The sequence below is a fragment of the Setaria viridis genome, chromosome 3 (genome assembly GCF_005286985.2).
Source record: "Setaria viridis chromosome 3, Setaria_viridis_v4.0, whole genome shotgun sequence".
Lineage (NCBI taxonomy): Eukaryota > Viridiplantae > Streptophyta > Magnoliopsida > Poales > Poaceae > Setaria > Setaria viridis.
The window spans coordinates 20,671,571-20,743,659 of record NC_048265.2 but is presented as its reverse complement, the minus strand read 5'-3'; the positions used below and the strand labels follow the sequence as shown (position 1 = coordinate 20,743,659).

At 46.7% G+C, this 72,089-nt stretch overlaps 1 pseudogene; it reads right to left on the bottom strand.

Annotated features, from left to right (window-relative positions):
* Window positions 1–38,399: 38,399 nt before the first annotated feature.
* LOC140222184 (protein FAR1-RELATED SEQUENCE 5-like) lies at window positions 38,400–70,327 on the bottom strand (annotated as a pseudogene).
* Window positions 70,328–72,089: the final 1,762 nt, after the last annotated feature.

Below are 72,089 nucleotides of genomic sequence, written 5' to 3'. Positions count from 1 at the left end.
AGATCTAATCGGCAATAGATAAATTTAATAACAGAATATGGAAAGAGCCGAGGCTACCGATTCCTAGTTGGATAACTGGTGATAAAGACTAGAAAAACAGGTAAAACCTATGGATCTAGCAAATATCGATAACTAGTGAATAAATCTAAACGAAACAACAGCGATACGCCCAAAGTTAAAGCTTAGATATTACTCGATAAACGGAACTTACAGAATCGGCCGAAGATCAAGATGATGCAGCCCTGCCAACCCGCACGAACTCGTGAGAAGAGAAAAGTAATGGCGAAGTCGCCTGCTTTAAAGTAAGTACGAAGAAAAAGTAGTTTGTTGTATTGATTGGTTGATACTTACAGATTTACAAAGGCAGCTATTTATAGCCCCGTTCAAATATCTTCTTAACCGACTAGAATTCTATCCCTAATTCAAACAGAAAACAAATATCTACAAACACGATTCGTGCTAGGTTGGTTACTCCACGCTTCGTGGGCTGATTTCCACCTTACCCTTCTACTCCTTTCTAAGCCCGTACAGGCCTAGTTAGCCCATCCTCCTAATCGACCGATTCCTTATCGGCAAAAGGCTACCGATTGGGACTCTGGTATACTCGACCCGAAGCGAGACAGAAGTCACCGGCCGATCTCACACTGTAGCACCATTCGGCCGATTCCCAACTGTGCTTCTCCGATTCCCTCTCTTCTTGGCGCCGATTCTACTAGTGACGAAATCTGGCGTCAACACATGCCCCCCAGTTTCGGAGTAAAACATAGTCTTTTACTTCGAAATTCTTTATAACTTCCCCTCCGAAACGGCCGCAGTGAAAATATCCTTCCGTTTCGCGGTCTTCCAGCTGATCATTGCAATTTTTCGAAACGGGCGCCCACGACAGCCACTACTCCCGAAAAACTCGAAGCGCCGGCGCAGTGAAAATTCCATTTTTACCCCCCTTCAGGCATCCTTTAAATAGCGCTTCACCCGCACCTCATCTTCAAGCTCACGTCTCTTTTCCCAGCGCGCGCGCCTTCTTCCTCCTTCAACATCTTTCCCTTGCCGCCGAAGCTTCCTAGCTCTACCTCCTGTTACTCTTCCCTCTTCTCTTTCAATGGCGGCTCCTTCCGGCAGCTCTCCCGCACGCGACGCCCCAGAGGAAGCACCTTCGGTGGTGATGGCGACAACCGTCACTCCATCCACAGATGAAGGAGCCTCATCAGAGATCCCAATGGCGATCCCCATCTTGACCCCGTCGTCCGCATCCGCACCGGCGACCACGCCGATCACTCAGAACTTCATCCCAGAGGTAAATACCGAATCTTTCCCCTATCGGCAATATATTCACCTTAGATCTGTTTCTTACTCTTCTACACTCCCTTCCTTTTTTAGGCAGTTAGGCATCGAATTACCATTCACCTCACGGGAAGTCCCGGCCTTGTTTGTCTCGGTCCCATGGGAAACCCAGATCCAATAGATCTCATAAATTTGGAAACCGACCGGATACCCTTCAAACTATCTGATATGAACTTAGATCATTGGTTGGGCACTTTTAGATCCTGGCCGAATGAAACCCCAGGTTGGAGGGAGTGGTACCAACGGGTGGCCGCTTCAAAGAGCGTCTCATGGGAAGAGCTCAAAATCGGCCAGTGCATCAACCTTTCCTTATCTCAGATGGAGAAAAATGAGCCGTTGGTAATGGCGGCTTCTTATTTTTGGTCTGATGCACTTAATGCCTTCTTATTTGGACACGGTCCTATGACCCCAACACTGGCCGATGTGGTCCTGTTGACCGGCCTTGACATATCCTCCCCAGATACACCCTTCCACCTTTTAGCCACAACGTCACATCGGCTGGATACAAGGGGAATCGGCGGGTGGAAGGGCTTCATCAGAAGTAATAAGAGAACCGGGACCGTTGAGAATAGGGAGCACACAGCTTTCCTGATGATGTGGCTAGAAAAGCACTTCTTTTGCGGAAGAGCTGCCGGCCCGACAACTAATACCCAGGCCTTAGCCGAAGCATTGTCCAGGGGAAACCATATCCCCCTTGGGAAACATCTGCTAGGGGCCACGTACCATATGCTCCATCAAATCGGCATAAGACTATCCAAGGGAGAGCTGATCGGCAATCAAGGCGGGCTTTGGTGGTTCGTCAATCTATGGTTGAACCTTTACATGAGCAGAATCACCCAGCAGCCGGTGGACCGCATGACGTTCCCCAATATCGAATCGGTGGAGGACCCTACCGAACACCGCCGATGCATGTCCTTTGGCGAAGCGGCGTTAGCTTTTCCAGGTTGCGCGTATTCTGCTACAAAGGTAGCCGAGTACTTTCGATGCTTCTACAATGGATTTAATGAAGACGCAACCATTTGGTTTCCGTATCAGCGAGACGACCCAGTCTTTGAACTCCCCACTTGCTTCGATTCGGCTTCCGGCCGATTTGATGAAGATTTCTATGAAGAGTTGATCAAGCCAGGACTCCTACCAGCCAACTTCTTCTCGGGGAAGGATGCCCCTACGTACGAATTCTACAATCCCTCTGCTGCAGCACGTCAATTTGGCATGGGTCAGCTGCCGATTCAAGTGTACTTTGCTGGCCGAATCAAGTTTAGAGATGAGCTCACATCTGGCCTGGATTACAGTCGGTTGCGAGACCGAGTTCCGGACTCCAGTACAATTAACTTGAACGACTGGCTAGTAGCTCCATTTGCCGTCCAGCCGTTCAAACTCTGGTGGGCCGATTGGAAGCAATTTCTCTTCTGCAACTCAGCATCGGCATACTGCAACCTTCTGGACCCGGCCAACATCGACCCGAACGCCGAGGTACTTTACTTAGCCGATTTTTATTCCTCTTAACATGATTGAGTACTAATGATTTTATTATTTTTTCAGGCCGAGAATCGGACCCCTCCAACACACAGCCGCAGCGGACGGCTAATAGAGAGTCATCCATATACCACTTATCCCCTTATCGGTTATGACGCTCCGTCTGTTGACGTGATTGCTGGCCGATCAAAACAAGTTCATAAGAGGACCACTAAGAAGACCAGTCGCCGAGTCCGGGCTCGTACGGAATCGGCAGATCCTCCTGTGCGCGTATCGGCAGAAACTTCGACCGCACCACCTTCTCAGGTCATTCAAGGTGCCGATACTCAAGCCATCACGCAAGCTGGGGCAGCCGCCGCGTCGTTATTGTTGGAAGCCATACAGGTAAATCCGAGTTTTACTACCTCCGATTGTCATTTTGATATTAACCCTTCTTTAACCTTAAACTGCATAGAGCACCCCTATGGAAATACAACAATCGGCAGCAGCTCAACCGGCCATTGTCGCGCCCCCACTTCCATTCGTTGAGGTATAGTACTTATCTTACCAATTTTTTTTTGGATATTTACGTAATGTACTTATTCAAACCTCTGACACAGGCCATCGGCACACCAAGCGCTCCTCGACCGCCGATTTCTTCTCAGGGAGCTGGTCCAAGCACCGCGCCGATTATTGTGGAGTCTTCTTCATCCGATGAACCCATGGCGCAGGCCCCTGAGCAAGGCATGACGGCTTCACAAGTGCAGCATGAGGAAATTCGCTTCAAAATGGTAAGTTTCTGTTTCGGCTTCTTATCTAGCTGATTTGCTCTTACTCCCTGCCGATTTACCCTTTCTCTTTATTTTCTTCAGGAACAAGGCACCCCCGACAACAGCCTCTTTTCCTTCGCGGTCGCCCTTTCTGACGACGAAGAGGTTGCCTCTCGTCAAGTTGCCTTGAGCTCCGTTCCTAATGACGTCCGAGCCAAACTTTCCAGCATCCGATCCCTCCTTCAAGGGGACATCGGCCGACTAGTAGAAGACGCTTCACCGATTCGGCAGCTCTTCAATGACGTCAGCGGACGAGTACCAGAGGAAGCGGAGGAGGCCCTAGCACCGGCGGCCTTCATCGAGTCCATGAGGATTCCAGTCTTCAGGGCCCTTAATCATATGGCCGATCGTGCCAAGCTGGCCAAGACTCGTGAAGAGGAAGATGCGTTCAAGCGTCAAGCTCAAGAGGCCCATCGGCGCATCCATGTTCTGGAAGACTCCCGCCCGGCAATCATCAGTGAGATAGACCGCCTTAAGCATCGGAGGGCGGAGCTTGCCAAGGAGATGGAGCAAGTGACCAAAGCAATCAGTGCCGAAGAGAAAAAACTTCAAGAGCTACCTTCTGTCATTGCCGATCTGACACGGGAGAGGCAGCGCTTTGCTCACGAGGCCCTAAGACACCACCGCAGCGCATCGGAGGTCCCTGGATCGGCGGACGAAGACCAGCGGGTCCTTGATTCTGCCGATCAGATCCGGCGTCGGGCAATCACAGCTATCGATACCCTTCTGGGTAATCTGTAAAACACTGATCGTTTTGTATGGACATTTACTATCTTCTTTGACCGTCCTTCGCGACGCCCTTTCTATTTACTGCCTTCCTTATTTCCGATGGGACGTAGCCTTACCAAATTTCCACGCATCTCTTTCCCATAAATATCGGCCTAGGCATTTCCTCCCGATAGTATCGTTTTGGCTTTCGGTTTTACTCTTTCTTTCCTCTCATCGGTGCGACTTCCTGTCATGGCTTCATCAGCGTCTTCTTCTTCTGTCAACCAGGTGAAATCTTGACCTTGACTCCCTTTCTTTTTAGATCTTAGGAAGGGAACCCCCCTTCTTACTCCTTTTTTGTTTTAGCCTCAACGTCTTAATCCCGAGCTCGTGCGCGCCATTGAGCTTATCCATTCTGAGGACCCGCTGACGCGGGAGGACCAAAAGCTGATCATGGCTCATCGTGAGGAGCTTCGAGATCACGTCACCGCGGAGGCTCATGTGGTCTTGGACTTTGTGGAGAGCAACGGTCACCGGCGATCTCCAATCGACAGGAGCCATTCGCTTCCTCCGCGAGTCGTCCTTGAGGACGCGGCGGCAGGAACTTCGCGCCCGGCCATGGATCGGAGCCACCCTCTCCCGCGTCAAGTTGAAGCGGAGGCTTCAATGAAAGAAATAGAAGAAGAATACCTCCGTCTCATGATAGAATTGGGTCGGGCTGAGAGGGAGCGCAAGAAGAAGAATAATTAGTTATTGTATTTTTTGTTCTAAGGGCGACTAATGTTTTGTCGGCCATGTAACCCATCGTCCGTACCGAATGAATGCAATTGGCCGATCCGGTCGACTATGTGTTTGAACCGATTTGCATCGGTTATGCGTTTGAACCGATTTGTATCGGCTATGTGTGGTCGTGTCATGGTTATTTTCCTACGCTCCAACCCATATACTGGGGTAGTATCTTTTTAAGTACCTTCCGTTTAGAGCTCTAGTGAATTCCTCTCCTTCTATTGTTTCCAAAGTCATTGCGAAAGTGGGGACTATGGGTGATGAGAGCATCTCTATCTGATGGGCGACCCATTCTGACATAAGCTTGCCCCCTGCCAAAAGGACACCGCTGAACCTCCTTTACTTCTAAACCCAAATCCTGAACCAGGAAATCCCGAATGACATTGCGTAGATGACCAAAAGGGATCTCACCGGGAGGAAGGTTCGTCACAGTGACGATGGCAATATCCTCATTTCTTGTCATAGCCCTAGGAGTGACCACCCTCATGAACTACTGTCTCCCCTGGATGATGACCCGATGGAAGCCGGGGAGCATCATAGGATGCGGGTTGAGGTTGAGGAAGGCCATCGATTCTTCCAAAGGAGGTGCTGGAGGAAGGGGATGGAGAGAACTCTCGGAAGTTGGGGGAAACTGTTGTTGCGGGGAAGATGGCAGAGGAGACGAAGGGGCAAAGGGAGCGACGGTTGTGTTGCCGTTTAGGTGTAACGACAGTTCTTTGAGGCTTGTGAATGTTGGTGGGCCGCTTGAACTAGGCTCAGAATCCTTAATCGGGCGTGTCTTGAACCAAGAGGCGGAGCAATCCAGAGGCCAAGCGGAGGTCAAAACACCTGAGGAAAAGTTACAACTGAAAGTAGCGCCACAACATCTGATGAAGCCTTGGAGACTGTGGTAAACACTGCAACCATTAACCGTGTGCCCCTCATGTTTACAGTGCCAGCAACGGATTTGCTTTGAACAGGAAGGTCTTAGGTGGTTGGGAGATAAGCATCGGGAACATAAGATATCCCGGATCTCCTGTGACGCGGACCTGTTGAGTCTAGTGGAAAAAGGCCCATGGGCTAGAATCGGCTGAGAAGCCGTTTTGGGGTGTTGGTTTGAATTTTTGAAATCCAAACGTTGGAAAACCGAAATTCTTGTTCTTCCAGCATCATCAGTTGAAGATCTAAGAGCGCCAGATCTGTCAGAGAGAGAATCCACTCTACGGTAAACCTTTTTGGGTCTAAGAGACGCCACATTAGCCTCTGTTAGAGGGTTTGATTTTCCACCATTGGATTTAACAGCATCTGCAAAAGAGTAAGAATTCCATATAGAATGATGTATCGTTGCTGAATGCCCAAGAAAACCATGATTCCAATACTTCAAACCAGAGATGAAATCCAACTTCTTATGATTGCCACAGGATCCCAAAATATCATAAGGAAAATCCTTGGTGCCACGGTTTGAAGAGGAAGCTGCTTTCCCTTTCCTGGGATGGGCAAGTTCCCAGTGATAAGCAGGTCTAGAATCTTTCAAAGCAAAAGAAGAGGCCCGAGCTAAACCAGACCCATTGTGAAGAAAAAAACCCCAGGTGAAAAGTATCACAAGAGAAATCCTTGAGGTCCAGACAGAGAAAGCCCACATGCTTAGAAAAAAGAGAGAACCTGAAGACTTGTGGAGTGAGCTGCGAGACAAGAAACCTAGCAGCATGCCCGCCAAGAACAGCTTGGAGGCAGAGGCCAACGGAAAGAGAGGAAATCCTGAAGTTGTTTATGCTGAAGGCAACCACCAAGCTGAAGCATTGAGACTTTAGGGATGGGGAGGGAGTCACTTGAGAGCCGAGCAAATCCCTCACCTTGACCGCGAAAGCAAGACCATGGCTCTGAACGAGCTAGAAGGATCCCATAGGATCTTACCTTGGAAAGAGCCACTTAGGAGAAGATGAGGATGGCTAGCAGGAGAGAGCAGGGAGGGGTGTGGACGCCGGGACCAGGATGGTCACTGGCGGGGGAGGCTCCGGCGCTTAGGTGGGCACCGGGGCCGGAGTGGCCACCGGCGAGGGTGGAGCGGAGCTCAGCTCTCTCGCCATCTCCTCACCATCGAGTATCAACACCACCTTTGCCACTCGATTCCCTCCATTATTATCCGCTATCTATTTTGAGTGTTTTTTCGATTTCTTTTAGTGTCAATGATAAAAATGGTATAAGTTGAGGGCTAATGTATGGAGTGGAATTGTGAAAAGAAACTGGTTTAGAGCTATGCCACACTCTAATTACAGCTTGACAAGCAAATATTTAAATAAGCGTTGATTACATCAAGAAGTAGAGAGAGATGGTATTTTCCTTTTGAATTCTCTCTCGCCATTTAAACTTTGTGTGTCCGTAACTTCATGGTATGAGGTCCAAAACTACAAGTAGTCAAATAGAATGGATTTGAGAAGATCTACACATCCATAGTTTCATTTCGTCCATTTGAGCTATGAATAGAAAGCTTAACTTTTTGCGCTTATATGATGCACGGTCAACGAGCCTTGTTTTTATTATTTTTTACCTCGACAAAATAACTCCTTTTTTATAAAATATGTGATTTTTTAAAAGATTTTACAACATTGTATGACTACAAAATCCTAGGATACAAAACCTGAGAACAAACCTTTCTCAACTTAAATAAATTGCAGGATGAGCAAGGATTTTTTTCAGAAAAACATTGACTAACACGTAACCCTCTTGCGTGGCCTTTTTTTGCCCACGTGCCATCTCGATTACCCCATCTGCACGCAAGTGCTAAGTTATTGTTCTCGAATGAGCAATTTGAGAGATGATGTATTTAAATGCACCCACTTGCCAAGTTTATGTACTAATGATGCATTTAAATCTTCTTTTTGTTCCAGCCTGCGTGCAAAGAAGGCAAAAGCTCTAGCACGGCGCACTTCCCCCCTTTTGTTTTACTCGAGTTCAATTCCTCCATCGCCTGAAAACACAGTTCTCTTCTTTGTCAAACTATGGCTTCGACTGTTCTTCTAGTTTCGGCTCGTATCCTCTGCTACTTCTCTTCTTTTTACAAAGTTCATGGGGGTAGGCTTTGCCGGAAGGCGGTAGGGCAGGACGGTGAGAGGTGGCGGGAACATCACGGGTCACAGGCGGTGGGAGACCGCTGTTTGGGATGGATTGGGGTGGGGGTAACCGTTGATATTTCATTATTTCTAGTGTGGGAGTGGCCAGAGACAAGAAGATGGCGGGGAAGAGCATAATGCAACAGTCCAAGGAAGACCATCAGAGTTCCACTAGCCAAAGCAAGAAGAAAGGAAGGTGAATTTTAATTATGCAATAAATTCATTGACTGAAACTACATGGTGAATTCATTGGCCAAAGCAACATTGTTTTCATGCTATTAGCCATAGCCTACAGTGTGTTTGTTTTGTTATGGTATCTTGGTGCTACGAGCAATGTGTCACTTTTGAAACTTGAATGTCTTATGCATAGCTGTGTGCAGCTAGTTTTTTTTTAATTATGCAATGTTAGTTTTGTGTAAGGGAGGACTCTTGAAATTTGAACGAGTGCCACATAGCCATGTGGTTAATATAATTTATAATTTTAGTGTGCCAAGCATTTAAAATTCAAGGAAAAACATGTGACAAATGCACAGCACAAATGGAATAATATAAGAGAAATATGAACATTCATCTTTAACCTTAGTACCGGTTGCTTTTTGCCCGGCACTAATATTAGCATTAGTACCGGGTCCAAAATTGGAGGTCCCCGGAGGCCTATTAGTATCGGGTTGTAACACCATCTGGTACTACCTTTTAGTACTGGGTGGTGTTATGACACTATACTAATAGACCTAACTATACTAATAGACCTAGACTTTTAGTACCGGGTCATAACACTACGCCAGGTCGGCTGAAGCTCGCTGTCAGGATTGGAACAGATCATACTTTTCGTTGATAGCTGGCTTGAACAAGGTAGGCCACCCAACAGTCCTGAAGCGGGGAGTGAAGGCGGCGAAACCATCGATCACCATGTCGTCATCATCCTCGAGGTTGTATTCGACGGGTGGTGCCCTGGGGCATCCATCGTTGTTGTGCCTGGGTGGGACATAGGCATCTTCAGGGGTGCCGTACATGCGGTCGTAGTCGGCGCGGTGGCACATCTCATCTTCTTGGCGTCCGCGATCCTCCCATTCTGCATCACGGTTTAGCCCGCCGCCGAGTCCAGGAGCACCGTAGTCGCGGTCGTACTCAACGTGGCAGCGGAGCTCGGCCTCTTCCCGCTCTTGGTGGTGGTTGTTGAGGTCGGCGCGGAGGTCGCAGCGGTCGCGTAACTCTTCACGAAAGGTCACATTACCGATCTTGTATGCCACGGTTCTCGCCATCGCCTCTCCTGTCGTGGCGGCGGTTGTCATGGTTGTTGGCGGGTGGGTTGGCGGGTTGCTCCACCTCCTCTTCACGGATGGGCTCCAGTCAACCTCCTGCGCGGTTACCGTGGTCACCTCGGTGGTGATCGGATCTGCTATGAGCGGATCGGCTTTGAGAGTGCCGGGTAGATGTAGATGTGGATCGGGAGTGTGCTGACCGGCTGTGGGCCCGCTCTTCGGTTTGGGCGTCGGCGACGCGGATACGTGCCCGGATCCGCCGGAGTGGCTCCGAGACTGGAAGGTTTTCTAGGTCAGCGAAGGTAGCTCCCAAGTTAGCCTAGGGTGTAGTGAAGACGTTGTGGCCAGCCTCCTCGAGGTCGGCTTGTAGATTGCTGGCGCGCATAGGGTGCCTGCGTCTGCCTCGAGCATCGACCTGATCGGTGTTGTCACCATCATTGGCACGCGGTGGGTCCACGTTGGCGGCGGGCAGTGGTTGGCGCTGGTTGCCTGTTGCCTCGGCTCCCATGTTAGCAGCAGATTGTTGGCATTGCTGGGCGTCAGTTTGCTCTCGTTGGCGTCATACTGCACGGTCCCGGTTTTTGGCGTTGCAACCTTCTTCCTAAGAAGTGGTTTCGCCATCCATGGGTGGATCGTCGGCGAAGACCACGAAGGCTTCATGATCTGGCGTGGTGGGGTTGCTCTCGATGTTGTCTCGATAAGGGTTCGGAGTCCAGACGATGCGGGGGATCTGGAACTCGCCATAGTCCAAAAACTGCGCGGGTCAGGGTGGGTCTTCAGATCGGATCTGTAGAGACCGCGCGAGTTTCACGGAAAACACGACAGCCGAGTTCCCTAGTGAAGTGTCCCCATATAAGTAGAGACTAAATGTGATACAAATATCAGTCCTAGGAGGCTGATAACATATTTATTCAACATATGGTTGATAAACCGTACAACTCTCGAAGGAGCGGGCGGGCAAGCCACACCCAAAGGAGAAACAAACCAATAATGATACAGATCCAAGTTGCCGTCCAGTCAGACTCTGGGCTGCAATCGGAACTAAGTGACAGCGGAAGCATTCTGCAAAGGCCAACACCACCGGCAGCGTTGGGTGCGAAAGCGACCTCCTACTCGAAATCCTCAGCAATGAAGTCTGGGTCTTCCTCTGAAGCAACAAAACAAGGGTGAGTACAAACATGCTCAACAAGTCCAACCCCATCCACGGAGGAGGATACAATCAAGAATATGCATAGGATAAATTAAGGATAAGGCTAAGGTTTATTTGCAATAAAGCTAGATTTTCAACACATGCAAGGGTTTATTTTCAAAAGAGTTTTCGCAAAGTATTTCTTTTAGTAACCGAATCATTAAGTGGGGTTGATCCTACACAAAGGATCCAAGTTTTAATGCTACCGGACTCCCCGTCCGCCGTAGCTCACGGCACAACTGCCGAACACTTCCAAAATCCAACGCACGCCATGAAAATAATCCATCACTAAGCACTAGTTATGTGACCAAGCCATAACTCATCCAATGCCGTGGACATGGCTACCCGGATAGGTTTTAACTCTGCAGAGGTTGTACACTTTCCCCACAAGTAGGGTACCGCAACACGATCACCTTAGTGCCGGTGCAGATCCTATCAAAGCCATTACCCACCTTAGCTAAGCCTGACTAGCCAAGATAGAAGCAACCATGGGGTTAATGACCTACCAACAAGGTCTCAACCGGGATCTAAGTTCACACAGTTCTTACTCCTTCTTCATGGTCTCCCGTTGCTCACCAGCTCTCCTAATAGCTAATAGACTAGCTAGTGGGATTTATGCTAAGCCGTTGCCGCATACAATAGTCGAGTGGTTGCACTATGGTTGGGTTAGGCAAGATGACACATCAACTCAGTCCTTAATTTGTGACAAGATGGATATCTCCCAACCTTGCTCAACCACAAAGCTATGAGCCCAACTTATTGGCATTTCACACAAGAAGCACCCATCCATCTCATCTAAGCATTTCTTTCCTTTATTTTCTGAAAACCCATTTTCCTTTTTAAAACACTCACACATTTATTCTTTAACAAAACACATTGTAGTCATGATTGAATTGAGTAACAAGGTCCTAAGCATTCTAGTAGTAATTATCATCCAAACAGAGCAAATCATAATTAGAGATAAATATAGGACAATCAAGGAATAATCATAACAATCAAGGGGTGGCTATCCAACTGTGTTTCAGCAGTAAAACAATATGCAATTTTATAAAACAGGCCAGTAGGTTGTGTTTGAAAAATTAGGATAAATATGCATCAAAGGGTGAGATTGGACTTGCCGTCCTCAAAGCCTTCCGGGAGTTCTTGCTTGCGGTGCTAGTCTTCGGACTCAGGCTTGCGGTCAAACTCCTCCTAGGGCTCCTCCTCGGGTACTCCGCGATCTACGGCACACACAATTGGGCACACAACAAATAAAAGAAAAATAACATTTTACCCGTTGAGCTCGAACAGAGAACGCGAACGGAAATTAGGAGGAATGAGTATTTTCATGGAATTTGGACATGACTTGGCGGGAATATATTGGAGGATGCCGTGGTCGAATTTGGGATTAATTGGAGGAAGTTTGGCGCATGAAATGATGAGATAATCGTGTATTAGGGGCTTAAAATAAGGTTTAGGACTAAACTGCAAGAACTAGGATCTGGTTGTAAATATTTTGGGAGATGGAAGGGCTTATCTGCAAGAGAATCTTTGAGAGAGGTGGGAGGGCTGTTTCGCGAATAGAGAAGAGTTGGGGGTTAGATCAAAATTGGGGGGGATTTTCCTTTCTTCTTCCCTGAACCGTGACATGGAGATGGGGAGGAGGGGAAACCGATGGGGGTCCGGCCGGCCTAGGCTCGCCGGCGGTAAGGCTCACGGCGGGGGAAGGGAGAGGGGGTCGTGTGGGACCCATTTTAGCCCTCACCTTGGGCAGGTGGCGATGGGACAGGGGGCACCGGTGGTGGACAGGGAGGCGGCGCCAGGCTGCCTTGCGGCGGCGCGCAGGTGAGGGGCGACGGTGGTTGGGGGAGGCGCGCAGGGGAGCAAGGAGAGGGCGGCGAGCTCGTGGTGGAGAGGGACAGCCGAGCATGGCCCCCTTTTATAGGCTGTGGTTGGGGAAGACGACGACGACGTACAGGTGAGCGGCGTTAATGGCGGCCGAGATCTGCATTAGTGAGGTGGAGTTCCACGTGGATGGCGTGGTGGGGCTAGGCTTGGGCGGCGAGGAGCATAGGGCGAAGGCCGGCATGGGAAGGCGCACTAGGGGGAGGGGCCGGCCGGCGCGTCTCGCTGGCGCGCGCGGGGAGCCGGGGCAGGGGCGAGGTGTGTGGGGTCGAGGGCCGACGTGGCGTGCGGGAGACGCTGCGAGCGCAGGGGGGCGTGGCGCGTGCGGCAGGGGCGCCGGGCGGGCCAGGGAGAGGGGCCGGTGCCAGGGGGCAGGCGTGGGGCCAGCCAGGAAGAAAGGAGGAGAAGGAAGGAAGAAGAAGGAAGGAAGGAAGAAGAAGGAAGAAAGAGAGAGAAGGAAAAGAAAAGGAGAAAAAGGAAAAAGGGAAAAAGAAAGAGAGAGAGAGAGAGAGAGAGAGAGAGAGAGAGAGAGAAGAAATGGAGAGTCGGCGAAAAATGCGGAAAACGCGGCGAAATTTGTGGAGGATGAAAATAATGGTTGTCGGCGTTGGGTGTCGGGACGGCGAAGTCGCTGGGAAGAAAAGGATTTCCGGGAGCTCAACGGTCAAAAGATTTTGAAGACGAATTTTTAGCGGATGATTTGAGTTAGTAAATTTTACGGATGTTACACCTAGACCAAAGGGGGTGCGGGAAGGACCCTGCGCCGACTTTGTTGGGCGTAGTGCCATCTCGGATAGGTCGATGCACTCAACAATGGTGTTGCTGATGCAATCTATAGCCCTACGATCAGGTCAGAGGGTGTGGGTGGGCAGGTCACATGAAGGATGTTGGGAATCCTCTCGGAGAGGGAGAGGTTGCCGATCTGCTGGCGAGCAGCACGAAGTCTTTGGGTGGAGGTCTTGTTCTACTAGCGCAGATCCTACGAACGGTGAGCTGGCGATAGGCGCCGAGTCGACAAAGGAAGCGGCGGAATCGGGATCCGCTGGCATGGTCCCGGAGCGAAGCTGGATCGGGTTGGCGAGGATGTCCTTCATGCTCTCAGGGAAGATGATGCCAGGGTGAGATGCCATCGAGCTCGCTGGGGAGGATCTCACAATCGCCCCTACCTAGCGCGCCAACTGTTGGATTTATAAGGCTAGCAGTCCACCAGGGGGTTACCCAAATGGTTGATTTGTAGATAGGGTGATTGCAAAACCAAGATTTCGAAGGTAATCACGAGAACACGAAGGGGGCACGAGGGTTTTAGACAGGTTCGGGCCTCCGGAGAGTAGTACCCTACGTCGTGTATTTTGGTGGATTGTATTGCTGATATGGTTCGCGGAGAGTTCCGATGCCCTAGGGAGGCGCCCTTGGCCGCCTTATATAGGCTGACGACCTAGGGTTACAAGTCGGTTTGAATCTAATCTAGTCAGTTGTTACATGGAAAGCAGTTTGAGTCGGATTGCAACAAGTATCCTACAATATCCGGACTAATTTGAATCACCCGGCCTCCTTGACTTGTGCTCTAAGTATCTTTACGTCCTTGGCCCACACGTTCTGGTCGGGCAGGCCCACTTGTCAGGACCGGCCAATATCCTGGTTGGTGGGGACCCATGGGGTACCCATATCCCTCAGGTCACTTTGAGTACCAGATGGTGTTACGATCCGGTACCATAGGTCTCCCATGGGTTACTTCAAAAGGAAAGCATATCTACATCCATCACATGTGTTGTGTAGGTGGAGTGGTAACGTGAAGGATCACGCTAGGCCGGAGGTCGTGGGTTCGAACCCCATGGACCGCGCACACGCATATTACACGTGAAAATCACGTGACTTGCACAACTGGTACTAAATGGGGTTAGGACCACTGAAGGCGTATTCTTGAGCAGTGAGACACAACACAGTTTGTGGAAGCACATGTGTGCATATGACAACAGAGTCAAAAAAGTCCTCCACTTCCATACAAAGTTGTTAGGGACTCTTGTATAGATACAGCCTTTATATGCCAATTTTAATCCTTTTCAAAAGGACAATATATCTTGTACTGCTTATACCTTTTCTGGTACACTCGCACATGAGAATGGCACATATCCCATGCAGTAACCAACGAACAGGATATATAACATCCTCGAGGATTGCCGGGTGTACCATTGATTTTCTTGAAGATATGGAAATGCACTCAGTGACAAGTTGCCAACATGTGGGTAATGCACAGAGGATGATTTGTTGAGACGAAAGATTCAATACACTACTCGTGGTGCGTGATGACCGGTGAAGTTGCAGCTAGCACGCCTCAGGCCTTGGACACTCTTTTATCGTTTGTTTTCTTTACCTGAATCTTCGATTGGGTAGGATGCAAGGAATCACAGGAGCTTGGCAGCCATGAAACCTGCTGCTGCCATGAGCCCATGACGTCCAAGTTTCCTTGGCTCGTCCGTGGTGTATATATGTAAAGGAACATGAAGTCGATGCGGCACATTCCATATACTCGGCCGCCGAAAACCAATCACAGATGACCTAGCGTCCCGATCCCGCGCCACAAACGCACGGAACGCTTCCCAAATATGTAGCACCCCTGACCCGTCGTATAAATCTACTACCCCCGTGAGCGAGTGGTCGATCCCCGCAGGACACGTCCGGCGTCGCGGCGGGTCGATGGCACTCTCGGAGCTGTGCTGGTGCGGCCACTGCGGCGCCGTCCGCCGCCTCCGTGCGGAGGGCGAGTTCGCATCCTGCAGCTCGTGCGGCAAGGTCCTCCTAGAGCTGCGCGGCGATGACGCGGCGGCGGCGGCTCCTCGGCGGCGGAGGCGGACTGAAGACGACGGCGCGGCGGGGCGTGGCAACGCGGGCGCAGGCGTCGGCGCGGGACCCGGACGCGGGGAAGCGTCGGACGCCGAGTCAAGCGCCAGTGGTGCCTGACGATCGGTAGATCCGGAAGCAGCGGCAGGAGGAGATTCTTCGACGTAATCGATCGATACATTAAATTCGCACATTCTTGTTGTACTAGAATTTTTCATGCGACATGCGCGTGCAATGCAACGAAGCGAAACTCTGGGTGCGGCAGAGGCACCACGTCTATTTTCCCCTGTTGCGTTTTAACCTTTTACTCTTGGCTGCTACTGCTACGCTACCCATATTGAACGTAGCCGCCTAGCCGGTTGTTGTTTTGACATTTCGGCATTTCGCTGAATAATTTTATGGTCACTTGGCCCGTTAAATATATACGCCGCGAGACGCAGATTCGAGATGGCCCAGTTCGATGCAGCTATATGTTAACTTGGGCCGGATTATTGGAACTGAGCCTGCGCAAGATGATTATGGCGGAGAGAGGATCTTCTGATGCACATCGGATGCTGCAGCTGTGGCCGTCGAAGATGCACTTTTGCGTTTTGTCCCTTGTGTTTTTTGAAATCATACCCGCCGTCCAATTTCGTCTATGAGATGCACCGTTCGATGTGCATCCCAAAGCTGGTTTATTTTTATGTGCACCGTTCGATGTGCACATCGACCGGGAGCATGGGAGCACCGGATAATGTAGGGGCGTCAGATCTTTTCTCGATTATGGTGAGGTGGGCCTCCCGCGGTTAGACTCCAGGATTCCTATATAACTTCCGAAAGCCGGTTTGTTATTGGACTTCCGGTGTTGGAGATTCGTGCTCGCATCTACGTCATCAACTCCGTTGATGACGCATCTCTCGCCAACCTCTTGCTTTTGTCTCCTTCTTGCTAGATGCCGCTGTTGCCAGGGGCCTCTCATTGACGTGCGCCTCCAGCTGCCACCGGTGCCGGGCGCTGTCCCCTCATGCCCGCCTCCGTGGCCACCTGCGCCACTAACAAGCGCCGCCGCCTCCACGGCCGCCTCCGTGGCTCCCTTGTTCCCGGCCACTGCGGCTGCCTCCCCTCTTGCCTTGCCGCCTCCACGACCGCCTGGGCCGACGCTGGGCGCGGCCGCCGCCGCCGTGGCCCCCCTCGTGCACTGCCACCGCCGCCGAGCACGACCCCTACCTCCTCCGTCCGTAGAAGCCGCTCTCGTCACGTCGGAGAAGATGAGATGGTGGATTTTTTTCCTAAAAGGTTAGATTTAGGTTTTAGCAAATGTTGAATCTATTCTCCAAAAATGTTGAAATAGATTGTTAAAAATGTTGAAGGTAGTATTTTTTTTTCAAAATGTTGATATATGTTTCTGAAAAATGTTGAATCAGTTGTTTCTAAATGTCGATCTATTTTTCAAAATATGTTGAGTCCAGTTTTCTCAAATGTTGAATTTAGACATCTAATTTAGGTCAAATAGGCTTTAAAACTGTAACTCTTATCTAGCTTCCACAAATTATATAGGAGCCCCGTTAGACGACTCCTTGTGTACGTATGGAATTTATAAGACAAATTGACTAGTGTACGCAAGATTATTGGAACTGAGCCTACGCTGCTACGCGAAGTGTACGAAGTAACTGTAATAACAAATCCATCATCAAGCCAGACCTGCCAGCCACGCAGCCGAAGCACTGGACTAAGATACATCGCCAATTAATTTGGTGCTCAAATTTTGGCATGCAAGAGTTTTGCCACTATTTGATTTGTTATCAAAATTTGTCAACATCTCTTACATTTATTTTACCAAAATATTGTCAAGTTTTTTTCTAACTTTTATCTTGCCAAAACTCTGGCATGCCAAAATTTTGACAACAAACCAATCTCACATACTTACTTGGTATTGTCACATCACACCTATCCTCTACAATAACCTTCAATTCCCCACCGGATGAAATTCTAACCTCTACAATAACCTTACCCACGGGTACAAAAACTTACCCACATATGTACCCGCACGGGTATTTGTACCCGAAGAGTAATCCATATCAGGTGGCACACCCACCATGAATCATGAATTATCACTAAAAATAGCAAAAAAATAAGGAACTATGCATCAGTAAAATAAAGACAAGCAAAATATTTCACCAATAATTATAGTTTAACACATCAGTAGATCATTGCTTCTTTACTAATATAAAGTCCTCACCAGCAAAGTACGGAGTTCATCACATATTTTGACTCAAAACATAACAGCAGGCATAGATGCACAGAGCAGCCAGAGTACACACAACACAAGTCTTATCAGGACCAAGCCGGTCCACCACAAAGCAGCTGACGACATCTACAACTGACCAGTACACATCACAGTACCAAGTCCTTGAGTTCAACACATATTACATGTTCTTCACTCAAACAAAAAGATACATAAATAGTTCATTCTTCATTGCATTTGTACTTGGAGTAGGTGCACTTCTGTAAACTGATGAAGCTTGGAGTCAGACTTGGAGGGCAGTGGAATCAAAGGGCAAGCTCCTACATGAATATATTTGCATGAGTAGGCATTCGTGAGAATTAGCACAGATTTAATTAAGACGTGAACAAGGAAAATATTGAGTGATTGATAATGTTTTTATTTGCAAATTATGCTAGTAAAGATAACGTGCATCACCTCTTTTCTATCATGGAGGCGTAGGTTCGGCTATGGTAGGCTTCAGCTTTCTGTGCCTATAGTCTCCATTTCTGGTCTAAGCGCAACTCAAGCGGACCCTCTAAACAGACTCCTATCCCAAGTTTAAAGGTCAACTAAAAAATAACTCTAGCAGATCCTCTAATAGGCTCTCATTTTGGGGAGGTCTCTAAATTTCTTCATCCACCCTCCATTCCGGGGGGTCTCTAGGAGGGCCTCTATCCATGAGGGTTATTGTTGGAGTGGTAGATATTTTTTGTGACCCTTAAAAAAAGAGAACCCATTTGACCTTTGGGGGTTTTGATTTGAGGGCTATTGCTAGAGTTGCTCGTGTGTAATGCGCACTTGCGTGGTTTGAGCTCGTGCGAAGAACTCAATTGGATGTTTTCGTTCATGCATATGTATTGTGGATGAAATTAAACCTTTTTATAGGAATGGCAACGCTCGTTCCTTTGATCAAAACACCACGGGACATAAGCAAAATATATGGATTTTATTGCTATGAAATTTCTACGGCAATTCTCAGTTCCAAACAGGGTTTAAGAAATTGTGGAAGTACTTTAAGACAACTTAGATACAATCTATTATTGTTGTTACAATTTTTTCTCAAGATTTCATGTCCATGTATGAAACGAACGGCACCAACGTACTTGTCTTCTATTTCACACATTTACGGTGCAGGGTAAAAACTAGCGCATAGCGATTAAAAAATGACCAGACATTAACATCATAGGAAAGGTTCTTTTGATTTTTTTCCAATGTACTCTGCCGACACTGCTTTGTGCATGGTGTTCCAATAGAGTAAAAACTAGCGCATAGCGATTAAAAAATGACCAGACATTAACATCATAGGAAAGGTTCTTTTGATCTTTTTCCAATGTACTCTGCCGACACTGCTTTGTGCATGGTGTTCCAATAGAGTAAAAACTAGTTAATCAGATCAGCGACACTGATTTCGGATCAAGACACAAGTGATGGAGCACCCTCTATCGTTGCTTCAGTTTTCACACCAGACGGTAGCACACTGTATGCGGCCCCATACACATCGCCGGCGTGTCGCCTCCAGGTATCCTCCCGTACGCGCGCGCGCGCTGTTCTCACGTCGACCACCCATCACGCTAGTGGCGCGGCAGCGGGCGCGTCCCCGATCAAACTGGCAGCAGGCCTGGCTGGCTGGGAGGATATATCTTTTGCGTAGAAGGAAAGCTGGCTGCTCGAGCCACAGATCCAAAGTGACAGGCCAGGTGACCATGCTATAAGATATGGACATGCGGCAACACACACTACTGCTGCAGCGGGCCCTGCGTCCTGATGACACGATATATGCATGGGTTCCCTGGGTCCTGATGACACGTGTGGTGAAAGATTCCAGATTTCGAGTTGTGGACTCTAGTAAGTAGCCCAGTCACCACATGGTGGTTTAGGAATTGTTCGGTTGACACTGCACTTGCTCATGCATGTCAGCATGCTGACAGTTTTTTCGAAGCCGCCTCTTTGTTACCAAGGCCCCGTTTTGCCGGGACCATTTTAGTCCCTGTCACATCAAATGTATAGGAGGATTAAACATAGACTAATTATATTGCATAGAAGGAGACTAATTCACGGGACGAATCTATTAAACCTAATTAGTTCATGATTTGACAATGTGAGGCTACAGTAAATATGTGCTGATCATGAATTAATTAGACTTAATAGATTCGTCTCGTGAATTAGCCTCCATATATGTAACTAGTTTTATAATTAACTCATGTCTAGTCCTCCTAATTAGCATCCGAAGATTCGATGTGATATGGACTAAACTTTAGCTCAAGGATCCAAACACCCCCTAAGACTGTTTGGATACCAGGTGCTAAACTTTAGCCGTATCACATCGGATGTTCGAGGCTAATTAGAAGGACTAAACTTGAACTAGTTATAAAACTAATTGCAGAACCTCTGAGCTAATTCGCGAGACGAATCTATTAAGGCTAATTAATCCATCATTAGTAAATGGTTACTGTAGCACCACATTATCAAATCATGAACTAATTAGGCTTAATAGATTCGTCTCGCGAATTAGCCTCAATCTGTGCAATTAATTTTATAATTAGTCTATATTTAATACTTCTAAGTAGTATCAAACATTTAATGTGATAGATGATAAACTTTAGTAGATCCGTCGTTGCGGGATAAGATCCGTCGTTGCTAAGATTCCATCACTTGGCAGGCCTGTCGGGCGTCGGCATGTGCTGCACTAAAGCCAAGGAACTTGTACAGTGCCAAGTGAGCTAGCTCTCGTAGCTTGGATCACTTCCGATGTTATGGTAGGGTCCTTGACTCCTTGTGGAACAAATAAACAAGATCGGCCAAAAATGTGAGTTAGTGATGGCCCCGAATCCTAGATACATGTTTGTGGATCGAAACATAGATTATTTCAGCCGATCGAAACAATGCTTGTTCTAAGTTACTATATGCTTAGTGCATTGTCTTCCATATGGCCAACTCTTTTTATACTCGAGCTATAGTTAATATTTAATAAGATACTACAATATAGTTTGTTAAACTTTGTTTGGCAGTATTATCTAGCCTATAAAGTTTTAAAAATGTAATTTTAGAACATAAACTTTCAATATATACAATGCTACTCTCTCCGTCCTGTAATACAAGGCATCCAAGTATTCAAAATTTATCCTCAAATACAAAGCATTGTAGTTTGCCATTTAATTATTTCTATAATTAACAAGATAAGAGTAGCTGATTTGTGAATTATTACAAAAAATAAGTTTCTTGTTACATACAACTACCATTAACTCAGGGGTACATGTGTCGACGTTTAGTAGCGTCAACTAGTGAAGATTTGTGCCGTGGATTCTCGGATGGATTAGCTCGCAAGACACAGGAAATTTATACTGGTTCAAGCAACTTGCCCTATGTCCAGTTCGTGATACGGGTTCTTTATTCATGGGCTCGAGAGCTCAAGTTTGCAGTAGGGGGTTACAAACCGTTCGTATGTGTGTGTTCAACTTGGGGTCGAATCCCGCTCTGTTCCCCGTGCCTTTATATACACAGCTCATGGGGAGGGTTACATCATCAATCGTCGTGGGTCTTGTATGTAGTGAGGCGCCTCCCCTTGACTAGCCACGGTGGGTCCCGCCCTTTAGTCGAGGTGTCTTCCGGCTCTATCTCCGTGAAAATCTTCAGACCTCCTAGGTTTTCGAACCCGGCCCCTAAACGTATCCAAGGCGGAACCTACCCCGGTCACATCACCTGACTCCATCATCATGGCGAATGGGAAACCGGCGTGCCAGACCGGGTACGGTCCGAGTTGAAGCGCTACAGTGTCATCCCCGACTAGGGGCTTTTCATCCGGATGTGGTTGTCCTGCCTTCCTAGGCACGAAAAATGGTACGCCCGACTGGGCGGCCTGCGCCCCCTCGCCTCGACCCACGTGGGTGCGTCTGTGGCTGTCCCATCGGGCAGACCTAGCTACACTTTAGGGCCGTGATAGGCCTGGCCCATCATTACGCCTAAGCTTCTGCGGGACGTATTGGGCCAGGTTATCGGCCTGTTCTTTTCGGTGCTTGGGCCTCCGCCTCGGGCGATGATGGGATCGGAACCCTATCTAGCCTTGTTTGCTTTGACTCATGATCTTCCTCCACTTAAATGAGCCGATGGTTTAGGGTATCTTTAATCTGGATATCCGTCAAGATGTGTCTTTTGCTACTCCTGCTAGTATGTCCCAAAATCTTTAGGATGGCTTCTATTTCAGGACAGGGGAGTACGTAAGTTCCAATAATCTCCTTAATGAGTGGTTCACATGGTAGCAGCCCATCTTCCCTCTAATGTTTTATTTCATTTATCTCTCCTATCTCTTCAATGTTTCTTTTTCCAACGATATCCTATACATCTAGCTATAGTTGCAATAGGGAGCACCTTCGTGGCTTCAAACGGCCATTTCATATGCTGCGAAAAGTGAATTCACACCTGACCGCCCCTTTAGACATTTGTCGAACAACCACAACCATGGCAACCCCACCTTGAGCTGCCCCTCTACATCACACACCACAAGTTAATGATACTCGGCCCTTCTCGATCACAAAACTGCAACAATGTTGATGTGCTTCTTCTTTGATAGTGTTGAGGGGTGTGGATTGGAGATGAGCCCATGATGGTGAAAAAAGCAGTTGAAGCGCGCAGCAGCCGGCATGTAGGAGATGATCTAGGCGTTGATGGCAACGACCTAGATCCGAGGAGGGGGGAAACAAAAGGAAGGTCGGCTTGAGATTTGCTGAGGGGATAGATGGAGTGGGGGCAATTTGCATTTTTGACGGGGGTAAAAGTGGAAGAGAAGGTCCTCTATGTTGTTCAATGGAAAAGCCTGAAGCCCAGATTTTTCGTGAACATGCTCTTGGCACGCCCCAGTGGGACCAACAATCAACAAACGTCATTAGTGCTCGTCGTTGCCTCAACTTCAACCAGATGGCTGATGAACCTGCAGACGATCAGTCTGATCCCAAGGCTCCTAAAGTGTTTTCTGCTGCAGAGATTACCTTGGATAAGCTTGATGAAGAACAAAGGAAGGAGGTTGAAGATGCTTGGGATAAAGTCCTAGTAGCATGTCTGCAATCATTTAGCTTGAACGGCAACAAGGCTCACAGGAGCATCCTCTACAAGTGCTAACGATGCTAGGGTAGGTACCACCATCCAGAGATAAAGATCAAGTAAATGGGGAAGATGACCTTGCATTCCAGGCCAGGGTTATTGCAATAATTAATAGTGCTTTGATCAGCCCAACTGGGGTATTGGCACATGAGATCCAGAGGATGATCATACAAGTTGCAGACCATTATGACAGCAAGCATTCCTGGAAAAGGTATGTGGCTAACACGTCTTGTTACGGAGGTGGTGTACATTCATCTTCCGGACAGCTGACAGGACAGAACTGACGGTCGGCCCAGTTGATGGCCAGCCGATGCAGGTGTCAGGGTCAACCCCTATAAGAACTGCCAATTCACAGCCACCGCTACTAAGGCAATCGAATTACGTCTGGTGGAAATGGGGTGTTTGATACTCGACCACCTCAAGTTGCAAATGGATTTGTGCTAGTTTCTCCACATTCACAGCATGGGAATGGAAAGAGCAGTGAGGATTGGGCTGCGAAGATTGTTGAAGTAATGAGGAATTGGTTTGGCTTAAAACCCAAAGAGCAGTCTTATACATACCAGCCACCATACCCCGCCTAGTTTGATCAAGTGGCAATGCCACATTGGTACCGTGTTCCTAATTTTTTTAAGTTTTCTAGAGAAGACAACATGTCTACAGTGGAACACATGAGCCGATTCTTGGTCCAGTGTGGAGAAGCAGCTACCATGGATGCGCTTAAAGTGCGAATGTTCCCGTTATCTTTAACAGGGCCTACTTTGATGTGGTTTTTGACTCTAGCACCCAACTCCATTGACAACTAGGAAGATTTAGAGAGGCTATCCCATAGGCATTATATGGAAACCTAGGAGATGAAGTTGACAGATCTTATGACGTTGAAGCAAAGAAATGAGGAAACAACAACTTCTTTTGTTCAGAGGTTTCATTATGTACGCAACTGGTGTTATAACATATTCTTAACCGATGGACACCTTGTTGAATTGGCTTACCAAGGATTGCTGGATCCTATCAAAGAAAACTTTGTCCCTCTAGACTTTGAAAGCTTAGCACATCTGGTGCATAAGGTCTTGGTTCATGAGAGCTGATTCCATAACACACGTAGGGGCAAGTATGATTTATCTGATGAGGACTCCGACGCAGAGGGAGAAATTGGTGTAGTAGAGTGGGTCAAGAGCAAGAAGCCAGTCTCGTGTCCATGGATTAAAACTAATACAGAGACATATGACTTCGACATTACCAAGGCTGATAAGATCTTTGATCTGCTGTTACAGGAGGGACAGATCAAATTGCCTCCAGGTCACAAGATACCGTCGGCTGAAGAGCTCAAGAAGAGGAAGTACTATAAGCTGCATAACTCTGTTACACATCATACTAATGACTGCAAAGTGTTTCATCAATAGATTTAGACAGCTATAGAGCAAGGGAGGCTAAAAGTTGATGACAATAAGAAGCTGATGAAGGTTGACAAACATCTACTTCCAGCGGTCAACATGGTGGAGGCTGTGCCGGTTGATGGGCGAGATGAAACAAGGCTTCAGTCAATCCTGCTTACATCAAAGAGGGCAAAAGAATCTAGCGTGGTGGATCCACGGGTGTAGGAGGCAAAAGAATTCAAGAAAGTAAGCTAGGGCCAAGAAGTTGGAGAGGCTGAAGCCAGCCGATCTGCTAAAAATTAAATGACTTCCAAAATGCTGATTAACAAGTACCAGCATAGACGGGAAGTTCGGGAAGCTAGAACAGATGATGGTTGGAGTAAATTTGAGTCACACTGGAACTGTCCTTTCTTCCAATACTGCTGGAATGAAAAGTTGATGTTACCATCGGCTGTTAATTGCCCCGAATGTAGTTCACAATATCAAGAATATCGCGATTCCAATAGATAATGTTGATCGGTGCATGAATGGTTGGAGTATCAGTCATCAAGGCACCATCGTGTAGTCGAGGGATCCGATGAAGAGACGGAAGTGCAATCTGTGCATGAAAGGCTGAGTTACTGATATGGACCGTTACAAGAAAGATCCTTGGGATGGCCTGATCTTCACGGCAGTAGGTTTCGTAACAAGGATAACTTGATGCAAGTAGTGGGTAAGTAGCTTTATACCTAACAAAGGTTAGATGCGACCAAGTGACGGGAAGAGAGGCACCGAAGTAAGCTTCGACTCGATCTCCGAACGACCATAGAACCATGATCCAGGGTAGCTTTATACTAGCCAAGGTTGGATGCGACCAACCTTGAAGACTTCAACTCGATCCCTCGTGGGGTGAGCCCGTGGGTGGGGTCGTAATCGTGACCTTCAAACACAGTCAGGGGTTTCCTTGAGTCGGGGCTATTCCCAACTCATTTGGGCCGTCTTGGGGCCTATCCCTTATTGCCCCCTGCTCGTTTGGCGTGTGGCGGCCTTGGTGGATATGTGTGCGTATATATATTCTCTCTTCTTATCCTCCGGCCTGTTGAGCTGGTGGCCCATCGGCCAGGCGGCATCGCGTCATGCGACGTGCTGGCGCCGCCCGTGCTTATCTCTTGTGGGAAGACGAAGGGGCACCTCGCGGCTCCCTGCTGCTGGCGCCCACCCCGTTCTTGCCGCTGGCGGTTCCACTTCCCATGCTCTGATGAGGGTAGAGGTGGGCCCCACCATGCCTGCGCGCATCACGTCTGTTCCTCCTCCCTTTATTAACCATCCAGCGGGGCGGTAGGGTTCGCCCTTTCTTTATCCTTGCTCCACATCTGCCTACTTGCCTTCTTGCTCCGCCGCGCATGTTCTGGGCTTGCCGCTTCGTTGCTTGCATCACCCTCACTGCCGCCATCGCATCATGGGGTCCTGGCACTGTTTGGAGATCACTGGCGCCCGCATCTGCGGGCTCGTCAGCAAGGCATTCCTCCCAGCGCAGGAGGAGTTCGGATGGTGCCTACCACAGGGGGAATCCTTCCCTTATCCTCGGCCAGGTGAGATGATGGTCTTCGCTTCGTTCTGTGAGCGGGGCCTCAAGGTGCTGGCGCATCCGTTCCTCCGGGCGCTCCTGCACCATTATCACCTGGAGCTGCAGCACCTCAACCCCAATGGGCTTCTTCACATCGCAGCCTTCATCACCTTTTGTGAGTGCTTCCTTGGCGTGCAAGTGAACTTCTTGCAATGGGTGTACTTCTTCACCGTGTGGATCGAGTCTTGCCTTACGTTGCACAGCGGAGGCGGCACCCCAATCGGCGGAGCGGGGATCCGGCTGCGAGGTGGGAAGGGGAAGGACTACTTCGACCTCCCGTCCGTCACCTCCAACAAAGAATGGCACAGGGAATGGTTTTATGTCAGCAACCCTTCCTTGAGTCTTCCTCCGTTTACTGGTGGAGCCCCCACCGTGGAGGACTCGTGGACCTGCGGCGTGCCGGCGGCGAACAAGAAGAGGTTTGACTGGATTCTCCCTATCTTCCGCGAGCGTGTTTTGCAGGGGATCACTGATGCTGGGCTGCTGTGGGAGTTTTTCAGTCAATGCATCCAACCTGTGAAACAGCGGGCCCATGAGATGTTCCGGCACTCGGGCCCTCAAAATCCGACTAGGGTGAGGCCCGAGGAACTTCCCGACTCAGAGGTCCGTGCTCACGTCAGATCCTCCTTGGCGGTGGGAGGGGGTTGGGGGTGTCAATGTCGTGCTAGGGGGCCATCTCTGAGGTCAACACCTTAATCAAGGAAGTCGGCACAAATTACCGAAACCTTCACCTAAGGATCCAACACCCAAGAACACTAGGCAATGTGAGGGCTCCCTCCCCTCACATCTCAACGGCAAACGCTGGCCTATCTATAAAAGGGGAGGTAGAAGAATAAGGAAAGTCTAGTTAGGAGTACCAGTAACCAGTGGACACGGACTATAGCTATAGTGTTATACACTCTGCAGAGGTTGTACAACTGTACTCGCACGGATGGAGCATGAATGGTTGTGATCCGTCCAAACCTCACCTAATAGCTGAAGCCCTAGTAAGTGGATAGCTCTCTCCTGTTTCCTCGAGTCAGGAACCATCCTCAGCTGCAGGGCACGGCATCACTAGTGATGACCTTGAAGCTTTGAAGCCTACCCACGCTGGGGTGCATTCTGGTCAGAGCAGGCCAACGCCTCAAACTCCTTACATGATCCTCCAATCTGCCTACAGGCAGAGCACTATCCACTACTAGTCTCGGATCGAACCCCACCCATACCGTAAGCGAGCGGCAAGTACAAATGTAGCTACTGTGACTGGTGGTAAACTGACTTGGTCCTTAAGCGGCTGATAGCAAGCACTCTACCAACAAGTATGTGTCGAAGCACCTGCGACGTACAAGTACACCACATGCTCCTTAGTAACAAACAAGGTGTCGCCATAGGTATGGGGGTATAGAGAGAGTTCAGAAAGCTCTCTCCCGACAAGGTACTCCTCAGTACCAACCATGGCTCGCTCCCGCCAATACACATCAAGGAGTCAAACTCACCTAAAACACACGCGAGAGTGTTTAAGGAATCTCATCACCAAATCCATGGCAAAAGCCCATCCATAACTCAAAAGCTTGTACATGAATATATGAGCAATGGACTAGCTAGGTGTCTTTAGTTACTCCACAAAAGTAGGTAAACAAGGAAAATAGGATAAACAATCTTCAAGGTATGGCTAAAAACATTGGCTATGCAATCCATCATCATCAAGTAATATAAATAAATAAAGCGCTAGCAACTAAGAATGCATAGGATCTATATGATTGGGAGTGACATGACACCTTGTTCATAGTCGATTGGATCCTCCTCGGTGTAGTCGAGGTCTTGAAGGTCTTCTTGGATGAAGGTCGGGTCTAAATAGAACGAGATACGACGAAACGTAAATTGAATAGCATTACATCTAGGCAAAAGCTCCAAGAAAGCCAGATTTAGAAGATCCAAATAGCACTAAACTAGCTACAAACAGCACGGGCTCGATTTTATGAATTTAATGCAACTGGTTTCATATTTTTTGGAGATAAAACAAATTAGTTATGAATTTTTAAAGATTAAAGGGTTTATTTAATTATTTAATAATTTCAGAAAATATTTATAAAAAGGGTGCGGCGCGGCGCGCCACGGCGCGGTGTGTGCGCGTGCTAGCGGGCGTGGCGCGGTGCGACATCGCGGTGCGGTGCGCGGCGTAGTGCGGGCTAGGTCGGAGGTTAGCGGGCTAGTTGGTTGGATAGGTTAGCGGGCTGGTCTGATTGGTTAGGTTAGATTGGTTTAGGTTTTGGTTTTTATTTAGTTTAGATTTAGATTTAGATTTAGTTTAAATTTTGAATTGAATTGAAAATTGAAACTCACGCTCAAACATGAGATGCAAATAAAATCCAAGATCCAACTCGATTCACACAAATTTTGAAATGGAATTTTTGGGATGAGGAGAGAATTAGCTAACATTTTCAAATGAGCACACAATTCAAACAAAAAGTTTTAAAATTTTATAAATTTCACTCAAATAAATATTACAAGTTTTTGGAATATTACAGTCTCCCTGTAACGATCTAGATTTAAATCAGCTGAGCTTAATCTTAAGACAAGTTCCCTAATCCGGTTGACTCAGCTTTTCTTGAGCTATACCGACTTAGTCTGGTTTTCAGCCCAACCTAGCGCCTTAGGGAGGGTTTATCCTTGGAAAGACGAGCTGAACACCCAGAATCCTTTGGTAGAAGTTGGAGAACGAAGTCCCTGCTACAACTTTATTCAGTGGGACCCTGGCTGGTGTTCTACAACTCTTGTTAAGGGAGTCAAAGTGGTGTAGTTCGGAAATCGGGGGATCAAGAGGCTGGAAGATGGACCCAGAAAAGGATTTCGCGGATCTCTCAGGCCAAGCACGCTAGAGGCGTGTGCGCCCTGTCTCAGAGCCCCTCTACCGCGTGGCGTAACCTCACCGACGAGCGCCGCCTCGCCCAGTCGCCGGCCGCAACAAGAAGGATCAGTGCGCCTCCTTCCCAATCGCGCGCAGAAGCGCCCTGCAGACTTTTCCGCCCCGTCTCGTCTCGCCCAAGATCTCGCCGGCCGCGCCAGGCGCCCTGCCGCCGCTGCGACCGAAGATTGGCCGCTGCCGCGCCAGTCCGCCTCGCCCCCCACGCGCATCTCCTCACCAGGATCCCCGGCCGCGCCCCAACGCCTTCCGCCTTTTCCGTCGTACCTCAGTCGCGCTACCCACGCGCGCGCCCCGTGACGATACCGTCTTCGCCAACCACCGCGCTGGCAGTGACAACTCCTTTCCCCGACTTGCCAGTAGCGTGCCCCGGCAAAGCCGCTAGTCCCGCGTTTTCTCGCATCGCATCGCTCGCCCTGTCACCTTGCCTGCAGCGCCCTCACCTGCAATGCACCTCTCTCCCTCCTATCCGCCGATACAGAGTCGCCGCAACCAATCCGGCGCTTGACGCGACCAGGCACACGCTCAACCTCGCCAATCCTTCCGTCCGGCAAAACCGTGCCTGCCTAGCGCTGTCTGCAGTGCCGAATGACCGAAGAATTCTATCCCCGGAGCTCCGCTTTGCCGGAGAATGGAGACGCCGACCAATCGCCACCATGACAGAGCACTCCATTCTCTCCCGATCTTATCCTCGCGCCGCTCGAACTCTTTCACTTCCGCGCAGCTATAAAAAGGGTACCGAAGCCTTTTACCGGAGTTCCCTTTTGCCACCACTGCCCTTGCCACCCTTGATTGCTCGTTCTTCTCCAGCGCACTCGCCGCCGCACACTCCTCTGCTTCACGTGCAAGTGTTGCCGCCTAAGCTCTCTGTGAAGCTACCCTTCCGCCCAACGCCCCGCTAGCCACTTCGCCTTCCTTCGCGCTGTGCTAGAGCTTACTTGTTGTCCACAAGAAGCCCTGCCGCCGCCAGAAAACCACCAGACCTCGCCGCCACCAGAAACTTAGTGCCTTTAGTCGTTCCGCCTGAGCTTCCTTCTTCCCAACCCCTTTCCGTTTCGCCCGACCCCTGTCTGTCTCGCCCGACCCCTGTCCGCCTCGCCCGAGGGCTCGGCTGCATCCTTTTCTTTTGACCAAGGGTATCTGTGTAAAATTTTAGGGACTTCTCTGTGTTAAGTCTGAGGATCCCAGTACAGTTATTCCTTAGGTCAAAGGGTCAGATCGTAAGTTTTTCCCGATTCGACTCTTTATTCTTGTTATAAATCAACCGAAGCTTGAGAAATTTATCTTAAATCGAGGGAAACTTAGAAAAATGTGAAATCACTTGGGTTGGAATCCTCTTTTTGAGTAGAATCCAATAAAATGGGTTTCGCACTTTTCCTGTAGTTTTGCTACAGTTTCTGGGCTAAATCTTGCAATTGTTGTTGAAATAACCGTCTAAATGTTTGACCCTTGCATTTGCATTCCGTGTAGAGCTAAACCTCGCTGACGGCACGTACAAGCTGCACCCGGTGCTAGAAGACGGAGTTGTAGCCGAGCTGCCGCCTGCAGGAACTGAAGTTGAGAGCGCCGAAGATCAGTTTGCTTCCACCCCGCTCGAAGGAAAGCCCCGGAGCATAACCCAGTCTTTCTAAAATTGCGCATGCCTTCATTTGTATGTATGTGCATTTACGTTACAGGAGTTGTTTGAAACCATAGATGCATGACTTAGTTCCCCTGATCTGAACACTAGTATGATAGTCCGAGTAGTTGCAGTGCTTAACAGAACTTGGTAAAGTCGAGTGATTCCCTGTCACTCGCAAGTTATAGGAGTTGCTTGTTCTCCTTGTCACCACTATAAGGACGGTGGACGGGGCAGGACCTTGTGAACTATTTTTGGTGGTCGGTGGATTGCCCCGACTGTCTACATGAAATTGGTTAAGGTTGGAAAGTGTTGGTGTTCGTGATCAAGTATTTGAAAGTACTAATCTCATACCTAGTATGGGATGGGGAAGCCAAGTACCTGATTGAACTAGGGTGTGGCTTATACCCCTGCTGTCCCTGGAACGAGGTTCCCATGGTGCATCATGTGGGTGCAAGTGCGGTCACAAGACGGCAAGAGGTCGGGACTGTGGAGCATTGCATGCCAAGGGAAGTTTGGACCTGACAAGCGCCTGGGAATTGATGGGGACGACCGACACAGGAAGCGACCCTCTATGGTGCGCGGATGTCGTGAGATTAGGTTTGCCATGCATGGTTAAGAAATTCGAATCGATTCGTCTGCCTCTTACAGAATGAGACTGCTTGATCACTATGCTACACTGAGTAAAGATGGAACATAATGATGATGTGAACCTTGATGCTTGTTCTTTAAATTGTTTGGAAACTATGTTTGTTTAGTATAAGTTGCTAATGTAGATTGGTTAATGAACATAGAACCTGAGCTAAAATATTGAAAGTAAGGACCTATTGTTGTTGCTTTTGGCAAAACAAACCCTTCAGCCAAAGAGCCTTGCATGTCTAGAAGTTGGTGGAGTAGTTTTCCACCGGTCGGTTAAGTCTTGTTGAGCTTAGCAGCTCAGCCTTGCTTGTGGCACACCTTTCAGGTGATGTTGAAGCTTTTGAGTTTGCTGCTGTTGGCACTTGGCCTCCCCAGCTTCCTCCTGGGTGGACGGTCGAGTGGGATCCCTCCTCGGATGGCGAGGATAGGGATCAATGCTGTCCTGATCGGCCTCAGTAGTGACATCCGACCCCGACGCTAGCTTCCGTGTTTTATCTTTCCGCTGCTTGTGAACTCTATAAAACTCTGATTTTTGAACCAGTGTTGTAATAAATTGATGATCTTGTTTAAGTTGGATGATCTGTTGTATTCTCTAAAACCACTCACCTTCGTGTGAGCTCTGCTAATCCGGTCCTGTAAAGTGGTTCTATCGGATGAAATCTGACGGACTGCCGAGTTAACTTGGTTAAAGCATAAGACCGCGCGTCAGGCGACTTATTGTGCTTTAGCTAAGCTAATCCGGGCGGTTCCGCCTCAGCTGGTACCAGAGCAGGTTAGCAGAACAGAGAAAACAATAGGTCCTAAACACCCTTTTCTAAAAGTAAAACTTGCAAGAAACGTGTTTGAAAAATCTCGTACGACCATTAAGGATGAACTTAGTACGAGAGGCCCTAGGGGAATTTTGGGGTTATTTTAGGTGGCTACTATCTATTGGTTATTTTGCTAACCTCCAACACTTCGCCACGTGTATCATACGTGTGCCGATTTCTGCATCACGAGTATGCGAGGGTTGATAGGGAGTTCTATTCAAAGGACCCTATCATCGCGGTTGTTTTCGCCCACGTTTATTATACGTGCGCAGGTTCCATATGTTAATTCATGCAAAGGATGGTATGGTTCGATTCCAACGGGCTTATCATCACAGTTGATCGCCCACATCTATGACACGTGCGCATGATTCCGCATCCCGAGTATGCGAAGGGTTATATGGTCCTATTCCAAGGGGACCTATTCCACGGTTGTTGGGCTGTCCATGCAGCGTTAAACGCATGGGTGCCGTTTCTATAGTGAACGGTAATGATTGGGGGACGCTTTCGTGAGTGCTGGCACAAAAGGTTCAGGTGGTTGTGTTTTTCTGCAGGTACACTAACCGCGTTCGCGTAAGAGAAACGATATTAGAGACCGACTAGATACTACAGGGAGTGACGTAATTGTTGCCTTGCCACCGGCACTAACTACGTAAGACCAAGGCTTTTGGCAGTTATTTTTGGTTGAGAGGACGATGTAGGTCGTGCATGCGTCATGAACTAAAATCTGTAAACCCACATCCCTAAAACAATCTTGCCCTGGTTTTAAGCTCTTCCTCGCTTTAAGGATTTCTAGCTACCTTTTCAACATGTCCTCTGGTCAGAAATCCGAGTGTTTCACCCTGTCCGATCCGTTTTCACTCCACTTCCAGTATCAGGCTTGTTGCCAGCCATCAGGAGAGAATGTTGGTAGTAGATTGGAAGTTTGGAATGAACCCTTGTCGAGTCTTGAGCTTTTCTAACCTCCCAGAATCTCTTTCTCCTTTGGGGTTTCTATCTCACGCTTCTTTCGGTTCTTGGTTCCAGATGGCTACTCCCGGGCATGTGTTCCGTAGCACTAATGGCACCTCCCACTCCACATGCCTATACTTCGAGGGTTTTCCTGCTATTTTGTGGGACACCTTGAGGTCGTTTGGGTACCAGTCGCCGCCTCTTTATGCGGGACGTGAGTACCAAGAGCACGGAGTACAGCGGTGCAGCGTGCAAGTGGTGGTACCTCCACCCCCAGTGCAGCCCGAGTGGCCCCAGCTCGAGGTTTTGACCTATAGTCACACTCTTGAGGATACTTGGGAGTCCGCTGCCTTGTAGGCTCTTACTCAGTTTTGCCGGCTACACCCGTTGGAGGTCCTTTTGGACCCGATGGGCTTGTTCCCCGCCAGGGATCAGATGGACGAAGCTTGGCTTGACCGGATAAATAACATGGAGATGTTGGCAGCCTCACACCCGTTGGTCACCATTTCCACCGCGACACGGTGCATGACCGCCTTGTACCGACTGGTTGAGCTTCAGGGAAGAGCTATGGCTGTCTTGTCTCGGATAGCTGTAGACACCCAGGAGCATTTCAACACCGCCAAGAGAGATTTGGTGGAACAGTCGTACCAGCTTATCCAGAGGGGCATACAGATCTCCAATATGCAGACCCAGATTACCGAGCTAGAGGAAAGAGCGACTGACAGGGAGCAAGATATGATGCAGCTTGCTGAAGAAAAATTGGAGGTTGAGATGGAGCTCGCGGTTGCTAATGCGCACTTGGCTGAGCACCACACTGAGCTCAATGCTATCCATGCCTTGGAGATGCAGCTGGATGAGCCTATGGTTCAGGAGGAGGAGGAGGAAGACCCCGAGGAGGTACAGGGAGTCTCCAGCATGGACATTGAAGATGGTGACGCCCCTTCTCCGACGCACAGTGTTTCCTCCATAGGCAACCTGAATGACTTTTAGGTTGAGGCTGTAGCGAGTTGGTCTTTTTATGTACTCCTCGGCAACCTATAATTTTGGATGGTGATGTAATAGGTTAGCCTTGAGTTGAGTACTTCTCCTATGTTAAGAGACCGGTAATGAAATGATCTTGGTGAAATCAGTTCCTGTTTCCCACCTCGCTCTTGACTCCACTTCTGACCCCTTTGGGACACGCTTTGAATGTCAAAGTTGTGTGAGAACTCGTGCTGTAGCCGCACGCAAAGTTTCCTCTCTTTTGGGTCTGCCAAAACTTGGCCCGACCCAGGGTCACAAGGTCGGATGCGCCCGACCCCTCGCGGCAGGTCTCCGCCTCGCCCGACCCCTTGTTGCAAGGCTTCGCCTCGCCCGACCCAGGCGTTAAGGGTGTCCTACACTTCCTTCCGTAGAGAGCCTCAAAAGGTGACATCTGAAGACTGGCTTGATATCCATTGTTGTAAGAAAACTCGGCAAAAGACAAGCTGCTCTCCCAGTCGGCTCCGTAGGTAAGCACACAAGCTCTCAGCATGCCCTCCAAAATTTGGTTCACTCTCTTAGTCTTCCCATCCGTCTATGGGTGAAACGTTGTGCTATACTCTAACGTAGTACCCATAGCCTTATGAAAGCTCTTGCAGAACTTAGCAACAAGCTGTGGACCTCTATTACAAACAATACTCTTAGGTGCCCCATGTAGCCTCAAGATGTTTTTCACATACATTTTTGCGAGCTTCTCTGTCCTGTAGTTGCACTTCACGGGTATAAAGTGAGCGACCCTTGCGAGCCTGTCCACAATAATCCAAATTGAGTCATTTCCCTTCTGTGTCTTGGGCAACCCCACAATGAAGTCCATGGAGATGTCCTCCCACTTCCAAACCGGTATCTCAAGTGGTTTAAGAAGCCCTGTCGGTCTCTAGAGCTCAGCCTTCAATCATTTGCAAGTGTCACAACAGGCGACGTGGTTGGCTATGTCAACTTTCATATCTTTCCACCAGAACCTCTCCTTCAAATCTTGGTACATCTTGGTGCATCCTGGGTGAATAGAGTACTTTGAGTCATGGGTTTCCTTCAGGATGGACTCATGAATAACTTGATCTTTAGGTACACAAATCCTGTCCTTCAGCCATATAGTGCCTTTATCATCCATTCGGTAATAAGTTGCCTCACCTCTTTTCATCTGCTCTCGAAGAGATCGAATTTCTGAACATTGCACTTGTGCCTACCTAATCCGATCTTCCAAGTCATAAGTCACTTGTAGCTCACATAGCTGTCCCTGCTCAATGATCTCCAACTTAAGTTTCTCCATCCCTTTACAGAGGTCAAGCTGCTTTTCTTTCACTATTAGGTTGTTGCAATAGGCTTTCCTGCTCAGAGCATCGGCTACCACGTTGGCTTTTTCAGGATGGTAGTGGATCTCCAACTCATAGTCCTTGATTAGTTCAAGCCATCTCCTTTGTCTCATGTTCAACTCGGACTAAGCGAAAAAGTACTTCAAGCTCTTGTGGTCTATGTAGATCTCACACTTGTTGCTGATAAGATAGTGCCTCCAAATCTTGAGAGCATGCACAACGACTGCTAGTTCCAGGTCATGTGTTGGGTAGTTCTCCTCATGCTTCTTTAGCTACCTAGACGCATAGGCCATGACCTTTCCTTCCTGCATCAGCATGCAACCCAATCCTTGCTTGGAGGCATCACAGTATACCACAAAGTCCTTCTTGATATCTAGTAGAGTCAGCACTGGGGTGGTGGTAAGTCTCGACATAAGCTCCTGAAAACTCTTCTCACAAGCTTTAGACCACTCAAACTTCACGTTGTTCTTCAGCAGCTCGGTCATGGGCTTGGCAATCTTAAAAAAGTTCTCAATAAACCTTTGGTATTATCCTGCCAATCCAAGGAAGCTCCTGATCTCTATCACATTGCGAGGCTGCTCCCACTCTGTGACTGCTTCAATCTTAGCTGGGTTAACGACTTCTCCTTTTGCTGACAACACGTGCCCTAGGAAGGCAACTTCCTCCATCCAGAACTCACACTTACTAAACTTAGTGTAAAGCTAGTGTTGCCGTAACCTCTCTAGCACGATCCAAAGGTGCTCCTCGTGCTCTTCTGCTGTATTTGAGTATATCAGAATATCATCAATGAACACTACCACAAACTTGTCCAACTCCTCCATAAAGATCTTGTTAATCATGTTCATGAAATAAGCTGGTGTGTTGGTCAAGCCGAAGGAAACCACAGTGAACTCGAACAATCCGTACCGAGTGTTGAACACGATCTTGGATATGTCACTCTCTCGAATCTCCATCTGGTGGTATCCCAACCTCAAGTCAATCTTGGAGAAGCACTTTTCTTTCCTGAGCCGGTCAAGCAAATCGTCAATCTGTGGCAAAGGGTACTTGTTCTTGATGGTCATGGAGTTGAGTTTTCAGTAATCCACACACATCCTTATTGACCCATTTTTCTTCCTTACAAACAGAACGGACGAACCCCACGGTGAAGCACTTGATCAAATGAACCCTTGCTCTAGCAACTTCTTCAACTGCTTCTTCAGTTCATCCAACTCATCGGCCGACATCCGGGACAGCCTCTGTGCTACCAGTCCTGCGCCGGGTATAAGGTCAATCACAAACTCCACATCCCAGTCTGGGCGTAGTTCTGTCAGCTCTTCTGGAAACATGTCCGGGAACTCACACACCACGGGTACCTCTTCAATGGTCTTGGGGTTCAAGTTGCATAGCATAGGGGCTGTCTTGGGATATAACATCTCAAACTGTACTTGAACTCCGCTTGGATGTTCCAATCTAACAAAGTAGGGGTTACATGAGATAAGTCCCTTGTGCTTAGCCAACCAATCCGTACCTGAAATGAAATCAATGCCTGAAGACTTCAGCACTGTCAAATCTGCTAGGAACTGCTGCTTTTCAATCACCAGCGGAACTGCCTTGGACTCTAGGGTGCTCCTTACCTCTCCTAGGGGGGAACTGGTTATAATAGGCCTTGGTCGAGGTGTAGTGGGGAGAGATCGTTCTTCCACAAACTTGGTTGAAACATAAGAAACATGGCACCAGTATCGAACAAAACTTTAGCTTTGACTCAATCAACAAGGAACTCACTAAGAGCGACATCTGGAGCTGATGCGGCGTCCTCAGTGGTCAAGTGGTTTAGGCATCCTCAGGTAGGTGGCGGTGCGGTCCTTGCTGGGTTCCTCTGCGGGGGTCCTCCTGGTGCTGGTGTCTTGGCTGGTATCTGGTACTGGTTGGTGCAGTTCTGTCCTCCTACCTAAGTCTTCTGTGGACACTCGAATGACTTGTGAACAGCACGTGAAGCAGACAATCGACTTTGCGCCCTTAGGAGCGGCAGGCTGCTGGGGCCTCGGCTTCCAAGTACTGGAACTTCCACCTCCTCCACTGGTGTTTCTGTACTGTTGCGGCTGTGAAGGGTAGTTGTGGGGCTTCTGTTGCTGAAACTGCGAGGGTCCTGTCCTCATCCTCTGAGATGGCCCTGGGTGTCCAAACTGCTCCTCATGTATCCTCTTGTGCCCTCGGAACTCCTCGAATTCCAATCTTGACTTCTCCACTCGGAGTGCCTTACCCACAAGTGCATGCGAAGTAGGACAGCCTTTAGTGGACAAGTGCATCTCCATGCCTCAGTGAAGTCCTTTGCGAAATCAATACATATTCTTCTTTTCTGTGTTGGAGTCGTTCGGTGCGTACCTCATCAATTCCTGAAACTAGTTGGCATACTCCTGGACTTTCATGTTTCCCATCTTCAAGTTTCCGAACTCATCCGCCTTCTGATCCATGACTGCCTCAGGAATATGGTGATCATGAAACGCTGTAGTGAACTCATCCCACGTGATGTGCGCTAGGTCTGCATGAGAGTCACAAAAGCTGTCCCACCAAGCACGTGTTGTCTCGATCAGCTGGTGGGTGGCAACGCCACACACTCCTCATCTGTACAATTTGTCAGGTCCAGCTTCTTCTCGATCTCTCTCAGTTAGTTGTTTGCATCTAGTGGGTTGTCAGAGTTGTCGAACGTGGGTGGACGGATCTTGGTGAATCCTTCAACTTTCCTCTGAAAAGACTCAACTGGAGGATTCCTGCGGTGTCCTCCCTGCAGGTTGTACTGGAGCAAAGTGTCAGCCATGGTCTGCATCAGTTGTATCTGAACTGCCATCACCTCTGCAAGGTTAGGTGGCGGCGGTGCCTGCTGGTACCCTGCACCTCCAGCATTCATATTCTGCTTCTGCTCCTCCTGACCCTCCTGGTGAACTTCTCCTTCAGCGCCAGCTGCATCTCCTTGTACCTCCATTTCTGGGACACGGCCACCACGTCCTTCTCGACGACCTCCATGAAGTCCACCTTGGGGAGCGCGACCTTCACGGTAACCATGACCTCTACCGGGGTTAGGCCCATCCTCATTGGCCGCCTCTTCGAAACGGTATAGCAACAGTCCCGACCTCCTCAAACCCGACATCTGTTCCAAATGAGATTGTAATCAGCGGTTACTCTCAAGAATTTGGATAGGGGGATTAATTAATTTATTAAAGAAGAATATAAAGTTAAAACACACAAACAATTTCACACAAACAATAAGAAGCATAAGAACCATAAAATTCATGAAACTCCATATCACTCATGCAAAGGCACCATACAAAAGGGCTGTATCTCGAGGTCTACAATAGAAACCTTAAAGATTACACGAGGATCATCATACTACTACATAATCATGGGGTGGTAGTCTCTAATGCTACAACATCATGGTGAGACTAGCTCAAATCTAGCACTAGATCAGAAGCGGTCCACTCAGTCGGAGCACGGGAAGTCATCGTCATCCACGTCTCTGATTCTAGGGTGGTACTCGAGAGTAGGGCCTTTCCATGGACCTGACTCGTCATCTGAGTACACTGGCAGCTCAAGTGGGTCTCCTCCATACAGCTGTGAGAGCGTGGACAGTGTTCTGGTTACCTCCTTAGTAGCAACCCTAGCTGGTGGGTGCAGCATCTGGGTGTACAGTCTGGTAGGCGGTAGCGTGAAACTCTCCACGCGGGGCTCCCTCCTGTACTCGACCGGAACCCACACACTCAACTCCTCCAACTCCATCACCCTCTTGCGGTCAGAACGCTCCCACGTGAGCTGAAATCTCTCTGCCAAGTCTCTGTCGTTGTAGCAGCGTGAACCAAGCTGGACCAGGTTGTAGTAGTTTCTGTGCAAGCGGTGGTGGAGCTGCTCAATGACTCTGTTCTTGGCGAAAAGTGCGGCGTCCAAGGTGTCAACCAGATCCTTCTTCTCCTTGAGCAGAGCATTCTTCTCATCTATCATCTTGTCCCTGGCCCTTAGTGCCTCCTCCAACCGAACAACCCTCGTCTCCAGAGTAGCAATCCTCAGCGCATCCCTCTCGTAGCAAGGATCCGGTGCAGAGTCGATCTTGTGCCGCAGGTGAAGGTTCGTCCGGTTCAGTCTCTCCAAACAATGCTCAAGTCCCTCTATCTTGCCCTCTGGCATGGCGTTGGAACCAATGTTGTTGTCCCTACCCTTGCGAAGTACCTCCACCTCTCTGTCATTCCAGAACAGCGCCAAGTCCTGAGCATGAATGCAGCGGGAGGCCACTCTGAACTTCTCGTCAAGCTCTGCGTAGGCATCCTCGTAGTACTCACGGTCCGAACTCTCGAAGTCCCTCGGTCCACGGCACACCTTGGACAGGCAGTGGTAGGGAGTCTGTGACAGCCTGTCACATAGCTGCACATGCACCTCTTGCACGGCCCTCCTGGTGGCAGTCCAGTGAGCCTCTAACACTGAAAGCTCGAACGCAAACACCACAACCCCCTTGAACTCGAGCACCTTGGGGTCTGCGGGTACTGTCGCTTCACGTCGATGGGTACGGAGTCCACTCTACCCCTCATGTGGCCCTCGTAGAGCACGCCCTCAGTAGAGCACTCCGTCTCCACCAAACGTACACTACTCCTCAGTCATCTGTAACACATTGTTAAGGTTGTTATTAAGTCATATAAGTCAAAGGAAACAAGGTAATAATAGTAACAGCTCATGGAGTTGTATAGCAATCAAGGTGTATATACTTAGTTCAAGGATAAATGAGGCTTCCTAAACAATCGTCCATTACTAGGGATCGTCTTACGGTCAAGTATGGCTCTGATACCAGCTAAAATGGACCCAAATTCCCATTTCTAAGAATTCAAGCCTGCGCATTTTGGTGATAGTTCCCGGAAGGCTATCACATGCGAATTCCTGTCTCAGATAGTACAAATCCATACCAACATAGAAATATAGAGAGCAGCAGAGTACAAATGTCAAAGATAACATGAGTAACGAGTAGATCTCAGCGGCATATGCCGGTACAAGTCCATCAGGACTGAATCAAGGAAGGTAAAATATCTACGTAATGGAAACATAAACTATGGCGCACTCCATCTCCAGGTGACATGAGCGAAGAACGGTCCTTAGTCTTCCCAACCGTCATTGTCGAAGTGGTACTCAGGCTCTGACCCTGAAAAGACACCATCTACTCGAGAAACGGGTAGGCCATGTCAACTCCCAAAAGTAGCAAGCCAAAAAAATGGGGGAACTATAATATATGCATGAGTAAGACCTATATATGGTTGTAGGAGTTTATGCAGCAGCAGCAGCAACAATCAAGGAAGTCAGCACAAATCACCGGAACCTTCACCCAAGGATCCAGCACCCAAGCACACTAGGCGATGTGAGGGCTCCCTCCTCTCACATCTCAACGGCAAATGCCGGCCTATCTCAAAAAGGAGGAGGTAGAAGAATACAAAAAGTCTAGTTAGAAGTAACGGTAGTCAACAACACTGTCCATAACCAGTGGACATGGACTATAGCTATAGCTTTATACACTCTGCAGAGGTTGTACAACTGTACCCGCACGAATGGAGCTTGAATAGTAGCGATCCGTCCAAACCCCACCTAACAGCCAGAGCCCTAGTAAGTGGATAGCTCTCTCCTATTTACTTGAGTTTAGAACCATCCTCAGTTGCAGGGCACGCTGTCACCAGTGAGGACCTCGAAGCTGTGAAACCTACCTACGCCGGGGTGCAGTCTGGTCAGAGTAGGCCAACACCTCGAACTTCTTACACGATCCTCCAATCCGCCTACAGGTAGAGCACTATCCACTATTAGTCTCGGATTGAACCCCGCCCATAACGTAAGCGAGCGGTAAGTACAAAAGTAGCTGTTGTGACTGCTGGTAAACTGACTCAGTCCTTAAACGGCTGAGAGCGAGCACTCTACCAACAAGTATGTGCCAAAGCACCTGCGACGTACAAGTACGCCACATGCTCCTCAGTAACAAACAAGGTACCTGCCACAGGTATGGGGTATAGAGAGTCCAGAAAGCTCTATCCTGGCAAGGCACTCCTTAGTACCAACCATGGCTCGCTCCCGCCAATACACATCAAGGAGTCACAGTCACCCAAAACACACGCGAGAGTGTTTAAGGAATCCCATCACCAAATCCATGGCAAAAGCCCATCCATAACTCAAAAGCTTGTACATGGATATATGAGCGGTGGACTAGCTAAGGGTCTTTAGCTAGCCCATAAAAGTAGGTAAATAAGGAAAACAGGATAAACAATCATCAAGGCATGGCTAAAAATATTGACTATGCAATCCATCGTCATCAAGCAATATAAATAAATGAAGCGCTAGCAAGTAAGCATGCATAGGATCTATATGATTGGGAGTGATATGACACCTTGTTCATAGTCGATTGGATCCTCCTCGGTGTAGTTGGGGTCTTGAAGGTCTTCCTGGTCCTAGCTCAGGTCTAAACAGAACGAGATACGACGAAACGTAAATTGAACCGCATTACATCCAGGCAAAAAATCCAAGCGTGCGGTGACCGCTCTGACGACGTCATGGTGCGGTGCGCGGCGATGTGCGGGCGTGCGTGCGCGGTGCGGTGTGGGCCAGAACGGAGGTTAGCGGGCCGGCGGGTTGGATAGGTTAGCGGGCCGGGCTGGTAGGTTAGGTTAGATTGGTTTAGGTTTTGGTTTTTATTTAGTTTTAGATTTAGATTTAGATTTAGTTTGAATTTTGAATTGACTCACACACAAACATGAGATGCAAATAAAATCCAAGAAGATCCAACTCAATCAACACAAATTTTGAAATGGAGTTTTTGGAATGAGGAGAGAATTAGCTAACATTTTAAAATGAGCACACAATTCAAACAAAAAGTTTTAAAACTTTGCAAATTTCCCTCAAATAAATATTACAAATTTTTGGAATATTACATCCTATCTCTTCCATGTTTCTTTTTCCAATGATATCCCGTACATCCAGCTATAGTTGCAATGGGGAGCACCTTGGTGGCTTCAAACGGCCATTTCAGATGCTACGAAAAGTGAATTCGCACCTGGCCGCCCCTTTAGACATTTGTCGAACAACCACATCCATGGCAACCCCACCTTGAGCTACCCCTCTACATCACAAGTTAATGATACTCGGCCCTTCTCGATCACAAACCGCAACAATGATGATGTGCTTCTTCTTTGATAGTGTTGAAGGGTGTGGATCAGAGATGAGCCCATGATGGTGACAAAAGCAGTTGAAGTGCGCAGCAGCTCGCATGTAGGAGATGATCTAGGCGTTGATGGCAACGACCTAGATTCGAGGAGGAGGGAAACGAAAGGAAGGTCGGCTTGAGATTTGCTGAAGGGATAGATGGAGTAGGGGCAATTTGTTTCTTCGACGGGGGTAAAAGTGGAAGATAAGGTCCTTTATGTTGTTCAACGTAGAAGTCTGAAGTTCAGATTTTGCGTCAACACGCTCTTGGCACTCCCAGTGGGACCAACAATCAACAAACATTATTAGTGCTCGTCGTTACCTCAACTTCAACCAGATGGCCGACGAACCTGCAGACGATCAGTCTGATCCCAAGGCTCCCAAAGAGTTTACTGCGACTCAAACAAAGTTTACTGCTAACAACATCTACAACTGACCAGTACACATCACATCACCTAAGTCCTTGAGTTCAACACATATTACATGTTCTTCACTCAAACAAAAGATACATGAATAGTTCATTCTTCATTGCATTTGTACTTGGAGTAGGTGCATCTCTGTAAATTGATGAAGCTTGGAGTCAGACTTGGAGGGCAGTGGAATCAAAGGGCAAGCTCCTACATGAATATATTTGCATGAGTAGGCATTGGTGAGAATTAGCACAGATTTAATTAAGACATGAACAAGGCAAATATTGAGTGATTGATAATGTTTTTATTTGCAAATTATGCTAGTAAAGATAACGTGTATCTCCTCTTTTCTGTCCTGCAGGCGTAGGTTGGGCTATGGCAGGCTGTTCAGCTTTCTCTCCATTTCCGGTCTAAGCGCAACTCTAGCGGACCCTCTAAACAGACCTCTATCCCAAGTTTAGAGGTCAAGTAAAAAACACACACTCTAGCAGATCCTCTACTAGGCTCCCATTTTGGGGAGGCCTCTAAATTTCTTCATCCACCCTCCATTCCGGGAGGGTCTCTAGGAGGGCCTCTATCCATGAGGGTTATTGCTGGAGTGGTAGATATTTTTGTAACCCTTAAAAAAAGAGAACCCCATTTGACCTTTGGGGGTTTTGATTTGAGGGCTATTGCTGGAGTTGCTCGTGTATAATGCGCACTTGCGTGGCTTGGGCTTGTGCGAAGAACTCAATTGGATGTTTTCGTTCATACATGTGTATTGTGGATGAAATTAAACCTTTTTATAGGAATGGCAACGCTCGTTCCTTTGATCAAAACACCACGGGACATAAGCAAAATATATGGATTGTATTGCTATGAAATTTCTACGGCAATCCTCAGTTCCAAACAGGGTTTAAGAAATTGTGGAAGTACTTTAAGACAACTTAGATACAATCTATTATTGTTGTTACAATTTTTTCTCAAGATTTCATGTCCATGTATGAAACGAACGGCACCAACGTACTTGTCTTCTATTTCACACATTTACGGTGCAGGGTAAAAACTAGCGCATAGCGATTAAAAAATGACCAGACATTAACATCATAGGAAAGGTTCTTTTGATCTTTTTCCAATGTACTCTGCCGACACTGCTTTGTGCATGGTGTTCCAATAGAGTAAAAACTAGTTAATTAGATCAGCGACACTGATTTCGGATCAAGACACAAGTGATGGAGCACCCTCTATCGTTGCTTCAGTTTTCACACCAGACGGTAGCACACTGTATACGGCCCCATACACATCGCCGGCGTGTCGCCTCCAGGTATCCTCCCGTACGCGCGCGCGCGCTGTTCTCACGTCGACCACCCATCACGCTAGTGGCGCGGCAGCGGGCGCGTCCCCGATCAAACTGGCAGCAGGCCCGGCTGGCTGGGAGGATATATCTTTTGCGTAGAAGGAAAGCTGGCTGCTCGAGCCACAGATCCAAAGTGACAGGCCAGGTGACCATGCTATAAGATATGGACATGCGGCAACACACACTACTGCTGCAGCGGGCCCTGCGTCCTGATGACACGATATATGCATGGGTTCCCTGGGTCCTGATGACACGTGTGGTGAAAGATTCCAGATTTCCAGTTGTGGACTCTAGTAAGTAGCCCAGTCACCGCATGGTGGTTTATGAATTGTTCGGTTGACACTGCACTTGCTCATGCATGTCAGCATGCTGACAGTTTTTTCAAAGCCGCCTCTTTGTTACCAAGGCCCCGTTTTGCCGGGATCACTTTAGTCCCTGTCACATCAAATATACAGAGTATTAAACATAGACTAATTATATTGCATAGAAGGAGACTAATTCACGGGACGAATCTATTAAACCTAATTAGTTCATGATTTGACAATGTGAGGCTACAGTAAATATGTGTTAATCATGAATTAATTAGACTTAATAGATTCGTCTCGTGAATTAGCCTACATATATGTAACTAGTTTTATAATTAACTCATGTCTAGTCCTCCTAATTAGCATCCGAAGATTCGATGTGATATGGACTAAACTTTAGCTCAAGGATCCAAACACCCCCTAAGACTGTTTGGATACCAGGTGCTAAACTTTAGCCGTGTCACATCGGATGTTCGAGGCTAATTAGAAGGACTAAACTTGAACTAGTTATAAAACTAATTGCAGAACCTCTGAGCTAATTCGCGAGACGAATCTATTAAGGCTAATTAATCCATCATTAGCAAATGGTTACTGTAGCACCACATTATCAAATCATGAACTAATTAGGCTTAATAGATTCGTCTCGCGAATTAGCCTCAATCTGTGCAATTAATTTTGTAATTAGTCTATATTTAATACTTGTAAGTAGTATCAAACATTTAATGTGATAGGTGATAAACTTTAGCGGTGAGATCCGTCGTTGCGGGACAAGATCCGTCGTTGCTAAGATTCCATCACTTGGCAGGCCTGTCGGGCGTCGGCATGTGCTGCACTAAAGGCAAGGAACTTGTACAGTGCCAAGTGAGCTAGCTCTCGTAGCTTGGATCACTTCCGATGTTATGGTACGGTCCTTGACTCCTTGTGGAACAAATAAACAAGATCGGCCAAAAATGTGAGTTAGTGATGGGCCCCGAATCCTAGATACATGTTTGTGGATCGAAACATAGATTATTTCAGCCGATCGAAACAATGCTTGTTCTAAGTTACTATACGCTTAGTGCATTGTCTTTCATATGGCCAACTCTTTTTATACTCGAGCTATAGTTAATATTTAATAAGATACTACAATATAGTTTGTTAAACTTTGTTTGGCAGTATTATCTAGCCTATAAAGTTTTAAAAATGTAATTTTAGAACATAAACTTTCAATATATATAATGCTACTCTCTTCGTCCTGTAATACAAGGCATCCAAGTATTTAAAATTTATCCTCAAATACAAAGAATTGTAGTTTGCCATTTAATTATTTCTATAATTAACAAGATAAGAGTAGCTGATTTGTGAATTATTACTAAAAAAATAAGTTACTTGTTATATACAACTACCGTTAAGTCAGGGGTACATGTGTCGACGTTTAGTAGCATCAACTAGTGAAGATTTGTCGCGTGGATTCTCGGATGGGTTAGCTCGCGAGACACAGGAGATTTATACTAGTTCAGTGAACTTGCCCTACATCCAGTTCGTGATACGGGTTCTTTATTCCTGGGCTCAAGTGCTTAAGTTTGCAGTATGGGGTTACAAACCGTTCGTATGTGTGTGTTCTACTTGGGGTTGAATCCCACTCTCGTTCCCCGTGCCTTTATATACACGGCTCATGAGGAGGGCTACATCGTCAATCGTCGTGGGTCTTCTATGTAGTGAGGCGCCTCTCCTTGACTAGCCACGGTGGGTCCCATCCCTCAGTCGGGGCGTCTTCCGGCTCTATTTCCGTGAAAATCTTCAGACCTCCTAGGTTTTCGAACCCGGCCCCTAAACGTATCCAAGGACGGTGCCTGCCCTCCGGTCACATCACCTGACGCCGTCATTATGGCAAACGGGAAACCAGCGTGACTAACCTGGTACGGTCCGAGCTGAAGCGCTACAGTGTCATCCCCGACTGGGGGCTTTACGTCCGGATGCGGTTATCCTGCCTTCCCAGGCAAGGAAAATGGTGCGCCTGACTGGCTGACCTGCACCCCCTCACCTCAACCCACGCGGGTGCGTCTGTGGCTGTCCCATCAGGCAGACCTAGCTACGCTTTAGGGCCGTGATAGGCCTGGCCCATCATTACGCCTAGGCTTTGTGGGACGTATTGGGCCAGGTTATCGGCCTGTTCTTTTCGGTGCCTGGGCCTCCGCCTCGGGCGATGATGGGATCGGACCCCTATCTAGCCCTATTTGCTTTGACCCATGATCTTCCTCTGCTTAAAATAGCTGATGGTTTAGGGTATCCTTAATCTGGATATCCGTCAATATGCGTCTTTTGCTACTCCTGCTAATATGTCCCAAAATCTTTAGGATGGCTTCTATTTCAGAACGGAGGGAGTACGTAAGTTCCAATAATCTCCTTAATGAGTGGTTCACATGGTAGCGGCCCATCTTCCCTCTAATGTTTTATTTCATTTATCTCTCCTATCTCTTCCATGTTTCTTTTTCCAACGATATCCCATACATCTAGCTGTAGTTGCAATAAGGAGCACCTTGGTGGCTTCAAACAACCATTTCATATGCTACGAAAAGTGAATTCACACCTGACCACCCCTTTAGACATTTGTCGAACAACCACAGCCATGGCAACCCCACCTTGAGCTGCCCCTCTACATCACACGCCACAAGTTAATGATACCCGGCCCTTCTCAAAACCTCAACAATGATGATGTGCTTCTTCTTTGATAGTGTTGAAGGGTGTGGATCAGAGATGAGCCCATGATGGTGACAAAAGCAATTGAAGCGTGCAGCAGCTGGCATGTAGGAGATGATCTAGGCGTTGATGGCAACGACCTAGATCCGAGGAGGGGGGAAACGAAAGGAAGGTCGGCTTGAGATTTGCTGAGGGGATAGATGGAGTGGGGGCAATTTGCATTTTTGACGGGGGTAAAAGTGGAAGAGAAGGTCCTCTGTGTTGTTCAATGGAAAATCCTGAAGCCCAGATTTTTCGTGAACATGCTTTTGGCACGCCATAGTGGAACCAACAATCAAATAACATCATTAGTGCTCGTCGTTGCCTCAACTTCAACCAGATGGCCGATGAACCTGCAGACGATCAATCTAATCCCAAGGCTCCTAAAGTGTTTTCTGCTGCAGAGATTACCTTTGATAAGCTTGATGAAGAACAAAGGAAGGAGGTTTATGATGCTAGGGACAAGTTCCTAGTAGCATGTCTGCAATCATTTAGCTTGAACCGCAACAAGGCTCATAGGAGCATCCTCTACTAGTGCTAATTATGCTAGGGTAGGTACCACCATCCAGAGATAAAGATCAAGTAAATGGGGAAGATAACCTTGCATTCCAGGCCAGGGTTATTGCAATAATTAATAGTGCTTTGATCAACCCAACTGGGATATTGGCACATGAGATCCAGAGGATGATCATACAAGTTGCAGACCATTATGACAGCAAGCATTCCTGGAAAAGGTATGTGGCTAACACGTCTAGTTACGGAGGTGGTGTACATTCATCTTCCGGACAGCTGACAGGATGGAACGACGGTCAGCCCAACTGATGGCCAGCCGATGCAGGCGTCAGCGTCAACCCCTATAAGAACTGCCAATCCGCAGCCACCGCTACCAAGGCAATCGAATTTTACGTCTGGTGGAAACGGGGTGTTTGATACTCGACCACCTCAAGTTGCAAATGGATTTGTGCTAGTTTCTCCACATTCACAGCACGGAAATGGACAGAGCAGTGAGGATTGGGCTCCGAAGATTGTTGAAGTAATGAGGAATCAGTTTGGCTTAAAACCCAAAGAGGAGTCTTATACATACCAGCCACCATACCCCGCCTAGTTTGATCAAGTGGCAATGCCACATTGGAACCGTGTTCCTGATTTTGTTAAGTTTTCTAGAGAACACAACATGTCTACAAGGGAATACGTGAGCCGATTCTTGGTTCAGTATGGAGAAGCAGCTACCATGGATGCGCTTAAAGTGCGAATGTTCCCATTATCTTTAACAGGGCCTGCTTTCACATGGTTTTCGACTCTAGCACCCAACTCCATTAACAACTGGGAAGATTTAGAGAGACTATCCCATAGGCCTTATATGGAAACCAGGAGATGAAGTTGATAGATCTTATGATGTTGAAGCAAAGAAACGAGGAAACACCAACTTCTTTTGTTCAGAGGTTTCGGGATGTACGCAACTGGTGTTATAACATATTCTTAACCGATGGACAGCTTTTTGAATTGGCTTACCAAGGATTGCTGGATCCTATCAAAGAAAAGTTTGTCCCTTAAGACTTTGAAAGCTTAGCACATCTGGTGCATAAGGTCTCGGTTCATGAGAGCCGATTCCATAACACACGCAGGGGCAAGTATGATTCATCTGATGAGGACTCCGACGCAGATGGAGAAATTGGTGTAGTAGAGTGGGTCAAGAGCAAGAAGCCAATCTCGTGTCCATGGATTAAAACTAATACAGAGACATACGACTTCGACATTACCAAGGCCGATAAGATCTTTGATCTGCTATTACAGGAGGGACAGATCAAATTGCCTCCGGGTCACAAGATACCGTCAGCTAAAGAGCTCAAGAAAAGGAAGGACTATAAGCTGCATAACTCTGCTACACATCATACTAATGACTGCAAAGTGTTTCATCAATAGATTTAGACAGCTATAGAGCAAGGGAGGCTAAAAGTTGATAAGAATAAGAAGCCGATGAAGGTTAACAAACATCTATTTCCAGCGGTCAACATGGTGGAGGCTGCGCCGTTTGATGGGCGAGATGAAACAAGGCTTCAGTCAATCCTGCTTACAACAAAGAGGGCAAAAGAATCTAGCGCGGTGGATCCACGAGTGCATATATCAGCTGAAGAATTCAAGAAGAAACTAAGCTGGGACCAAGAAGTTGGAGAGGCCGAAGCCAGCCAATCCGCTAAAAATTCTAAAATGACTTCCAAAATGCTAATTAACAAGTACCAGCGCAGATGGGAAGTTCGGGAAGCTAGGACAGATGATGACCGGAGTAAATTTGAGTCACATCGGAACTGTCCTTTCTTCCAATACTGCTGGAATGAAATGTTGAGGTTACCATCAACTGTTAATTGCCCCGAATGTAGTTCAGAATATCAAAAATATCGCGATTCCAATAGATAATGCTGATCGGTGCATGAACGGTTGGAGTATCAGTCATCAAGGCACCATCGTGCAGTCGAGGGATCCGATGAAGAGACGGAAGTGCAATATGTGCATGAAAGGCTGAGTTACTGATATGAACCGTTACAAGAAAGGTCCTTGGGATGGCCCGATCTTCACGGCAGTAGGTTTCGTAACAAGGATAACTTGTTGCAAGCAGTGGGTAAGTAGCTTTAAACCTAACAAAGGTTAGATGCGACCAAGTGACGGGAAGAGAGGCACCGAAGAAAGCTTTGGCTCGATCTCCGAACGACCATAGAACCATGATCCAGGGTAGCTTTATACTAGCCAAGGTTGGATGCGACCAACCTTGAAGACTTCGACTCGACCACTAAACGACCACAAAACCACAATCCGGGACTAATCCACACAATACAGTGCAGCCTAACTTGAAGCTATAAAGCACAATTAGGGGACCTCAGAGAGATCTTTTTCACAAGTCCTCGAAGAACAAGGAAGAACAAGGGTGTGCAAGGCACTCAGTAGCTCGATTGCAAAACCATATGTGGTTATTTATTCATCAAAATTCAACTTGTTTTTCCAGTAGTACATAGGGATTATTTATACTAAGAACAACCCTCCTAGATAGGTATGAACTAAACTCTCCACATTGGAAGGTGGAAGGTCAAGTGGTGAAGCATTCATGAGGTGACCTTTGAATCCTGCGTGTCTTCTCAATTTCTGTGCATTCTTCACTAAATCGGTCATAACTCCTTATTGGGAATTCCAATAGACATGTGGTTTGTTGCATTGGAAACTAAACTTCAAGCCTATTCTGTCAAGAACTCATTCACCTCAAGAGCTATTGGGAATCAAGAGTTATGAATAATTTATTATGTAGGTCCGAACAGATCAAAATGGGAACAATCTGGATGTTTGCCTTCATTAGGTTGGTCCACTCGTATCCAAACGTTCCTTGCTGGTCCATTCCTTGTGGTTTCATCTTATTCTTGTGTTTCGTCTCCATGTAGTGCAGTACCCTCCTTTTCATGTGTATATCTAATCACAACCAATGTAAATGATTTAGGCAGTATAAAATTCTAACGTATGTTAAGTTAATTTCAGCAAGGAAAGCATGCACCTCTTGTTGGAGTTTCTTAGCATGGCTGTGTGTACTTCGCCCTTCATACACATGAGCTTGTGTACCCGATGTGTGGTCTTGTGTAACCAGTGGGATGTCCACATTAGTTACCCTCCAAGGCGCGGATCTTTTGTCATTGACGAATCCAAGGAAGACAATATCAAGATACAAGGGAAGCTAATTCCTGGAGAGCGTTGGTGTCCAAAAGGTTTAACCAAGACTCAGAGAAGGAGGGTTCAACGCCTGCGCTACAAGGAACAAAACAAGGAGTGGTGCGTCAAGCAAGCTGATAAAGGCAAAGAGGTATCAGCTAAAATTAATATAGTTTTTGTTCTACCTGCTGAGTTCAAGATTTATCATAGAGATGAAGAAAAACTTGCCCAATTGGTGCTGCCGGCTCAGCAAGTTGTATCGAGAAACTGGAGGAAGAAAGACACTGTCACCTCAAGCCTTCGTACCTAAAGGGTCATGTTGACGGTTAGCCGATGACTAAGCTATTGGTTGATGGTGGTGGTGTTGTCAACATTATGCCATATGCTACTTACCACAAGCTTAGGAAGACTCCAGAAGATCTAATCAAGACTAACATGGTCATAAAAAACTTTGAGGGGAAGAGGTCAGAAGCTAAAGGGATCTTGAACTTCGAATTGATGATTGGTAGCAAAACTCTACTTACTACCTTTTCGTCATCGATGGCAAAGGTTCATATAATCTTCTTTTGGGTCAAGATTGGATTCATGAAAATTGTTGTATTCCGTCCACAATACATTAGCAATTAACTCAATGGGATGGAGATATGGTGGAATCATGCCAGCTGATGAAACCGCTATCATTACTGCAGCTGATGTTCCTTTCTGGGAATCTGACAAAGTACGTTGCTTATCTGGAAAAGTCTGGGAAGAGAATGAATTCATGGATGCTACAAAATTCTTATTCCAGATGGATCAAGATAATAAGGAAGCGTAGAGCAAGTTCAACTGTTTCTATCGGCTGACTTATTAGATTGTAACATTTATTGGTAATGGGTCAAAGTCGACAGCATGTAAAAGCCGATGAATAATTCATCACCTTAGATGGCCGATATCTATTGATATCGCCTTTAGCACAAAAAATATATAAATAAATATGTTTTATTTGGAAAATAAGTATTGCCAATAAAAGTTAAACATATCAGGATAAGCTTTGTCGTGTGAACTTTTTCATATCAATGGATTACAAAAGCCGATGATTATGTTCATCATTTCTAGATAGCCGATATCGTGGGATATCGCCTCAAGAATAAAAAAGAAAAAGAAAACGACAAGAAGAAGCACAAGTTTGATGAGGCTGGAGTCATTCTGTCTTGGCATCTTCGAGCTCGCTGAGATGGTAATCGAGGTACATCACGAGGATTCTTCTTGCATCGTGACCTCATGGCTTTACAAACGAGGTTGTGAAGGGAAGGAGCATCCTAGTCTATTTCATGAGAATTCTTCTAGCATCTGGTGGTCATGAGTCATCTATGAGCTTCAAATTCCTATTCTTTGAGCCATGGTTTCTGGTGGTAGGAATGCTAGCATTGGTGGTCTATTTATAGCAAGATTGCTCACATGCAACTCAGGCAATACAGGGAGCTCATGAGGTATAATGGCAGGAATCTTTCAGCTTTCACAGATTGTTAGGGCAATAGTGTTCTCGTGATGTTTGGCCTAGTCAAGTGTAGTAAATAAGATTCATTGCGTAAGGTCAAGAAAAGTAAAGATGGCATTGAAGGGTCGCTTTTGAAACGATGAAGTAACTGCACTACATAACTTACAAAAAATTCAAAGGAGGATTAATTGTTCTTTACAAGGCCCTTTCAATGACCTCTATCGCACGCACGCGAATTTGGTCAACATCGGCAATTAATTGGAGGTCTTCTTCATCAGACCCTAAGACTTCATTGGTTTGCTGATGTTGTTAGCGAACTTGTTTGATGGAGCTCGACAGTTCTTCCTTGTTCTTCTGGATAGCAGTGGAATACTGGTCAACTTGATTTCTTGCCGACACGATGCCCTGTTAATTTGGGTTCAGCTCCTGGATCAACTCATCCCGTTTCGCCTCAAGATCCTTCGGTCTCTGTTCTGCAACAAGAGAGGAGGCAACTAGCTCATTAGCCTATTGTTTGAGTTCCTTGGCCTTGAGCCGATTGGTCTCCAGTTGGGCAGCCGCTTGTTGATTGACTTGCCGATCGGCTATACTCTTCTTGGCTTCTTGGACTTGAAAATAGAGAGATTCGATGAAGGCCATAGGAGTCAATAATGCTACTAATTCATCAGTCAGATGAGTTCTAATTTGCCTATACAGCTTCTAGATCGGGTCAGCCTCTTCTAGCAACACAGATGTGTCTTGACGCAGCAACTGCAGAATAGATGATAGCTGATCTTTGATGTTTGGTTGGTTTTGCATTAGATGGCTTGAGCTAGTATCTTCCTCATCTGCAAATTCTTCTATGTTGAAAAAGAAGAGATCTGACAATGATGGATTGACAGCCTGGGGAGAAACTTGGTTAAGTCAACAATTTAGTGTCTCAACAAATGCACAAAATCCATATACCTGTTCCAGAATTCCTTATTGTTGAGTGTTGCTTTCAAGATCTTCTTTATCGGCTGTAATTCTTGGTCATTGTATAGCCGTTGGAGGTGTTTCTGGCTGAGTTGACTCTTCTTCAGCCGTTGGTTCTTCCTGCAAATGGGCATGAATTAGGATGGTATTAAAATGGAGGCATTGGGTTTTATGGATAAAATGAATATTACCAAGATAATTTCTTGAATCGATGATTGTTGTCGGCTCAACACAGGGCTATCTTGTGGAATTTCCGTGTTCAACAGAGGAGTCCATGCTGATCCCGATGCCGATACTAAAGCTGATGCTCCCAAAACCAACTGAATAAGTTAAAAGTGTTAATCTGCAAGTACAATGAATAGAACAAGTTAATGAAAATTGTACCTCTGCAACCAATTTCTTCAACCGGATATGAGTTTCTTCTTCCACTGAGGTCTTCTCCGATTGCGGATCCACTGGCATGTTGATTAGTGGTATTTGTGTCTCTGCGGGGGAATTTCTCTACAACAACCAATTGCAGGGGGATCTCAATAAAAGAATGGATAAATGAAAGGAGAGTGGGTTGTCCAATTATTACCAAAGCCGATGGAGATCTAGGTTGTGGGGATGAGCTTGATGAAGCAATTGCCATTTTCTTCTTTCTGCTCAATAACTCGGAAGGCAATTTACGTTTATCTGCTATGGAAGCCTTGGGCAGATCAGAAACTCGGAGGAGCATCGACTCCCAAGGTTGGATCTGTTGTGGGAGGAGCATAAGAAATCGGCTCACCACTTAAACTTATGAGAGAAGCTTCAGTATCATCTTCCTGGAAAGATATGAATTGTTATAATAAACTAAAGAAAGAAAGGGGACTGACATATGTAAAGCAGTTACCTCTCCATCAGATGGTGCATAGCTGGGAAAAAGCCTTCTGCAGTAATGAGCTACTGCCTTATTCATTAGGTGGCTTTTCCATTCATTCCACCATCGATCAAAAGATTCAAATGATACTTCAGTACCAGTACAATCTGGTAATTCAAATGAAGGCACTAGTGAAGTCATGGCAATCAAGCTTTCATAGTCCGAGCTGGTGGTGACCGTGTCCCTTGCCTTTACTTGGTAACAAAAAATAGGCTGATTGGAACTTGACCAAATCCCATCTGATGAAAAAACACTGAAGGATGATAGAACTCATAAGAAGGCTTGTGAGATCGACTGTTGCAAAACCCTGTCGGGAGAATGCAAGGGGCTACTACCGATTTGGAAGTTAATATGAGTAATTCCGATGGGCCGACCTTTAGAAAGATAGGATTCAACTGGTTGGTAAATTCATAAGCACACCATGTTATGTGTCACACCATGTTATGGGACTCTCCTTCAGTGTTGTTATTGGGGAAAGTGCAGGAAGGAAGATCTATTCCTTGACCCTTGGCGATATAAACAGTAAGCCAAAGCTGAATGAACCAGCACGGGCCACCAGTGCTGATAGTTTTGCCGACTCGTAGCTTGATTGTTGTCTGGTGCATCAAATGGTATACAGACCCAAGCAACAATTTTCCAAGGGGGATTTTATTATCTTGAGCTAAGTGCTCGGCAAATACCAGCATATTTGTTGTAAGGTCTGCAGTGGATCCATAGAAGATGAATTTTTCCAGCCACATGTTCAGGAAAAGGGCGTGCTCTTCATCAGAAACTATGCCAGTTACTTTGCTATGTGAAGTGATGTAGCCAGACCATCCATTCATATTTTTTTATTTGACCTTATAAGATGGTTTAATCCTCAGATTGAAATGGTTGATTGGGGTGGAAACATCCAGGCCTATTAGCATAAAAACATCAAGCAGGCTTGGAGACATTGGTCCATGACCAAGCAAAAACGCATTCAGAGCATCAGACCAGAAATATGCAGAGGCTACTAACAGTGCCTCATTCTTTTCCATGTCGGCCAAGGAGAGTCTAATACAATGGCTGATTCTAGAGTCCTCCCAATTCTTTTCCTTCTCGGCTACCATGCGAAGATATCAGGATCTCCAGCCGAGAATATTGCTAGGCCATGAACGGAAGGTGGTTTTCCACTGATAGATTAATTGTAGCGTGCTTAAAAGGAACCCTCTAGGTTTTGGCATTTATAAAGTCTATTGGATCCTCATTTCCCATGGGTCCCAGGAAGTAACTTGTTTGAGTGTCGGCTACGGGCATCAAGAAATTGTTCCTAAGTTCCTACAAGGGGGGCAAGGATTGAAAGAAAAATAAAAAAGTGAACATTCAGTACGCAATATCCAGATCAGATCTAAGAAAAAGAAAGAGTAATAAAGATGTATGGTACCTATGGGATGGAAGACAGCGTCGCCATTGTCAATCTAGAATGTCTTGGCGGTTGGATCTTGATGGTGACGGAAGACGATGGAGTAATCGTCGGGCGCTTGAAGGAGGATTGATTTTTACTATGACAAATGACTATTGTTGTGAAGAAGACGAATGGGATAGAACGGTTATATAGAAATACTTACAGAGTGAATCCCGTAAAGTGAGGGGGATGTTATCGAGAAATTCAGAGAAGACGGTCATGATTGTGGCAACGACTCTTTTTCAATTTTGGAAGGGTATCGGCTCAGAACCTGTGAAGGTGTTGATAAGAGAAGAGAATTTTGGAACATAATATTATATTCCAAAATTGGGGGGCATGTGTTGACACCAGTTTTTGACCAAAGTCAACTGAAGAGGATAAGATTCTAGCAGCCGATGAAGGAGTGAGAAAGAGCCCGTTGATGATTCCGCGTTGACCAAGACTAGCCGTAGGTGACCATGATTCCAGAAGTCAACCGGAGGGGGTATGGTCCGAAGTGAAATCGACTCCACCAAATAAGGGAAAGAGTGGAGATATATCTTTAATAGTTTTAAATTAGTTTGTAACAGTTCATGTCGTAATCAACTAGGATTTTAGCTTGCTCCAGGGTATAAACATAAGCCCATGTGCCTTGTGAAACAATCAATCAATCAACAAAACCTTTCAGCGCCACGCCGCCAAAACCATAGGAGTAGGAGTAGAGTAAATTCGACGAGTTCCTTCCTGTGCACACGGCTGCATCGGCTTCGATCTCAGGCGAGCTTGTAAGTACCGTCACCTGGTCATCACGTGCTCTATCAAAACATTCTAAGTTAAGTCTTATATTATGATATTTGTGCGTGTGGCTAGTTATTGAGTTATATTAGATTGCAAGTAGAACTTTCTAGGCTTTGTCCAATATTCTGCTTGTCTTCGATGTTGCTCACAGTTATCGAGTTGTTTGGTTTTATTAAGTTGCATCGTATCGATCTCTTAGTTTTATCAAGCGCTCACAGTTATCGGATGACTTAGATCTGGTTAGGTTGTCTTCATCGGCTCCTTGACCTTGTTTAAGCATTCAACAGTTATTTGATCGTATCGACTGGTTAGATCTTGCATGCTTTTATTGCTTTACATATGCTAGGTCCGATAGATTTTGAGCCCTGCCCCTCGTATTGCTAGCCATTGGATCATTAACGTCAGGATGCTACTGCTGAGAGTTGATGCATTGGCTGGGTATTATCCATATCTCACAGAAGCATGATGACATCACTGATCCGATAGGTATGTGTATGAGGCCTTGCTGCCGCAAGCTTGTCTGTTAAGTTAATGGGATGAAGTTAATGTCCTCTCATTCGTGTTACCTTGTTTAAGTTCAATACACTTATCATGACATTAATTAGATCTATTAGCTTAATTAGCATGTAAGCGGTAGGTAAGAGGTCCTTATTTGTTGTGTTCTAATCTCTTAGATTAATAGTGTCATTGTCAAGATTAGCGGATCAAGACTACGACTAGTAAATTTCTTTTATGCGTGTAAGGCTTCGGATGGTGGCGTGGGAAGACACGGGGTTAGACTGGTTCAGGCAAGGAAAGCCCTACGTCCAGTATGAGGAGCTGCTCGTGTTGCCCACGCGGGGTCTGTAGTAGGGGGTACAAACGAATGAGAGAGGGAGCCAGTCCTCAGTCTCTTGGGTGTGCACTGATGCTCTAATGGTGAGTGTGTGTGTTCTATTGGCCTGAGAGTCCCCCTGCCTCAGGGCCCCCGGTTCTCCTTTTATAGCGCAAGGAGGGCTCAGGGTTACAGATGAGCCAGGTGTGAGGAGAAGTAAAAGAGATAATCTAAGTAAAGTAAAGATACAAAGAGAAGGACCAAGTCCCTAGGTCGCTGCCTCCTGCTCCGGCCTTCGGCTCCTGTCAGCGCATCCACCGGAGGAGGGCGGCTATCTTTGGATTCTGTCGACGATCTCCCTGGCGACCGCTGCCGCCAAGCATGATGATGGCGTTCGGTCATGACAACTGTGCACATTGGGGGGAGACGGCTGACCCTGTTGTTCTGCTTATGGCCCGTGGGACACGGGCGTTGCGTCCCTGTCGCCGGACACGCGGGGCGCGAGAACGGGCGGAGCTCCCTCCTGTGCGGGGCGGCGCAAGCCATGAGTGCCATATGACGAATTAGGGGGAGCCGCAGCCACTGTAGCCTGTGCGGTCGTGGCTACAGTGTTCCGTCCGGGTACTTGTGGCGGTCACGTCGAGAGGCGTGGGTGCCTTTCTGCGCACTAGAGCGGCGGTGCATTTATGGCGAAGATCAGTGGGGGGCCCACGAGATCTGCACCCCTCGTCCGCCGATCTTCGCCCGAGGTGGATACTTATCTTGTGGGCCCGGACGAGTCCGACCCCCTACGCCTGGGGTCGGGCGAGGCGGAGTCTTGCAGCGAGGGGTCTGGCACTCCCGACCCTGGGACCGCGGGTCGGGTGAGGTGGAGTTCTGCCATCGAGGGGTCGGGAGTGTCCGACCCCAGGGTCCTGGGTCGGGCAAGACGGAGCGGGGTGTTCCCTGCTCATGCTGGGCCGGCGGTAATCGTCATTACCGCAGGTGGGCCTGGGCCTTTATGATTGTCATTTTAAGGGTCATTAGGAGGTTGTTAATATTTCCCCCCAACAAATAGATTGATGTCAATGCCATCTCATTCGTGTTACCTTATCTATGTTTAATACACCTATCAAGATATTGACTAGATCTGTTAGTTTATCTGATGTGCGCATGGTGAGCAAAGGCTCCTTTTATGGCTGTTGTTTTACATTGCTTTATCTTAGCCCATCAGCTCATATAGCCGATGGCACATGCCATTAATACTTCTATTTATTTACACTGCATGATCACTTGAAAATCTATCTGTTGTGGTGTTTATTCCAAGAACGCCTACCCATAAGTTCGAAAGGCTTCGCCACCGATCGGCTTAGGAATTTAATGTTTACCTTGTCAATTTTTAGGTCAAATTGACTGGCACGCCTTGCACCACTCGCGAGCCGATTTGAGCCTGCACTGGAGTTAAGCAGATCTCCTAGGTCCTCCGTGTTGTTCAACTTAGAAGTCTGAAGCTTAGATTTTGCATCAACAGTACCTTTCTATAGTAGTGAGCCCTAACTAGGACAAAGCCTCTCCCGTTGTAATCTCTCACTACAGGTACATAGCCTACACGGTAACATCATCTTCATTGGCCCGAGCATGGAGGTCTACTATTGACGCCAGTCAACACGTCAATTTATGAACTGCAAGCAAACGTACGGATCAGTTGTAGCTCTTGCCTTAGAGTAATCCCCAAAGGTTTATCAATCCGTGGAACAAATGAATTTGCATGCTTAACTAAGCACTAATCTATGTAACCGAAGGTTCTTTGTATATGATAAGATTGATCTAACAAAACAACTAATGACTTAGATTAAAGCAGATAGAGAGTATGAATGTAAACAAGATAGATAAAACGCTTGTCCTAGGGATCTAGATCACTTGTAGATGTAATCACCATGAATGAAAGTACTGGATCTAAGTGTTATTGTGAGTGGATGTGAACCATGCCCAACACTTTCCCTCTCGCACGTTATCACTACACGAGGGTACTCAAATATTGAACGATAAGAACATGGCTTGATGATCATTCTAGGTAAGCAAATAACCAACCCAAAGTAGCGCTGGCCAGCCATTACATGAAGGAGCATCATCAAGATATGATAAATAATAAACAGATCTTAAATAAGAGGTTCAGCGATTACAAATCAAGATCTTCATACAACCCCGAGGACAAACAAAGACTTTACCCCATGATCTTACACATGTTGATAAATTTCTGGGTAAAGATCGCCATGTAGATCAACTAGACCGAAGACGACGACGAATGGGGGCAGAAAAGCCCCAGACCGATCAGCCTGGGCACCTCCAAGCCGATCGGCTTGGGAGGTTCCTTCCTCCTCTGGTGCTCCGCTTCACATGGCTTCTCGTAGATCCAATCTTCTCTCCATTTTTCCTCCTTGTGGCGGCAGTGGATGGTGGTTACGTGGTGCTTTCTCCTCTCTCTCTCTCTCCCCTTCTCTCTTCCTTGAAGTTCATGAGGGGGTATTTATAATCTCCCATAGGCTGCGGCTCTGGGTCAAGTTCGGTGAAAAAACCCTAGACATCATCATAAACTTCACGCTGAAAAAACGGGAGGTCGACCAGACCCTGGAATGAGCTAGGCCAATCGGCCCAGAGGGTCCCAGGCCGATCGGCCTGGCCCTTCTGGTCCTCTCCTTCCTCATGCTGGCTTCCCCCGACGGCCCATGTCTAAATATCCATTAAACTCTTTATGCAAACCCTCTTGATTATATCGTATTTCCTGTCATAATGCAATATACTTCAAAATATAACACATATGCAATAATGGGGTTATTTCGGGTGCCAAGTGGCGGGTTAGTATAAGATTAAGCATGAAAACACTAGTTAAATAACACTAAAAGTATGTCAATAACGAGCGTCAACATCTACCCGTGGAGCTAGCTGGGTATATATATTTCTGCACCAAGGCCATCTTTGCATCTCGATCACCACAACATGTGGGTTGGTTGTGTAATAAACTTCCATGCCTTTTGAAGCGTAGCGCACACATAGTGTGAACTCTGCTGCTCATATTCATATATATCGATCCAATCTATCTATATATCTCTGATATCTAGCTGGCCAGTCAGCCCATATAGCTGCTGCATGGAGGACAGGGAGGAGGGTTGGAGGATGGGGAGGCTGCGGAGCGCGGTGCGGCAGCAGAAGGGAAAGTTCTACATCATCAGGAAATGCATCGCCATGCTCATCTGCGGCGGGCCAATGTCTGTATGCATCATGCAATCTTAGCATCCTCCACCATTAGATTATTGATTAATCTTAAGACAATAATGCTACTGCCAGCTCTCTTCGGATTGCAGCTTATATATGTTGAATTATATTAACAAATAATGCAGCATCAACATGAATATGAGGCACAAACTCATTTCAAACTCAAATTTATAGTTTAGTTTGCTGGCAAATATTCCATGTAAAGGTGGGCGACTTTGGGTTCATATATTCAATTTGAAAGTATTTTCTATAACTAAAACTTATCACCATATATTAGAGAAATCAGCTATCAAGTTTAGTTTTGAAGGTCATGCAAGTCAAATTGTGCCTAATGTTTGAATCGGGAGTATTTACTTTCTGCATTAGTTGACCACCTGAAACTGGGTACATGCACATATAGAAGTATATGTGCCGATCTCCTCAATTATTTTATCATGCATTTCCTTGCATCAAAATATCTTCATGCATTCTGAGAGATTTTGCTACATGGTGAAACTATAGGAATTGCCTTAACATATAAATTATGGATTAGGTTAAAATATTCAAATTATTAGTGCACATAATATATTTTATGTATCTAACTTTTTTACATAAGAATACAGATGGGTACCATGCATGTAATGTGTCATCACGTGGTCTTCCTCTGTATAAATGTGATTGGGCCACGGGGTTTAATGACAAAAGTTAGGATCTTTTCATGACAGAAAACATAGATGTATTAAATTATGCTCATTATACATGAAAATAAATAGTAATCCAGCTTTTTTCAATTTCATATATGCATATCCATCTCTTATTCAGGAACGCTCGAACTAGAAAACTGAACTGATTTAGTTGACAGACTGCAAATTTTCGTACTTAGGAAAACTTATTTAATTTAAAGCAAACGGACGCTAATTTGGATCCTTTTTCCACTGTTGACCATTTCATTTTCATTTGTTACCTAAAAATTACCATTCTCAAAGTGCTCTCCCTCGGAGAAAACTATAGACCACAAAATTTGAACGAAAAACGCCGTGTTGATGTCTACGCACATACATGTGTGTGGTTACTAGTTATGCATGTGAACTTTTATCGGACCAACAAACTGCGCGTTGTAAAGTTTTAGATAACGACTGAACCCATATGAAGATAACATATGATACCACTTTTCTCAATATAACACACTAAGGTCAGCTGAGACAACATTTGGTCTCTCTCCATAGCTCGCAATGTTTGTCTCGAGGATAAATGAAAGTGAGATAGATACCCGAACACATCACAGTAGTACTGTTATATATCACCTCATTAGCAAGTGATAGAGAACCTGACTATCTGTTAGAGCCGGGAGCTAGCTATTTTTACCATAAACAGAGAAAGCAGCCGAGTTGATACGAATGACAGCAATACAATCATGCGAAAATTAGACTAATCCCAGCAATTGATTTGAACCTAGACATATTTTTTTCATTGCATGAAACTATATATATAGTTTCTACGTGTATATATGATCATTTAAGATAATGCATTTACTAATATCCATCATTATATCGTGCACAAAAAAAAACTACTGCAGGTTGGAGACGAGGAAAAAAAGACGAAACTAGCTGGCATCAGCTCAGATCAATCTTAATTACCCCCTCTCGAGCTTGAACGGCATACTGGTCATACATCGAAGAACATGTATATAATAAGACATAAATACACGTCTGTAATAGCGGATGTGGATGGCATGCATATAGACATAGAATGCTCAATCATGTGGCAGTACTTCCCATATGTGATATGCATGCCACAGTAGTGTGAATGTTCTATTTTCAGGAGAGAAAAATGCACATGTCGTTATATTGTGAGGTGGCACAGGTGGATACACGCATCTATAAGGCTCTATCTCTATTTGGCACTGTGGTGGCTTTTTCAAAAGTACTTTGCAAATAAACCTAAGTGCATTTGGACCATCAAACATTTTGCCGTTCTTTCACTCATTCGTCGTGGAGGGCGTACCTCAACATGAAGACTACCGTACTATACTGAAGTCTTAAGCGTTAATTTGGACTTTGGAGCTAGGGACTCGATATATACGAGGAGCGTGCACCTGATGTACGTATTTACATGAGATTATCTATCGCCAAATCAGGGGTTAATAATATAAATTCACAGAGAGACTGACGCGACGAGTAGTGCATGGGTGTGGTGGTACGTGTGTGGAGTTCCTCCGAGGTATTGCACTCCGGAGAGACTGAGGTTCATGGTGGTCCAGACATGGCATCCGACTATCCAAGGTTGTCCAGGGCTAGATTGCATTAGCGTGGACTTTTTGTTTGCAAAATGCACCAATAAACCATGTGGATGTCAAGCTTGCTCCTGTCTCTGTCCGCTAACACCTGACTACCTTCCTAGCAGCTCGCAGACATGCCATATGCGCTGCCAGGATGGACCAGTTAGTGATGCTAGCCTATATGACTTCATTATCTATAATTTTTTTGTCAAATCCAGGAGAGAGCTGCGTGCCATTCTATTAAAAAAAAACAGGACAAATATGATACACGGGTGTAAACCCTGACAAAGACAGTAAAAACTAATTTACGGCAGCTAGCGCCGATTACCCAAGTATATATACGGTGCGAGGCTAATCACCCGAGGCAAGCGACCTTAGTCGAAACAGCTCCCTGTACTAAGCGGTGTGGCTCTGACGATACACGAGAGAGCACTCTCATGGGCCACCGCGAGCAGTACCTCCGAAATGCTTGGCCTAACACCGACGAACTAACTAGAGTAGAAAACTGATGAGGGAGGAAAGGGAGCAGCCCCGTGAAGTCGAATGTGCGCAGATCGGGAAGATAAATGCCACTACCGTCATTCCTATCGTCTCATATATGTTGGTGCAAGGTACACATCCGGCATAGTTGAAAGTAGGAAATTAATTTTATTCTTCATATCCTAACCGGTATTGAAACTAGGCCGATTCAGATAGTCACTAAACGTAGCGGTATGAATTTGCATTGATTAGCATACGAATTTCAACCGTTCTGGCATGCTCGAGAGAGAACTATCGAGGAAGCTGAAGCGCTCTTGGTCTCAGGGCCTGTTTGTTTGACCAGAGCTGTTTTCAAAAGCTACTGCTGCCTCTGGTTCTGTAAAAGCCAACACTAGTTTTTAGAACATGTGGTTAGTTTTTTAGTTCAAAAAGTTACGAAAAAGCTCAAAAAACTGAGTTTTTCAGCTTTTCATATAAACGCAGCTTTTTCGAGTTTTTCAGCTTTCCATATAAACGCAGCTTTTCCGAACTTCTAGCTTTTTGAAAGCTGCATGGTAAGTTTGTTATTTGTTTGAGCTTCTAACTTTACACGCTGAGGAGCTGCCAGAAAGCTCAAATAAATAGGACCTTACACTCTAAGTTAAAGCGCTTCGTCTCCCTCTCTAATATAAGTTGCCATGGCCAGCAAGGGCATTTTCCAGCGGTGAAGGGCTGGGGACGACGATCGCGGGTGGTCGGCAAGGGTGAGGAACAACCTATATGTTATCTGTTAAAGGCAAATAGATTGAGGAATGAGACGGGGGTGGAGCTGCATCTTCAGTGACTAGCACGGGAACGCCCACGGAGAGCGATGACAGCTTTACATGCATGAACCACGGGCGAGCTGCGGAATGATAGCATATGATTTTGGCAGATACATGTATAGCTTTGGTTTGCGATGAGATCCAAGTGTCCACTGCTAATCAGAAACTATCTTCTCTCCATCTAACTGATATGGCTTATTGAATACTGCAAAGACTGAAGGATAAATGTGTCCTAAAGAAAAGGCTCAGCCAATTTTTGTAAAGGGCGCTGTATTTCTTGATTTCATTTGCATTGACCTGCATCCGGGTATATATGCAATGCTTCGCCCTTCCTACTTTCCCTCTGATCGTCTCTGTTACGGGGCACGCGGGCTCCTTCCGCAAAAGCCAGGCCGAGCCGTGTGTGTGCTCAGCTTGATATGCCACACCACTTTGCCGCTCTGGTACTTGCGCGTGTGCCAAGTGTCCATGATCTCGCAAACGAGATGGGCCGTTCAACACGCTACTGGTCCAACCCAGAGAAAACAAACACAGACGAACGTCCTTTTGCCTTGGGCTCTGCTCAAGCACCAGAAGAAGCGTGGGCCACAACTGGCCCATCATTCTACGGATTGCTTTTCTCTCAACTTCTCCGACGACTGCCACTAGAAGCCTCTCGTTCTCTCGTCTTCCCCTTCTACAGTTTCCCAGGGCGAAAAAGAGGCGAATTTCTCCCGGCGCCGATTTCGCCGGATTCCTTGCCTCCGGCGGCCTCCCCGGCGCTGGAGGGTGAGGGATTTGGGGATTTCGGTGCTGGTGTACATACTACCTACTAGTATAGGATTAGATCCTCCTGGTGGTTGATATGCCAGCCACCAGTTCTATTTCCCTCCATGGTGGATCCGCCGTTGGCGGCGACTTTGGCGACGCTGACGGATTCAACGGTGATGCGCTGTGGAGGCTTGAATCCCTCCACCTTGGTGTTGACGAAGGCGGCGACGGTGACAGCGTCGGCTCCTTCAGCACCATTGGATGGAGGTTAGGGTTGGATGACTTCCCGGTTAGGTTCTCGCCGGGAATCTTTTGCTTCCACCCGGGCTTCTCCGGCGACGGCTTTATTGCTGGTGACCGGGTTCTGGTGGCGGTTCGTGGGCGAGCGGTGCAAGGCAACAGTATCTTTTGCAGGAGGTTCGGCATCGGCGATTTTTTGTTCGTCTGTTTCATCTGTGTTGATGCTCGAATCTTTCGTGGGCTTGTTTGTGTTGTCTGCGCCTGTGATGTCAACGGCGGCGCCGAATTCGTGACCTCTGACAAGGCTGCTGTTCGGAGGAGACTCGGTGAAATACTCTACCACCTCGTTTGTACGGGTTGGTGTTCTTTGACTCGCTTGGCGGGTTTGCTACCCGTCGATTGGGGTTGGATGGTAGGGCGTCCGGTGTCCGATCCCGGTGATGACGAAGAGATGGTTTGCCATTTGCTAGGACATTCAACGGATCAAAGGCATGCTCTTGGCGTGTCACTGATGGGCCTTTCAAAATTCATGGTCTCTTTGTTGGTTCGGGATGCCACTGCGAGTTCCATTCTGGGTTATCTTCTCTACTGTGAGAGGTGGAGAAGAACCAGATTGCGGCAACGTTGGTCGACGATAGCGAAGTTTGCTGGATGCTCCTTTCAAGAGCTTATATGTCAATTATCTTATCTTGTACTCTGGGGTGCCCTATCAAGGGCTGGATCAATAAAGTCCAACCCTTTTTCTAAAAAACTTCTCCGACGACTTGGTTCGATCACACAATAAACATCACAACCAAGCACGAATCGACCTGCGAACTACACCTCCTACTGCAGAAATCAAATTTCTCAATTCTCATAGACAAAATACTCACCATGTCACCCATGCGTGGCTCCTTCCACACCACAATCGGCTATCGCGATCAAAGATCGGGCTGTGAGTGTCGCTGCCTGTCAGTGTCAGTGTGTCACCCCACTCCATGTGGCATGTGCCTGTCGCCGTGACAGGCGGGGGTTAGCTGGGACTGGGAGGAGCGCTACGCTACGGATCAAGAGACGGCTGTCCTCCGTCTGTACGTCCCTGGTCCTGATCGCCTGCCCAGATTGGGCTAGGCTCTCCAGGTCGGTGCCATTAGCTAGATACTCTCTCCGTCTGTCCTCGGATCATTAGTGTATCTGACCTTAGATTATCGTGGCACACAGCTCGATTTGAATTTGGGAAACGAACAAAAGCATATAAGAATCCGCAGGCACGATGCCTGTCTGCTGCTCCATGTTCTTTCAGGTTCTCTCAAATTCTTTCACTTGGGAAAGCAGGAGGGGGAAAAAACGGTAGAGTTTGCAAGAAGACCTGAAGGCAATCCACCGTGCAGCATTTCAGTGAAAAAAACTGAATATTACGCTTCACTACACAGTTTGGCCTGCTGAATTTGCGTGTGCGCTAAGCGTCTTCCTCAATTAGCATTTGTTTCAGCAAAAGATTCCCGAAGCTGTCATATTTTAGTGTTTAACAGCTTTCGTGATGTTATTAGCATGCATGTTGCTGAGGGTTTTGAACTTTTGATCAGAAAGAGGTCACTTTCCACATTATTAGGTCGCCACCATGGTGGTTCAACAAAGTCTGGAAAATGCACAAGAGCTTTACGATCGCATTTCTGAGCGCAACTCATAGCACTCGAAACCTCTGTCCTTTTCTGCTCATTAGTTTATCATCATAATAGTAGATTACAAGTGGCACCCGCGGAGCAAGATTCGGATTCAGAGGACTAGAAACTCATGATGCAAGCACAATGGCTCTCCGTCGGCACAAATCATGCTTTCGGTCGATACAGATACAGGCCGGCCCTGATGTCTGAACTGCACACAACAGCTGAACAACATAACATCGGTTCATTTGGCCCTTCTCCAATCGTCAGTCGTCACTGTTGCTTCACTCAGGAAGCACCAAATGGAGGCCGAGTGTAGAAACACCTGAAGGCACTCCACCACCATGTGGTGTTTTTCTCTGTACTTGGTTGTTTGCAGCCAAAGCCAAGGTCAGAACCGAAAAAACTGTTAGACTTCCGTAGGATGCAATCTGACCTGCTGAGATTGTGTAGGATACACAATCTACCTAACTAGCGGAATTTGCGTATGCATTGAGCCTCTTCCTGAACCTTGTCTGAGCTTACGATTCCTCAGCCTGTCTTGCTACATTGTAATTGCCAATTACCTGATGCTACTAGCATGTTGCTAGGAGTGCCCAGCTTTGATAAGAAAAAAGGCCACTTTCCAGGTTAATAGACTGCACAAACGGAACAGCACCATTTGGGGTGGGAAGACACATAGATGTACAATCACATTTCTTATCATCTCTCTTTGCACCCAAGCTAAATTGTCTGCCCTTTTTCTGCTTGCTGCTTTACCTAAAGGCACAGCGGCTATGGTAGAGCCGCCGTGCAACTTTGGAAATTCTTAATCAAGACCATAAGGTACTCACCCAATGGATAGGATTAGAGATGGGGCTTGCCGGCCAGCAATAGGTATTTTGCCCTCCAAACCGCCCCCCCCCCCCCCCCCCTCCTTCCATCCATCCGGTTCCTTCACCCGAGAGAGGCGATTCGCCGCCACCCCTTCGCCCGTGGCACTCCGCTCCACAGGCCTGGTGAGGGCGCCGTCGGCGCCCCTCCACCTATGGCGTGCCGGCCCATCGGCACCCCTCCACCTGTGGCATGCCGGCCCGTCGGTGCCCCTCCGCCCGTGGTGTGCCACTCCACCCAGCATGGCCAGGGCGTCGCCCCGCCGGCCTGGTGATTGAGCTGCCTTCGAGGAGCTTGACAACCACCACCCACCGCCGCCCGAGCGTAGAGATCCACGGTGGGCAGGGTGGTGCAGCCATGTCGTCGGAGATGGGCGGCGGCTCAGTGCTGTGTAATGCCAATGCCAATTCTGCCTTCTGTGTAATGCCTAAACAAAAGCCTACTCTGTGTACTCTGAGCAATATGTACCGACTTCTGTGTATGCACTGAGCAATATATCCAATCTGAGATGTATGAGGTAGAATCTGAGCAATATGTACTGACTTCTATGTAAGGATGTAAATGCAATGACATTTATGCAAATGCACTGATCAAATAAATTACAGTAAACTCCATATCCATGTTGTATAATGCATCGAAACACTGAAATTTGGCAGCAATAAACTGGAGGATGTCACTAGTAAAAAAAGTGTTTACAACAAGCATTCCAAAAGATCTTAAAAGGTTACACGAACTTGAAATATCAGCCAACAACATTGTTTGAGCAATTGCATGCATCATGATCCCCTACTTTCTTACATTTTCCACACGTCTGTTTACTTTTACCCTTACTTCCAGCCATCATATCCTTGCTCTTCTTAATTATTTTGCATCTCCCTTTCGACTTGATATCATTTGGTGGATGTATATCGACTTCATTTGGAATTTTACTACCAAGGAAAGATTCATATTCATCCTGTTTATTAACTCTCGTAGCAAGCATGATCTTTTGGAGAGGTTCTACTAGGTTGGATAAACTAGAAAATAAAACGTACATCCCTTGTTTAGAGTTCTTGGCCATTTGGATAAGATCTTCAAACTTGTTGTGTGAATCTGAAATCTTTTTCCGTATTGCCACCTCCATAGGATCTTCAAGCTTTTCATCTAGTAGGTTACCTTTTTCATCAAAGAATAGTTCCCTGTAAAATTGAAGATCTGATCAAGACTATTGTACAAAATAGCTATAGAAAAAAATCATACAATACACACCTTTTACATCTTTTCTCCCGTCTCTTCATAATATAAATCGATGGTATCTCATTTTGCTTCTCGACTTTAAGCACTTGTATGATATGATGGTATGGGATGCCATAGGACTCATATAATTTACAGGAGCACCTACCAAACATGTTTGACTTGTTCAACTGAACCACTCGCTCTTTTCCACATAGACTGTTGATGGTGATAATTTTTATATCTTCACACTCTATAATGCCTTGAATAATGCAATGGTCTCTTGCAGCTACGATTTGTCCCTGAAATTTACTAAAAATTTCATGTGTATATATCACACTACATTGCTTCTCCATGGCCCATGGTATCATCAATTTAGGAGTGGTGTGAAGACTTGCATTGTCGGCTTTCAACTCCTCTTGGTGCTAGCACTCCAAAGTTGTGTCAAACCAAAACTCAACAAAGGTCAATTTTCAATGAATGAAACGGTTAAAAAAAGAATTTGCACTCTCCGATCATGACGTAGTCCTAAGGATTCCTGCTAGAGGTATGTCCACAAAGTATGCCGGAATCCATGATTGACGAATGGCAAACTTTGTGGAAAACCAATCATTTCCCATAAGTGCAAAATCTGTTATGATAGAATTCCATTGTGACTCAAAATCATCTGAAGTCTTGGAGCCCCAAACACACGTGTTTAGTCTATCCCAGAACTGTTCACCCTCTCTTATAGAGGGCCCAACCTTCTCAGGTACCTTTTCCATGATATGCCACATGCAAAGTCTGTGAGTTGTATTTGGTAGAATATGAGCAATAGCAGCCATGCTCGCATCTTCATCTGTTATGATTAGATGAGGTACTACTCCACCCATAGCCTTAAGAAAGAGGTTAAACAACCATACATATGACTCAATCTTTTCATTTGCCAAGAATGTTACCCCTAGGAAAACACTTTGCAAGTGATGATTGACTCCAGTAAATGGCACAAAAATCATGTTATACTGAATAGTGATATATGTTGAATCTACCGAAACCACATCACCAAAAACACTATAGTTTTTACTGCATAAGGCATCTGGTCCAAAACACACAAACAAGTCGTCCTTGTTCATCCACCATAAAGTCATAATAGAAGGCAGGATTTACTTCCTTCTTTCACTTAAGTTGTGCCACAAATATTTGTGCATCTGCATCCTAGATTTTGATCTTGAGGTCACGGTAATAGTTTTGCAAATCCCTCAGCGTGCACCCAACATTCTGAAACCCACCCTCACTGACATGGAGAAGTCTATATGCCTGTGAGGTGCCAAGCTAGCATTATGACAATTGAACAAAGTACTCTTTGCCCTCTCACTAACATTACGGTTGGATCTTAGCAAATGCCTCTTATCTGATGACACAAAACCATGACTGTGCTCCTCAACCATTGAAACTATCCGATACTTCTTGTCACTACCAAGCTTGGCAACAATATGTGCCTCACAACCACATCTGGTTTCCATCACATTATATGTCTTTCTCTTTTCTCCGGATTCATCAATAACATTTTTTTACGTTCTCCTTTTTGTACCCTTCCCTTGAACAATAATACCGCTTAATTAATATTTCCTCATTTTGCTTCTTGTGCTGACCAACACGGACAGAGAAACCAACTTCATGTGAATACGATTTGTAAAATTTCTCCACATCTGTGAGTGTATCAAACATCATTCCAACCACAGGCTTCAAATGTTCTTTGCAATTGGGTGTAAATAAAGAACTCTGCGTGATTATATTGCTTACACACGGCGCATTGGACACCAAAGCACTGGCAGCATGGAACCTTCTTCCTATGAGTCCTCCAACTCCGGCGTCCACGGTGATGACGGCATGATCCATGGTGCCGGCCTCAAAACTTCTTCCTGTTAGTCTGGCATCATTGGTGTTGATGGAGACAGAATCAACGGCGACGGCAGGATCAACGGCAACAACTTGAGAGAGGGCATCCGTCCGCTACCCGTGCACAGGATCCATGGCGGCGGCGCATTCTGTCCGCGCGAGAGACGAAATGCCGCACACGTTGGACTCCATGGCGGGGGGGGGGGGGGGTTTGGAGGGGCAGGGGGGATTCGCAAAATACCATTTTGCATTGCTAGCCGGCGGGCGCTTAAGTGCAAATTAACCTCAGCTCTAACTCTATCCATTGGATGAGCATCTTATGACCTTGATTCAGAGTTTCCAAGGTTGCACAGCGCCTCTGCTTTCCACCAGATACGGTGCCTTACCTAAAAGGCTAAAACACATCAAAATGGAGCACGCATAGAAACATTTGTAAAGCACCCGATCGGTTAGCATTTCTGTACTAGCATAGTACCTGATAGTTGCAAACCCAACCATCACAAAGAACAATGAACACAACTGAACATTGCTAATGTAGTAAACTAGCGCCGAACAATGAAATGTGACCTACTAAATTTGTTCAGCATTAGACCTCTTCGAACAGCCCTGCTATATATTTATATTTACATGAACCTGATTTTCACTTATATTAGGCCACTAAAATAGCTGAAAGTTCAGGTATTTGACCATATAACTGCTTCAGCTAATCTTCGCCCTCTCGCTCTCCCTTCCCCATCAGATTTACTGCGCATGAGAAGGATGTCTCATCTGTTATCTCTGCAAATTATAGCCAAGAAAAAATCAGGCTGTGGGTGTCGCTGTCAGTGTAACCAACCTCATGTTGCCTTTCGCCGTGACACATGGCTAATGGCTTTTGTAAGCTGGGAAGAGCGCTACCAGATTAGTGTATTAGGTTCTCGATGTCGGCGCCACTAGATTCTCTCCCAGACCGCCGTGCTCATAAGTATATGATTAGATTACTAGTGACGCAAAGCTCCGTAAGGATTTAGGAAACGAACAAAGCGTATAATGCCTGTCTGGCGGTCTGCTTCTCATATTCAGGAATCAGGCTCACGCCTAGAACAGTGGATCCGCGCTGGTGCATGACAACTGCTGAAGCTGAACTGCACACGAAGAAGGAAAAAAAGGTTGCTCGGTTTCATTTCGAGCCGATCCTCACTTTATCAGTTCTACTATTCAAGATATTAAAATTAATTAGTTTTTGTCTTTGGAACTTTTGTGAATTGTGCGTTCTTTGCTCAACCGCTGCTTCATTCCAGGGAAGTGAAAAAGGGAAAGGGGACCAAATGGGGGAGTTTTTAGGAACACCCGAAGCTGAAGCCACTCCACCGTGCAGCATCTCTTGCTTTTGTTTGGATCTTGCACGTCACACAAGGAACAATGAAACAAGGGGAGTGAGGGTGGTTCCATGGACTAAAATTTAGTACCTATCATATCGACACATCGAATGTTTAGATACTAATAAGGAGTATTAAATATAGACTAATTTCAAAACCAATTGCAAAGATGGAGGCTAATTCGCGAGATGAATCTATTAAGCCTAATTAATTCATGATTAGCACATATTTACTGTAGCATCACATTATCAAATCACGGACTAATTAGGCTTAATAGATTCGTTTTGCGAATTAGCCTCCATATGTGCAATTGGTTTTATAATTAACTCATGTTTAGTCCTCCTAATTAGTATCTAAACATTCGATGTGAGAGGGATTATACTTCAATTCTGAATGTTACACTT